The sequence below is a fragment of the Cervus canadensis genome, chromosome 20 (assembly GCF_019320065.1).
Source record: "Cervus canadensis isolate Bull #8, Minnesota chromosome 20, ASM1932006v1, whole genome shotgun sequence".
Classification (NCBI taxonomy): Eukaryota; Metazoa; Chordata; class Mammalia; order Artiodactyla; family Cervidae; genus Cervus; species Cervus canadensis.
Genome location: NC_057405.1, coordinates 2,114,093 through 2,186,181, shown reverse-complemented (window position 1 = coordinate 2,186,181; position 72,089 = coordinate 2,114,093). Strand labels below are relative to the sequence as shown.

Genomic DNA, 72,089 nt, shown 5'->3' with positions numbered 1-72,089 from the left:
ATGTTGAGCTTTAAGCCAACTTTTTCACTCTCCTCTTTCACTTTCATCACGAGGCTTTTTAGTTCCTCTTCACTTTTAGTCATAAGGGTGGTGTCATCTGCATATCTGAGGTTATTGATATTTCTCCCGGAAATCTTGATTCCAGCTTGTGCTTCCTCCAGCCCAGCGTTTCTCATGATGTACTCTGCATATAAGTTAAATAAGCAGGGTGACAATATACAGCCTTGACGTACTCCTTTTCCTATTTGGAACCAGTCTGTTGTTTCATGTCCAGATCTAACTCTTGCTTCCTGACCTGCATACAGGTTTCTAAAGAGGCAGGTCAGGTGGTCTTGAAGAAGGAATTCATAGGGCCTGGACTCCATCTCAGGCCTGTCCGTGCTGGCCGTGCTCGGCTGCCTCTCCAGCGGACTCTGAACTCTCTGCTTAGTGCCTGTGGGGACGACAATGGAAGGATAAGACCCCCTCCAGACAGGGGAATCTTGAAGATCACATCCAGGCTACTCATTGCCTAAGAGGAAGCATACCGTAATCACCCCTGTCTCCCGACAGGTCATAAACTTTTTTCGTATCTATCAGGATGTAATCACAGGCTTATCGATTATTAACTGGTTGGAATGTAACTGCGGGCTTATTGACTATTGACTGTTTAGACACGTACACATGGGGTAGGTGGTGGGTTTAGACACGTACACATGGGGTAGGTGGTGGGTTTAGACACGTACGCATGGGGTATAAAAGATTTTCACAAATGCTGGACGGGGTCCTTGGCTAAAAGGAGACTCTGCCTTGGGCCCACCGGTGTAATAAACTGCACTCCACTATCTGCATTGTCCTTCTGAGTGAGTCTGTTTCCCGGAAAGCGTGGCTATAACAGTCTGATATTCCCATCTCCTTCAGAATTTCCACAGTTTATTGTGATCCACACAGTCAAAGGCTTTGGCATAGTCAATAAAGCAGAAATAGATGTTTTTCTGGAACTCTCTTGCTTTTTCAATGATCCAGCGGATGTTGGCAATTTGATCTCTGGTTCCTCTGCCTTTCTTAAAACCAGCTTGAACATCTGGAAGTTCTCGGTTCACGTATTGCTGAAGCCTGTTGGAGAATTTTGAGCATTTCTTTACTAGCGTGTGAGATGAGTGCAGTTGTGCGGTAGTCTGAACATTCCTTGGCATTGCCTCTCTTTGGGGCTGGAATGAAAACTGACCTTTCCCAGTCCTGTGGCCACTGCTGAGTTTTCCAAATTTGCTGGCATAGTGAGTGCAGCACTTTCACAGCATCATCTTTCAGGATTTGAAATAGCTCAACTGGAATTCCATCACCTCCACTAGCTTTGTTCTTAGTGATGCTTCCTAAGATCCACTTTACTTCACATTCCAGGATTTCTGGCTTTAGGTGAGTGATCACACCATCATGATTAACTGGGTCGTGAAGATCTTTTTTATACAGTTCTGTGTATTCTTGCCACCTCTTCTTAATATCTTCTGCTTCTGTCAGGTTCATACTATTTCTGTCCTTTTTTGAGCCCAGCTTTGCATGAAATGTTCCCTTGATATCTCTGATTCTCTTGAAGAGATCTCTAGTCTTTCCCATACTATTGTTTTCCTCTATTTCTTTGCATTATCGCTGAGGAAGGCTTTCTTATCTCTCCTTGCTATTCTCTGGAACTCTGCATTCAAATGGGAATATCTTTCCTTTTCTCCTTTGCTTTTTGCTTCTCTTCTTTTCAGAGCTATTTGTGAGGCCTCCTCAGACAGCCATTTTGCTTTTTTGCATATCATTAAAGCTAACTAAAAAACAAACAAACAAAAACCAGTAGTTCAATGAATGATAGATCATTTATCACCAATATTAAAGAAAAAATTCACGCACAGGGAAGAGTATTGAGCTAGGTCAATTATTCTCCATCCTGGCTGCACTTCAGAATCACCTAGCATCCAGGTATTTGTAAAGCAAAATACCAAAGACCAGACTCTGCCTCAAGAGGTTCAGAGAGTTCTTCTGATGCTATCAGAGTAACCTATGTGTGTGTATGCAAGCAGTTGTATCCAACTCTTAGCAACTCTATGGAACCTGAAAGAATTCAAATTGTCTGCTAATACTAAGCACTGAAATCTCAGTGACTTTAGTTTGTTTTTTCTTTTTAAATTTAAATAGAGTTAATCTGACAATTTTATTGTTCCCAACCTCACCCAGCCACCTTGTTGCCTTGCCAAGTGTATTTTCAAAACCATTAGGCAATATGTTACATAGTTTAGCAATTATAACTTTAAAATGTAGGTTATGGAAAAGCAGAAATACTTTAAACTACAGCTGAGATACAGTATCCTAAGAACATATGTGAGTTTCCCAGATGGCTTAATCCCAAGGGAACATATGTAGACGTATACCTAATCTAAACCATCAGAAAGCCCTGAAAATTAATCCATTTTCATAAAGAGAGAGAAAGACAGAATAATGAGTTTTTATTATTCAATATATTCCCTTGAAATCTTATTTTCAAGGCCTTAACGATTGTTTGGAGACTGAAATTATACTATGGAATGTGTTATTAGACTCACCATGTGACTTTGAGGAAATAAGCCTTTCTCCTGATATAAGTGGGAAATTAAGGAGAATGTTTTCTCTAGAGTTACGTCAAAAGGGCTCTAAATTTCAAAGTGAAGGAATGTGTAAGCAGATAAAGACACTTCAGTGAATTGGATTTTCTTGATTTATCTTTTCAAATGTAGGTATTTTCTATCTCTTGCTTTTTCAAATGCTGCTCAAATTCTTTTCATTTTCTTCATTAGTCACAGTGTTTCAATGATATAACCTGTTTAACTGGTTTTTTGGTGTAATAGATTTTGTTTTTCTAATTGATTCTTTGTTTATATCTTATCTATTCAAATAGATTTTATGTTTCCTATATTCTTATATATTTCTTATAAATTTTCAAATTCAAAAGTACCTTCTTTTTACTTTTGAACATTTCTGATATATCTTTTAATCCAAACATTTATTTAATGCAATATTCTTAACATTTTCTGAGAAAACTAACTGATGAACACTCTAGATGTGAAGAAAGATGGAAATTTCTTTGCTGGTTACTTATTCTCTGCAAAATATGTAACCTCATTCTCATATCAAGTCTGTATTATATACCTTTTGTTCACTACAAAAGGTACATTCCTACTAACAAGACATTAGTAGGAATAACGTATAGAACTGTAGTAGTGAATATGGACACCCCCCCCTACAGTAGGCAAGTTTTCCTCTTTCTTCCTACATGTCCAACTCCCTCTTCCCATTTCATATTCAGTGGCAAATATGTACATGACCAGGCTATGCCTGATTTTTCCATGGGATCGAACATCCTCAGATGCTTGCCAGTCTAGTTACCAACCCCAGATGATTATAGAAGAATGTTCCACTGAATCACCTTGTTTTACAACTTGAACTAACACAGCACTGTAAATTAACTATACTTAAATTTAAAATTCTTTAATTAAAAATTTTAAAGGAACAACTGAAAGATTTATTTAACAAATTAAAACATTTCAAATCTGCTGTAAATATAAGCAAAATCAGATCTACAATCCATATTTCCCAAATTCCTGATATCCTTCTGTCTTCCACAATATGACGTGAATGTTTCCTGCCAGTGACCCAAATGTGGGCTAATAGCATTGCTTTATAACTATCAGTAGAAGGACTTTAATAAAATTGAATATGCAGTCAATGAATGTCATGTTTATGAAACAAGAGTGTTTACAAAATGACTTGTCATGCTTAATGCAACAACTCGAGGACAGTAGATTCTTAGTTGCTCTAAGTGTCTTTCTGTGTATTGAATCATAGTTTTATAATTGTAGTTTCTCATATATAGAAAACTTTATATGAGAAAGAACAAAACCACACTAGTGGTTGGGGGGATATGTTTTTCAATATTAGGAAGGAAACGAAGCTTATCTAATTATCCATCATATTGTCAGAGACAACTGCAAATACATACTTAAGGATTAGATGTTTATTTCTTTCCTTCCTTGCAGGTCTCTTTACACTTTAGTTTTATTTAATATCCAAAGTGGACCTCACAGAGGTCAGTATGCTTTTTAGCCCTGAAATCTATTGTAACACTTCCTAGATAGTCTCAAGGAAGAACAAATAGACTAATGGAGAAAGACTGAAGACATTCTGAAGTCTCCACTGAAATGTACAATGATTCAAAGAATAGATAAAAATTTGGGGTTTCTCCCCCCTCCAGTATGTGGATTCGGCTTTTCAGACCAAGCCACAGTGACATTTTTGAGCATTACTTTGTCGATGCCTCATTGCTACTATTTGCATTTATATTGGGCAAAAATGTCAAGATACAATCCAGGCGGGAGAAGAAAAACAAGAGTAGGGAACAAACAGTTGGCAGTAAGTATCTGACTTAAAGATTTGAAGGTGACCTCCAATCTGCCTTTTATGTAATTAGGACTTAAATCTGCTCTTATGTAGCCGTTCATCTTAAATTTTCTTGCTTTGGCAGAGTCTAATAGGCAAGAGGACAAAGGGTTGTCTTCTGGGTATCCAATTAGGTTACACTGTCAAGATGCTACTGTTTTCTTTTATCTGAAGTAAATATGAAAGCTAATTTAAGGAATTAAACACATAGATTTTTCATTTGGAAATATTTCTAATTTCAGATATTTTGGGAAACTTGTTTTTAAAAAGGAAACTAAGGTGTGGTTAATAATGAAAGTTGACCCTTGAACTCTATACCTCGTTGTTGAGATAATAGATGCTTCATAAGGGTTTTCTACCTGGTCTGATCTTGTAAAAAATTCACTGAAATATTAATAGATATTAAGGACAGGAAAGAAGGGGGAAAGAAAAGAAGAGATTTCCAAGTGCCCTCTGGCAAATGAGCATGGCTCGCTTGTCCTTTGATGAGAAAGAAGTCCAGCACCTATCAGGGAAAGGGTCAGAGACACAGAGAGTATGCAGCTGGTGGTAAGGACAGACTGATGGATGGGCAGAAAAAAAGGAATTCTTGTTTAGTCGCTAAGTCATGTCTGACTCTTGTGGCCTCATGGACTGTAGCCCACCAGGCTCCTCTGTCCATGGGATTCTCCAAGCAAGAATACTGGAGTGGGTTGCCATTTCCTTTTCAGGGGATCTTCCCGACCCAGGGATTGAACCTGTGTCTTCTGCATTGGCAGGTGGATTCTTAACCGCTGAGCGCCGGGGAAGCCCAGAGAAAAGGTAGACAAGTCAGAAATACAATGCTTCAGGGAACCATCATCACCTGCTCCATAAGAAGCTGGGACTGAAACAGAGATGTTCTCTGGCAGGATCTCCCCTCCAGAATTAGAAATGAGCAGATGCTGAATGTTGGAGTCCCCTTTGGAGACAAGAACTTGAAACATAAATTGAGGGATGAGGAAGCTGGCAATTCTTGTCATAGGTAGTGAAAGGGGAATGAAAGTTTAACATAGAGAACATGACATTTTTGACTGGGAACTCCCATACTTTAAAGTTGCCTTTTTTGACATTGTCTTGGCTAGGAAAGTTATGAAGAAAAATAAAATAGTTTTGCCTAATTTTCTGAGAAGTATTTGGCATTCTCAGAAGATTATTGTCATTTGAAGACCTTATGCCTCATCTAAAAGCATTCCTAACAAAAAGCACAGACATCACTTTGTCGACAAAGATCTGCCTAGTCAAAGCTATGGTTTTTCCAGTATGTATGAATGTAAGGGTTGGACTGTAAAGAAAGCTGAGCGCCAAAGAACAGATGCTTTCAAACTGTGATTCTGGATAAGACTCTTGAGAGTCCCTTGGACAGCAAGGAGATCAAACTAGTCAATACTAAAGGAAATCAACCTTGAATATTCATTGGAAGGACTGATGCTAAAGCTGAAGCTGCAATACTTTGGCCACCTGATGTAAAGAGCAGACTCATTAGAAAAGACCCCGATGCTGGGAAAGATTGAAGGCAGGAGGAGAAGGGGACAACAGAGGATGAGTGGTTGGATGGCATCCCCAACTCAATGGACATGAGTTTAAGCAAACTCTGGGAGATGGTGAAGGATGGGGAAGCCTGGCCCGCTGCTGTCCATGGAGTCACAGAGAGTCAGACATGGCTGAGTGACTGAACAACAGCAAAGAACAAGGCTTGCCACTCCTTTTTCCATTTTCCGCTTTCCTTTGTCTCAGCAGCCGTGGAAGAGAAAAGAGTCCCCTAGATTTTCATGTCTACTCTCCCCTCACCAAGTTCTCCTGATAGAGGATTTGTTGGTGGATGGAAGGGACCAGGTGGCCATGGCCAGAACGGGGTGGTCTGAGAGCTGTGGCCAGTTTACCTGGGACTTTGTGAGGATGGTGGGAAATACTTGGTCCCTGGGGCCCACCTGCTCTCAGTTCCCTTTGGACTCAGAGTGAGCTCTTGCCAAAAACTGGTGATGTAGAGACAGATTCAGTACGACTAGACTGGACCACTAGCAGGTGGTGGACTTTGGAAAATTTGACAAGGAAAACAGAAGCATGGAATCTATACGTCCAACCCCAGTCTTGCTTCCTGGGGCCTGATTTGTCCCAGCTCTCCAAGGCTCTTGATCTTGCTCCTCCTCCTCCCCTTCCACCCTGCCTACCCCTGAGATCTCCACCTGACTTGACACCTGCTGCCAAATTTAAGGCAGGAAGAATTTTGCAGTGTAAGCCCCCCTCTGTTTGGAGTAAGTATTGATCCAGGAGATGCTTCAGTGTGGAACCCCTCTCTCAAATCACTTGACTCCAGCACAGTGCTCCAAGTTAAATCTTTTCTCCTCTCTGATGTCCAAAGTCATTGATCCACATCCTTTTCCATTCAATTTGCTTATATTCTCAATACCATTGTTTAAATTATCTGGTATTTAGTTTTCATAAAAAATAAAAAAGGCAATTAAGAGAGTAGTTTCATAAGAAAACAATGTGAGAGATAGTTGCCCTCTTCCCTGGGCACTCAAAGCTCTGTCAGTGGATTAAATCCAGTCCTGGGGAGGCTACCCACTTGAACCTAATTCGTACACTCTCTCACATGAATACCTTCTCTAAGAATTATTCTATTATAACACTTCAAGCTTGTCTTTATTTATGCCCTACTTATCTCTAAAAATAATGAATTTGTTCACACAAAAAGTGACAAGTAGAAAAAATTAACAAAATGGAAATGAGAATAGAGAACCCACGGGATTACAAGCAACTGGGCAGATTTTTAAAACCCCTACCATCACTGAAAAGGAATATAATACCTACCTTGAAATTTCCTGGCAGTCAAGACAAAGGAAGAAATATCTGGAAGGAAGAATACCAACTAATCATGAGATAACACTTAGCTTTCTATCAAACTGAAAGAAACTTTTTATGTGGGCGTTGTCTAAGAGGCAGAGTATGTTTCAGTGGATAATGTTCACCACCAGAGTTTTAGAGACAGCAAAAAATAGGTTCTCACAAAGCCATTTCTGTAGTAACCTTTGGCAAAAGTCCTACAGGGGCCACAGAGAAAAGAGCAGTTGTCTTCTCAGGGGTGGAAACAGAGGAACTTTTGCCAAGGAGAATGCAACATCGGCATTGAGGGTGATGTTACCAGGTAGAAACAAAAGAATGGGGATTTTCTGAAAGCAAAGGCATAGAGTCTATAAAGTTCTGAAAATCGTTTGTATGTCCCATGAAGCAACAGAAGCCTAGTAGTGTTGGAACACACAGGGAACCTAAAGATACAGGGCGGTATAGCACCAGGGCACGTATCTCGGGTCACCTGCCTTTGGGGGATGTTGGATGTTTGCATGGACCATGGGCCAGTGGTGTCTGGGTCTTCCAGCTCAATATGTGATTCCTTTATTGCTCCTAAGCTTTTGCTCAACTGATAAGTCAGACCTGCAATGCTGCCCATGGAGAGCAGAAGATGTGGGTGAATTTCTGTATGCAGGTTCAGGGTGGCTGGTGGGAGGCAGAGGCTCTTTGGTTTGTATCCCGCAGCCTTTCAAACAAACTCCAGGTTTCCCTGGGTCTATGAACAGGCTGATGGGAGGGGGAGGGGACAGCTTAATGAAACAAGGTTTCCTGCGGCCACAGGTAGTTAAAGGGAGTCATTCCTCAGCGGACCATGCAGACACCCAGGGACAGTCTGACTCAAGGTGTTGAAGAGGAAGCAATTTGTCTAAAAGTCATGTGCCTCTTAAAAGTTTGGGGACCAAGGATACGAAGTTGGGGAGCACTTGGTTTGAAAGTCAGGCGATTGTGTTCCATGCGGAGCGTAGTCAGACCACCTTGAGTTAATGACTCCATGAGACTCACTAACAGGATGGAGGCACAGTTCTTTGTCTCCATCAGTGGGAAAGGGTCTACATTCATCTGGATCTGGATCTAGATCTCCTATGTTGTTCTGGATTTGCATAGAAATTATTAAGCATTTGAAAATCACATAGTAGATGAAACAGCAGATAGTTATTAAGGCTTCAAAATAGAACTTGCATCCAATTTCATGGAAGCAAAGAATGGTGCAAGCCTGTGAGCCTCGTCAGGAGCACGCATGCGCGCTGTCACCTCAGTCGTGTTGGACTCTCCGCGACCCCAAGGACTGTAGCCCGCCGGGCTCCCCGTCCATGGGATTCTCCAGGCAAGAATACCGGAGTGGGTTGCCACGCCCTTCTCCAGGGGATCGTCCCGGCCCAGGGATCCAAGCTGCATCTCTTATGTCTCCTGCATTGGCAGGCAGGTTCTTTACCACTAGTGCCACCTGCGAAGTCTAGCCACAAAGAAGGCAAATTCATCACTCCCACGAAAATATTCTTGGGTTATCCTGAGCTTTAATCCTACTTTTCTTTTGAAGTTTTTCATTTTCAATGGAGAAATCTGGGGCTGGGTTTGAAAATTCTGTAACAGCATACAATCATCATCTAAAAAGGCTTGGCATTGTGACTTGTGAGTGACAGTTCTGACTATTTCTCCAGGGTAAAATTCCCACAAATCACTTATTGATGAATCCATTGCCCTGGATGGCAGTTACCATTATAAGATGTTACCAAGAGATATGCTAATTCCTCTCAGAACATTACTGCTTTATGTACATTGCTAATCATGAGAGGGAGAACTGTGTTCATTTCTAAGATAAAAATAATCCAAAAGCTAGACATATAATAATCCTTGCCCTGTAAATTTCATTCTAAGAGTCACTTGTGCTCAGGATAATAGAGTTTGAAGATATATTCTAACCTGTCAAAGAGAGTCCCAAACTGCATGCATAAATATGAACTAGATATGATGAGCTATTTCCTGAATGTAAGTCAGGCATCTTTTGAAGCAGAGTGAACACCTTTGCTTCCCTGATGTTTGAATACATTGCAGCCCTAATTTAATGACTAGCATTTGAATAACCTGAAGTAATGACTGTAATCTCCAAGTTTATCTAAAGGATTGAGAAAAGCTTTGCAATAGGAAAACTCAGTCTAGTTGAAAATATCTGTCATTATAAAGAGTAACTCATACTCACTGTTATTTCTATTTGCTAAAATGAATGCAAATGTCTTTGTCTGTCCTTCAGCATACCTGGGCTGAGGAAGTGGCTCTCTGCATCTTATCACTTGAGACGGTTTTCTTCGAAATTCTTCTGCACTATTCAGCATTGCTAAGAACTAAAACATGGCAACCAAGAGGCTCATTTCACAAAAAAATTAAAAAAGATTTACTTAGGATGGGAACTATGAACCATTAACATATTAACACAATTTAGTTGGCAGTAGATTAGTGATTATTTTCACCAGTGGATTCTTGATTATTTTATGGCTTTTACTACTTTCTAAAGAGTTTTTTTTCTCTGTGAAGGTTTCTTTAGAGAAGGGGTGCTTCTCAAAGACAGAGAAATCTCCTTAGTCATCCATATGTATTCTTGTCTCTACTTTCTCTGAACGCCTTAATGTCTGGCGATGTAACAAGCATATAGTGCTCAATAGATGGCTACTGAACAAAATAATTAATAATTAAACATAAAATAGAGCTAGTTGATTCCAAAATTCAGGGGTGGAAGTACAAGAGGGCTTTTTTCTTTTCATCATGGAAAAAAAATCACCTTTATTTTAAATTCTCTTCATTGAATGAAGAGAAATTATCCCCAGCATAAGGTTAGCAGTCATGAAAAGGAATGGATTATGATGAAGACCCCGTTTCAGTCATAGGTGCTCCATTCTATCACTTTCCAGCTCTTCCGTGGTTCCTAAATATCTCTTCACACCATCACTTCCTTTGAAGATTTCCAAGAGAGCAAGAACTCTATTCAATAGGTTGCTTTGTACTTTAATCTGTAAGCTTTGCCTCTGGAGTTTTACTTTTCTTACACAGAAAATCACAGCCATTATTAAAAATCACAGAGACAGAGCCAACAAGGGCTTTGATCATGATTATTTTGCCTATAATTGTTACAATGGAAGGAAATACAAAAATTTCACTGGGGCATTTCAGTGCACATCCCATAGTCCAAGGTGTCCAAGGTGAGCTTGGCATTGGTTGCCTTGTTGGTACCTGGACTATTTTGGCACATTTTTCAGTGAACTTCCTCTGCTGTTGAAACACCAGTCACACACTGCTTGCCCAACTGCGGTAGAACAAGAACCCCATTGCCACATTTGTAGGTAGGATGGTTTCAATCTGGAAGTGCCAAAATACTCAACATGTTTAAATAATGAGGAAATATGTTGGCATTGCCTGGAATACAGAAGTTCACAGATAAGGTAACTTGAAAAATAGTATAATTTAGTGGATCCAACTTCTTTGGCCTTAGGGTTCTGTCTCTGAATATTCTGTATGTTGTTAAATGCCCCATCCTTAAGATGAAATCAAAGTGGCTGCATCACTTCCGGGCCTTAAATCTGTGCAGGGTAATTTGTTGTTGTTCAGTCCCTCAGTCGTGTCTGACTCTTTGTGACCCCATGGACTGCAGTACACCAGGTTTCCCTGTCCTTCACCATCTCCCAGAGCTTGCTCAAACTCATGTCCATTGAGTCAGTGATGCCATCCAACCATCTCATCCTCTGTCACCCTTTTCTCCTCCTGCTCTCAATCTTCCCCAACATCAGGGTCTTTTCAAATGAGTCAGTTCTTCCTATTAAGTGACCAAATTATTGGAGCTTCAGCTTCAGCATCAGTCCTTCCAATGAATATTCAAGGTTGATTTCCTTTAGGATTGATTAGGGTTGATCTCCTTGCAGTCCAAGGGACTCTCAAGAGTCTTCTCTAACACCACAGTTCAAAAGTATCACTTCTTCAGCTCTCAGACTTATTTATGGTCCAACTCTCACATCCATACATGACTACTGGAAAAACCATAGCTTTGACTAGACCAATCTTTGTTGGCAAAGTGACGTGTCTGCTTTTTAATACGCTGTCTAGGTTTGCCATAACTTTTCCTCCAAGGAGCAAGCATCTTTTAATTTCATGGCTTCAGTCACTGTCTGCAGTGATTTTGGGGCCCAAGAAAATAGTCTGTCATTGTTTCCATTGCTCCACATCTATTTGCCATGAAGTGATGGGAACTGCCCTATTACCACCTTGCCAACAGTAAGAGAAGGCAGAGTAGTAATAGAGGAACAAAAATCTGTCTTTTCCCGTGTTCTTTCTTAAGATAGAAAAAATATTTTCCAGAAGCTTTGCAAACATCATCTCACTGTCACATGCCCAATCTTTAAACAATCTCTTACTCAGGAATTATGCCATCACACTCTGAAACTGACATCATCCCCTGAGTCACATGACTTCTATACAAAGTGGGGGCATGAAACAGGCATCAAGGAGAAAACTGTCACTGTCAACCACGTCATCATTGTACCAGGACTATATATAACAACTGTCAAGACAATTCTGAAGCTTTTAGCTAAAGATGACATTTCCTTCTTTAGAAACTTTTCCAAAATAACAAAAAGGGTATGAATATGGGGGCAACAATCCCATATCCCATACTATGAAATATGTGCAAAATATTATAAAATCGGGATCAAAATAAATAAGGAGCTTGAGAGATAACACGGACTTTCTCAGGTCACTGGCAAAATACTTATGAACTAAAAATGTGTCGCTTTGGAAAAGCCTCATCCGTGGATTTTGTAATCACAAGAGCAAGATTTGGAAGCTGGGGATTGACTACAAAAAAAGCAGGTAATATGATTGACAGAGATCAAGAGACATAAGGGCCAAAGTGCCCGGCGGAGGAGATCCAATATACACATGAAACCGGACATACAACACAGGCAAAAGCACTCAAGCAAACAGAAGAAAATTCTTCTGGAGAAATTGACAGAATTGAATCTACAGGTTGAAAGAAAAACCTCAACCCAGAAAAGATAATACAGAATAATCAATACTAAGTTGTATGCTGATAAGATGACTGATCTTCATGAAGAACAACATGTGTATTCCTAGGGCTGATTCATGTTGATATAGGTCAGAAACCAACACAACATTGTAAAGCAATTATCTTCCAATTAAATAAATTATCCCCCAATCAAAAATAAATACATTTTTAAAATTACAAAAAAGAACAACAATAAAATGAATGTTAAATTTATCCCAAGTAGAAAAATAAGTTTCCAAAAGCAGAAATAATCCAGTTGATGGAACTTACCTGGTGGTCTAGTGATTAAGACTCCTTGATTTCACTGCAGGGGACATGGTTTCGATCCCAGGTTGGGGAATAAAGATCCTGAATGCTGTGCAGCATGGTCAAAAATAAATAAATGCTTAAATTACCATCTGATCTGTAAAAATCCTTTAAACAATTAAGAAATAATCCACTTGACCGCAGAGGCTTATCTTCAGTAATGATGTGTCATAAATAGCAGATCAGTATCTGCAAACTTCAAAGGGAGATTAAGTATATTCAAGAATTGAAGGAGGTTAAGAGGAGATGGGGATTTTCTTTGGATTGAATGTGGTCAGGAAGCAGGAAGTAGGAGTAATTTGAGAACTGGGTACCTAATAATTTGTTAAAAGTGAGAAATAATGAAGCAAAGCTAACATCGTGATGGGTAAAGTGCTGACAATCACTCATATTTTGCAAAATAGGGGGATGTTTGGTCATTTTTGTGGTTTGGACAATGTTTGTGTTTTTGTCTGAAGATGGTTTTCTATGAAGTTGTTTATACTGAGCTGCAGAATGCCATTGCCTAGTTGTGAATATCAGGCCAGCTCCTGGGGGTAGGGGGCTGCCACCTCCCACTCTACTGTCTGTAGTAGAAAGTTGTGTTGTGAATATGAATATTGTATGGTGTCTTGGAAATTCTGGTATTCCTTAGAAACTTGCAAATAAAATCACTAACTTACAAATCTGACTTAAGATTTTATTATGCCGTATGTCTGCTGTTTTAACTTTGTGACTGTGGGATTTGTGCTGCCCTAGTTGCAAAAATTGTAATAGTGGTAATAATGACAGCTACCATTTATTGTGTCTAATATGTGCCAGACAGCATATTAAGTGATCTATACTTGAGTCTCTTTTACTTCTCTTAAAACCCAGTGAGGTAGGTCTAATTATAGATAATTATAAGCTTGGAGAGTGTACATAACTTCCCCAAGGTCACACAAAAAAATAAGTGGCAGAAACACAATACCTTTCCATGTCTCTCTAACCTCAAATCCCATGTCATTTCTGTTGATAAATGTTAATAAGGTTTCAGAAGCCTGTTATTTTCTATTATCAAAACAGAACAGGAAATGCTAAAAGCAACAGCAGCAGCAGTGGAAATAATATAGCATAGGAAGTAAATTTTTGTCAAAAACTTTGAGACCGCCTCCTCCCCCAAGATAAATTTTTTTTAATCTCAAATTTATTGGATTACCTGATATTTCCATAATGACTTTCCTTTCATTATCTTGTTCTTTCAGCTGATCCCAAATAATTGCTTTAGAATAAATTTCTTCTTTTCTAGATTTGTTGTCCCACTGGTGGGTAAAATTTAGGAAATAAATTTCTCCAAAGCACAGTGAGGAACCCATCCACAGATGATCACAAAGAAAGAAGATCCTGACCACCGTAACTCAGACAGCCTTCCTCTGCCGGACCCTTTTGGTAATGGACTGAGAAACTGGGATATCAAGACAAAATACGGTGACATTTTTGGCTGACAATTCTTTTAGAAGATTTTTCTTTTTTGAGTTGCCCTTGAACTAGAGCATTGCATGAAAGATGCCATCAGGTCAGTAAAATTTCCCAAGAATTAGGTCACCAAGAAAGCTTTATCTTTTATAAAAGTTTACCCACACGCCCATGAAGGGTCATGACTGCTAAGTGACGGACTAGTGGTTAAAACTGCCACAATTTCTCGTACTATCTCCCCTGCGTTAGATATCTCTTTCCCACACTACCTTCCCAGGTCGATATATCTGATTGTCCTCTAGGATGCTGACAAAATGGCAAAGGAGAGAACGGGGTTTAGGAGTTACAATAAAAGGGGAAGGGCTTCCCAGGTGAGAGACACGGGAGAGGTGAGTTCAATCCCTGGGTCAGGAAGCTCCCCTGGAGGAGAGCATGGCAACACTCTCCAGTATTCTTGCCTGGAGAACCCCACAGATAGAGGAGCCTGATGGGCTACAGTCCATGCGGTCTCAAATAGTCGGACACGACTGAGCATGCATGTACCCTGTACCATAAACGGGGAACCTGGTTTGGGAGACCCCAGCCTTGCTGGTGTCTGTTTTGACCTCAGAGAAACCCATCATTTCCAGGAGAAGGTGCTCTAGTCTGCAGAAAAGGAGATGATTGACTCCAGACAATGCCTGAATGAGCCTTTTGGTTTGAACAATGCAGAATAAAGAAAAAGAATGGGAAATGAGCTGCTCCAGGCACTGGGTGACCCAAACAATGGGAACAAATATTTGAATTTGTTTAATTGATGAATAGAGTCGATTTTTATGTGTAAAATTTTTACAGAGGGGAACGTTTTTGGGGGCTTTTTTTTTTTTTTTTTTGGTCAAATGTTTAATGCCGCTGTCTCCTATCCCTCTGAGTGCTCATGATGGCATTCCTTTCTGGGGCCTGGACAGCCATAGCTCCATTCCCAACCTACTTGACCACAGAAGTCCAGCCCTTTACAAGGCTCCCCTCACTGATCATTCCTAGAACCTACAAGGAATGCTTGCAAGTTCTACACACCTGTCCTGGCTATACCTTACCACAGATCTATCCCTCAATTCTCCAAAGCATGATTTCAACCAGACAATCACATTTAAGCCCAATCTTGATGCTGATAGCTTCCCAGGTGGTACTAGTGGTCAAGAAACTGCCTGCCAATGCAGGAGACATGAGAGACTTTGGTTCGATCCCTGGGTCAGGAAGATCTCCTGGAGTAGGACATGGCAACCCACTCCAGTATCCTTGCCTGGGAAATTCCACAGACGGAGGAGCCTGGTGGGCTACGCCCCGAGGGGTTGCAGAGCCGGACACAGCTGAGCGCGCACACACTCCTCCAGGGTGTGTGTTATATTAGGACCCTCTGGGAATCTTTGTCGGTGTCTCTCTCCAACTGCCAGTGCCAACCTGACCCTTTTTCACCCAATCCGGAGGCTTCCTCTCACTCCCAGGCTCAGAGCAGTGTCTGCTGGGATATAATTCCTCTCCTAAAGGGAGAGACTTATCACTGGGATATGCAACTCAGCCCCCTGACTTTTACTACTCAAAAAAAAAAAATTTTTTTTTGCTCACTATTTTGCTCATAGAGCTAAAATAGTTATTTTTCTAATACAAAAAAAGGACAATTTTCTCTTAAAGTTGAACTCCTATTTCTATCTCTAGTAGAAGTTTCAGACTTTTATCCCCATTCCTGTCAAAGAATATTCAATCTCAGGCATAGCAAGCACCCTGTAAAATGAGGCACAGGAAATATATCGTTGCCATTACCATAAAGGTTATCATCTCCATTGTTAAGACAAAAGGCAGCTGATCCTATCAAATTTTTTTTTAATTAATTAATTTATTTTTTTCAGTGGGTTTTGTCATACATTGACATGAATCAGCAATAGATTTACACATATTCCCCATCCCGATCCCCCCTCCCCCCTCCCTCTCCACCCGATTCCTCTGGGTCTTCCCAGTGCACCAGGCCCGAGCACTTGTCTCATGCATCCCACCTGGGCTGGTGACCTGTTTCACCATAGATAATATACATGCTGTTCTTTCACAACATCCCACCCTCACCTTCTCCCACAGAGTTCAAAAGTCTGTTCTGTACTTCTGTGTCTCTTTTTCTGTTTTGCATATAGGGTTGTCGTTACCATCTTTCTAAATTCCATATATATGTGTTAGTATGCTGTAATGTTCTTTATCTTTCTGGCTTACTTCACTCTGTATAATGGGCTCCAGTTTCATCCATCTCATTAGAACTGATTCAAATGAATTCTTTTTAATGGCTGAGTAATATTCCATGGTGTATATGTACCACAGCTTCCTTATCCATTCATCTGCTGATGGGCATCTAGGTTGCTTCCATGTCCTGGCTATTATAAACAGTGCTGTGATGAACATTGGGGTGCACGTGTCTCTTTCAGATCTGGTTTCCTCAGTGTGTATGCCCAGGAGTGGTATTGCTGGGTCATATGGCAGTTCTATTTCCAGTTTTTTAAGAAATCTCCACACTGTTCTCCATAGCGGCTGTACTAGTTTGCATTCCCACCAACAGTGTAAGCGGGTTCCCTTTTCTCCGCACCCTCTCCAGCATTTATTGCTTGTAGACTTTTGGATAGCAGCCATCCTGACTGGCCGATCCTATCAAATTTTCTAAAAAACAAAAATAAACGTTGATGGCTGTGTTTTCCCTAGCATTTTCCTTTCTGGAAAGAAAAATTTTTGTGAAAGTTCCTTTGGACCAGAATAATACAGTATTCCTGACATAGAATGGAATTATATCAATACGTTAATAAATAATTTAATAACATGAAGGCGCTTTTTTCTTCCCTAGTGAAAAAAAATGGAAGCACACTCTCAGCCATCTTTAATCACACAGCGGAAGGCTCTGGTGGGCTCCCAGGCCCGCTGCCGGAGAACCGGGAGCCAGTCGTGTCTTCTCAGTGAAGGCAGCACCACTCAGGGCCATGGTCCAGTGTTTAAAATTCTTACTCAAAAGCTTCTTTCGTTACCCAGCCTCTTCTGACCCCTCCATTTGCCAGAAGCCTTTACATTATTAGGGCTTCGCAGGTGGTTCAGGGGTAAAGAATCCTTCTGCCAATGCCCAGGAGACAGGGGTTTGATCCCTGGGTTGGGAAGATGTCCTGGAAGAGGGCATGGCAACCCACTCCAGTATTCTTGCCTGGAAAATCTCATGGACAGAGGAGCCTGGCGGGCTGCAGCCATGGGCTTGCTAAGCCAGTCACAGAGCGCACATGCATGCCCTTCACATTACCCCACGTCATCTCTGTCCCTGTTACGGAATGAGGCTGGAATTCAGGTCTGCCAGTTGCGTTCAGTGAGGTGCGCTTGTAATCGACGTCAATGGCTTCCTGGCCATCTGCGGTTCTCTTTCCATTCTGCTAAGATCTGTTTCCCTTGTTGAGAGGCTCACTTCTTTTGAGTTATGTGACTCCTTACCCACATACTCTGTCCTTTCATGGCAAGATTCTGCATCCTGACCTAGTCCCTGGCCAACAAGATGACAGCCTCCTGACTATTCACAAGTAATTCCTTTCCTCTTTTTTCTGAAATCCTCCTGCCTTCGTCCTGTTCCCTTGGCCACTTTACCCTCCTTGTCTCAGCTTTTATGACAGCTAAGAGAGTCAACGTATCTGTCTGAAGTTTGTCTCTAACAATTTATCATCTGGAATCACAACCTTTAGCCTTTTGAAGTGATGGAGAGTTTTTACTCCATATCTGTTAAAATACTACAGCATGGCTTCTGTGAGGTCTCATCCAATTTCTAACCTAAAGGTACCATTGGCTGCATGATCTCATTGGTTTTCATGGGTTTGCCTATTAAATTTTGTCTTTTTTTTTTAAACATCACCCCGATTCATGTTCAGATTGTCTGCTTATCTTATTGCCATCTTTAATGTAGCATTCCATAAAGTAGTAGGAAAGGAGCTGGGCTTGAGATCAGCAAACCCAGAGTTAAACATATATCCCTTAACACTCACATAGTATTAGGTAAGTTCTTTAACCTCCTCTAAGCCTTAGCTTTCTCATCTTTAACAGGAAACTAATACCGACCTCACCCAGAACTTGAGAGGATTGGATGAGACCATGAGTCTGGGTATAAACTCCTCGGGTCTGTTGATTAGCACTCTATTCACATGAAAGGAGCAAGGTTAGCCAAATGATGCTGAATCACTTCTAGGTAAAACTTGAATACAATCAGATGTTTGCTGTCCCATTATCCTCCCATCCATTGCATTTGGAAAGCCTCTAATACCTTGCTTATCTGAGTGTAACAGCTCTAGAGTTTCTGTGAAAGCAGAAATTAGGGGCAGCATACTAGTATGGGGGGGGGCAGATAAGGGGAGCTATATTTGCATATTTCAGAAGTCTTCTACTATTCATAGCGCAGAACTGATGAGACTGAAGTTTACGAGAACCTAAAAGTTCCACTGGGTCCCCCACCTCCAAGCTATACCAGCCTTTCCCTGGTTCTGCCACTGGTTGGGTAGAAAAGAGAGAAGGAGCCATCTCTATTTTGTAAAGACAGCCATTAAACAGACCATCCCATGGAGCCTTTGGACGTGGCAGCCAAAAGCATGCATTATGTTTGCTCTTGCTGAGCGTGTAGGAAAGTTTTCCCCAGGGAAATTGAGAAGCACACAAAGAATTGTAAGACCATTTCCCATTTTAAGCCTCATTATATGAGAATATTCCATTCTAGAGAGCAGCAGTACACTCAGTCTTTCAGTTCTTCTGGAGTTTGTAATGCTCTTCCTACCAAAAAGTCTTAATGCACCATTCAGAATAAATTCTCCTCTCTCAGCTAGCATCATAAATCCCAATCATGTTGAGATCTGAAAGCCTCATCGTCACTCTAATTTTTGAGAATGATCATTTTTACATACTCACTGTGTACCAAGTACTGGGCTAGGTACACAGCCACAAAGATTATATCATGCAGTTGGAATCATCAAAAGCTTATACTTTAGGTGGACTGCTAAGAAAAATGTAAAAGAAGAAATAAAGAGCATAAATTCAATGTAAGCAGATCAGTACAGAGGATGAGAGGCAGCAGAGCTCCTTGTGGGGTGGAGGTTGCAGCACAGCATGGTAATTCCTCCTCCCATCCCCCCAACACTCTTGGCACCTCCCACAGTATTTGGCCTTCTTCCATTAGAAATGCAATTCTGAACTTCAGCTGGGATCAGACTCCCAGCCTCCCTTGCAGCTAAGTGCAGTCATGTGACTAAGGGCATCCATTAAGATTTGAGTGGTAAAGGTGTGTGCAACTTTCAAGTCACCCTCTTCAAAAGAAGCTGCTTTATCCCCACTTCCCTCTTTTGCCTCCACTGTGGTCTGAAACTGTGCCTTTGCTCCTACTGAAGCTCTCACCATGTGAATGAATAAAGCAACAGGATGGACGATCTCTGAATCACCTTGTACACAAGACTCACCAAGTCATCCTGCCTGCCAGCCTCTAGATTATTACATAGGAGAGGAAAATGAGTCTCTTATTTGAGTTGTTAAATGCTTTAGTCCCTTTATAATGGTGGCTTAACCTGTACTGAGTAAAAGGGAAGCTTCATGATGGAATGGTTTGAAGGGTGGCTCAGATTTAGATTAAAGGAAAGTGAAAATGAGAGATGGGAGGAAGAAAGAAAATAAGAATTTCCCCTTGAAGCAGAAAAATAAGAACAAAGATGTGGATATTGACATGCTTGGAGAGGGGTTGATGGATTGATCTTGTTGAAGCTAAATATGCACATACAGGAAGAATAAAAGACAGAGTTTAGTTTTGGGTCAGATGTGGAAGCACTTGAATAAGTAAAGTGAAATTCTTCACATGGAAAAATGGATCAATATTTTATCAGAAAATCTGTCTGAAGGGCACTGAATGGCCAGAGGCAGCTGGGAGAGATATTCACCTAGGGGAGCCATGGAAAGATGGATCTGAACTTGGACGAAAAGGAAGAACTGATTCTAAGGAGACACTTGCTATTTGGATAGGTAGAGGTGAGGTTTTGAGGCTGCATGACTGGAAGACAGCAATATCACCCAGGAGGTACTTCAAAAATATGCATATAAAGAAAGCTTTAGTTTCTGAAGATAATAGCAGTGCATCCATGAAGAAGTATCCAAACATACCAGCAGAAATACAGAATTAAAGCTTTGGGGATCTGTTCAGGTTGGAGATATATAATTAGAGGAATCCAAACGAGAGATGAGGAAGACTAAGGGATTACGCCGTAAGAAAGAGGATGACAGGGAGGCAGAGGGAAAGCAGGGTTGCTGAAGTCGAAGGAGATTTTTGATGAAAAAAGAGGGAGGGGGCTGACTGACACAGAATAGCTGACAGGGAAGGTGACGACAGAAAGAAATTAAACTTGGATTCTGGATTCACGTTCTCTTTTCCTGTATATCCTCATATCTAGCTTTACTTAAAATCTTTTTTTCCCCTAAAGTCTGTTCTTTGTAATTTTTCTCTGCTGCCAAGACACGCATCACATCCTGCCTTGATTTACACAAACTCCTTCTCATTGGCCTCTTTCTCGTCAGTTCCCTACTCCGGTCTCTGCCAACGGTGACTGCCAAGTCCGTCTTCGTTTCCTGCTGCTCAGACTCTGTTTCTCCCACTCTTCCCTGGCGTCTCTTCACCGTCCAGCCTCCCCACAGCTCTGCACGGCCCGCGCCCCACCCCGACTCCTTCCTCTGGCCCTGCCGGCTCCTCTGGCGTCTTGAGGCAGCAGATTCAGGCGCTGGGAACTTCAGGCCAACACCCTCCGTCACCCTCCCACGAAGAGCGCCCCACTCTGCACGTCGATGCAGCGCCTGTTCCGCTGCAAGGCCAGCCAGCACATCCGCTCCCTTTCCGAAGCTGCTCGCTCTAATAACTGTGCGCTGCGCGCTGCTTTTCCCTGGAGTATACAAAAGACTATTGCTTGTACTGCGCCGCTTTCTGTCCCCACTACCTCCAGCGTCGTATATTGTTTGTTCTGGAAGAACATGATTTCATTACTGTCAGATGATTTCTTTTCCTTGTAAAGCAGTTTATTGGTGTTACCTGGGGGTACTGCATAAATAACACAAATCTCACAATGCCAAACCAGTTGGTCCAAAATCACCTTGAGTTTTATCTCAGGAATACCTAAAACCCTATCTGCCAGAAAAGGGAGAAGATTAATATACAGAAAGGAAGCTGTGATGTGCCTATTGTCCTCAACAAATAATGCATGCCAAAAAACCACAAAGTATCCAAGTGAAAAAGAAGCCCAGTGGGCATTGTTGGTAGCTCAGCGTAATTCCTCTAAGTGATGGAAACACTCCTCAAGGACATATCTACTGTCATCATATAAAGCGAACGTTTGTATTACTACCTTTGGACTTTTACTCATGCAAGTTTCACTTAGCAGAGATAGTAATGTACTTTGTTTTTGGTGAAAATACTCACTACAGAGCCTAGGGACTCTTATTATTTCAAATAAGATCTATATTTATAAATACATGGACAGGTACAAAAAAATAATAAACTAGTACACATATCTCTAAGAACACGATTGAAATAATTGTTGCTTAGTCCTAAATTTTCTTCCTAACAAGAAAAAAAACTTGAATACCTACCATTTATTCAAATGCACACACAGGGTATTTTCACAAAATGTAGAAGTTGAATATCAAAGAAAGATGTGTTCCCTTTTGCAATTTATTTCCTTTAAATGGTAAAGAAAAAACCTTGATATTCAACATCCTAGTTCCTTTTTCAACAAGAATCAGAAAGCTGTCAAAGGCAAACTGTTTTCCATCACACAAATGACTTGATCACAGATAATAAAACTGCACAAAACTCCAAGTCTAAATAACCATGTAAATGGGTTCTATGTTTTTTTGAGACAGATGGTGGATCACAACAGTGATGGGTTATGAATTCCAAAAAGATTGTCTTCCAGAATATAACCAAAAATGACTGGAGAAGATGTAAAATATAAAGTGGAACAACAACAACAACAACAAAAGCACATCAATCTTCAAGAGATCAAGGAGACAGAAACAGAGACTATACAGATTATGTTAGAGTCACTCTGGGAAAAAACCCATTTTGAGTTGAAACATTACGCCTATGTTAACTGAGTAAAATTGAAATGCATTTAAACAGGATGAGTAATTCCATGACATATTCAAGACTGTAGAAAACTGCAACCTACTCTGTCTATCAATCACGTTATCATTTGCTGCTGGCCCCAAAGTATGCCCAACAGTCCTTGTCATTGCTGTGAACTCAATCTTTGGTAGCTCTTAGCTGCATAATATGAGAGTGAATTAGGAACTATTACGGACAAGAATTAAGGCCTGATTAATGAGATCTTGCATTTCAGTAGGACTCAAAAGAATGCAGATTAATGATGAAACGACCCTATCTAGGAAAGCATCAAAGTCATTGTCAGAAGGCCAATAACAAATGAATTCCAGGAAGGCATGAGCAAATGTGATAAAGCAGAAAAAAAAAAATCAATAGTGCCAATTTCAACATGGATTCACTTGATATGTATACTTAGGCCACTGAGCTACATTTTTTCCTATGTGTTGTATACACACAATCACCTGTTCCTGCATATGTCTCCAGTCTCATCTCCCACTACTCGTTTTCTCTTTCTATACACGTCAGCTCGGTTAACCCTTCTTCAAGCCGTGGCATGTTACTTTCTGCCTCAGAGGCTTCACAAACACTGTTCCCTCTGCCTAGGCTCCCTTCCGCATTAAACAGGGCAACTCCTATGGAGGCTTTACGTCTCCTTCAAATGTCATTTATCTTACTACAGCTTCACGGAAATTTGCAGGTTTCTTTCAATACATTCATCTCAGTTTTAGTTAGTCTGTAGTTAGTTTTAGTGGCTGTCCTGGGTAATTGACCAACTCAGAGAAGGATCTTACCTTTTGTGGGGCGCAGTCTGTATTGCTAGTGCCTGGTACCGTATCTGGCCCACAGGAGTGGCCCAATGAATGCCAGTTAACTGACAGGACAAACGAAGGAGTCTCCTGGTGAGTGGGGTGTCATTTGAATGCTGCACAAAATCCAGCTGCTGCATATGCAGACCAATGCTTTGGGGTCCAAGAGGAAGTCCTCCTTTTGGTGTGGAATTGCTTGGCTTTTCCTTACCTCCTGGACCCAGATGCAAACTTCAAGACTTTGTGTGTATGTGTGTGTGTCTGTGTTATTTTGGTGACCAGAAGTAAGAGATGCCTGGAACTTAGGAGTAGATGAGGACTAGAAGATGCCTCTGGCCTGGGCTACCTGAAGAGGAAAGTGCCGGGTCCTATCTATGGTGGTGTTACACCCACATCTTTGCTTTGGATAGTCACAGTGTACATAGGGCATGTCGATGGGAAGTCTTGCACGAAAGTCTTCAACTCATTCAACCATGAAAACCTATTTTTCAGAAAACACGTGTCCCTCAGGATAGTCTTACTAAGGCTGCTATATCAAACAGCCTCTAACCCTTAGTGGCTTAAAAATAACTTGATTTCTTTCTTTCACACTACACATTTACTGTTCATTGACTGGAGATCCTGCACTGCATGGCTTCACTCTGGGATCCAAGGTGTCAGAGAAGCCACCTTGTAAGCATTCTGGTTGTTCCAGCAGAGAAAAGTGAGCTCTGGATGTTTCCACAGTGAAATGATCTAGGCTGAGAATCACATTTGGAATTTGGGCTCATAACTCGTGGACCAGAACTGGTCACGTGACCCCATGCAGTCTCAAGGGTCTAAGGAGGTACTGCCCTCACACATGGCTGGAGAACAGATAGTCAAAAATGTGCACCGAATACCACTGACAACTACACCCCTAACCTGACTGAACACTCAGTCACTGAGGTACAGCTGGAGACGACGGCTGCTCATGGTTTTGAAAGTAAGAACCGAACGTAATCACTACTGAAGAATGTTTAGCATCTATGCTAAAGTTACATGACCATACTTAGGAATAAGAAATAGGAAGGCTTATTTTTTTTCATACTTATCTGGGGGAAAGAGGAATGTCTCTCACACACCACACACAAAAAACAATTCTTTTGGAAGACTTTATGAAAACAATTTCTTTTCACTTAGTCTCTAGTGGAATTCCTACAACATATAACAAAATCATTTCCCAGCCAATTCTTCACTGCTTCTCTCAAATACAAATGTGTTATAATAGAAAGCATGGAAAATTCCACCACACAGCCTATATTTAAGCTACCAGAGGGAGGTATACCATAAATGTCCACTCACAATGTCTTCTTCACAGATGTGCAGAGTTAAGAAATCCCGTAATTCCAATAAAGCTGGCATACAATTCATCTAGACAAAAAATTAAGTGTATTTTGTACTTACTATCATAGCCTCTGAAAATTAATTTCTGATAAAGTCTACCAAATCAAATTATCTAATGTCTTAGTATCTTGGCTGATATCTGATCACAGCTGTATTAGTTAACGACACAGCAGTGATTAATGACAAGAAGGCAGCCATGGCGCTGAGGTGAGTTCTGAGATGTTCCCACCTGCACACCAAGCACAGTGAAGGCACTTATCAGTAGCCATGCAAAACTCCTGAATTCACTCTTTCTATAAATCACAGGGCGTGTTAAATTCTTGTCATTTACTCAGCCATCCCCAAGTTCCTTCCCAGTTCTTCGCTATATACTTTCTATATGGAATCATAGTTAAATGGCTTAATGCACGTAAAATGCTTTTGAGCAATGCTTGGCACATAGTAGCTACTAAGTGTCAGTTGTTTTCACTATTATTATTATTTTATGTCTTAAAAGTGATGCTTTGCATGTCTCCTGCCCTTCAGGGATGCGAAAATTTGGTTTGCTTTAAGCAAGTTCAATCCAGTGCTTCCAGTGAGGAGAAGGTCTAATATGCAACGTATCTTCTCTATGGATTTTTCTCTTGTTGAGGACAGAACAGGCAAATCACCTTAGAAGTGATCAAAGTGATTAAAAATGTATTTAAAAGATATGTACCTCTAGATAAAGTGATTATATGAAATGGTAAACGTTGAGAACAAATTTTAAAAATTTTGATAACTGCACCACCAAGATGCACTGATTAAAAAATCCCCTTCCCATATTGTATTACCTTCAGACTATAACAAACCACTTACAGTACTGTTAAAGTATTTAACTATATATTTTTATAATAATGAATCTGATACGCTCTAGTCTCCTTTGGTTTGTTACACATCATGCATGCATCATTCATTCCATTCACTTAAAGCATCATCTTCATGTCCAGGTATATCTGTTGGTGACTGGTCAAGAGAAGTTGAATCTTTGTATCTCATTGAACTCAGTTCAGACTGTATCTCAGTTGTCGAGGCCTTTGCCCCCCAGAAATCTTTGACTGCCGTCCTGGAAGAAAAAAATTTTTAAATATTTTTTGAAATGAAAACTGAAACTTTAGTTTTCTAACAACAAGCGCCTCCTTGTTGTTCAGTTGCTAAGTCGTGTCTGACTCCACAACCCCGTGGACTGTAGCCTGCCAGGCTCCTCTGTCCATGGGATAACCCTGGTAAGAAGACCGGAATGGCATGTCATCTCCTTCTCTGAGGGAACTTCCCCACCCAGGCATTGAACCCAGGTCCCCTGCGTTGGCGGATGGCTTCTTACTGCTAAGCCACCAGGGGGCCCACAGAAGCGCCTCCTGGGTCAGGGCTCGTTTTCATTTTGCAGTGCATCACCTGTATTGTGGGAGCAGACGAGCCCTCTGAGGCCCAGGGGGGGACACTCATGTAGGTGTTAGGTGTTACGATGAACCAGTTGTTTATAACAACCACGGTTTAAAGTTGTGATTATTTTCAACTAGTATGCAGGTCAGGAAGCAATACTTAGAACTGGTCATGGAACAACACACTGGTTCCAAATAGGAAAAGGAGTACGTCAAGGCTGTATATTGTCACCCTGCTTATTTAACTTATATGCAGAGTACATCACGAGAAACGCTGGGCTGGAGGAAGCACAAGCTGGAATGAAGATTGCTGGGAGAAATATCAATAACCTCAGATATGCAGATGATACCACCCTTATGGCAGAAAGTGAAGAGTAACTAAAGGGCCTCTTGATGAAAGTGAAAGAGGAGAGTGAAAAAGTTGGCTTAAAGCTCAACATTCAGAAAACTAAGATGATGGCATCTGGTCCCATCACTTCATGGGAAATAGATGGGGAAACAGTGGCTGATTTTATTTTTCTGGGCTCTAAAATCACTGCAGATGGTGATGGCAGCAATGAAATTAAAAGATGCTTACTCCTTGGAAAGAAAGTTATGACCAACCTAGACAGCATATTAAAACGCAGAAACATTACTTTGCCAACAAAGGTCCATCTAGTCAAGGCTATGGTTTTTCCAGTGGTCATGTATGGATGTTGAGAGTTGGACTATAAAGAAAGCTGAGCGCCGAAGAATTGATGCTCTTGAACTGTGGTGTTGGAGAAGACTCTTGAGAGTCCCTTGGACTGCAAGGAGATCCAACCAGTCCATCCTAAAGGAGATCAGTCCTGGGTGTTCGTTGGAAGGACTGATGCTGAAGCTGAAACTCCAATACTTTGGCCACCTGATGTGAAGAGCTGACTCATTTGAAAAGACCCTGATGCTGGGAGGGACTGGGGGCAGGAGGAGAAGGGGACAGCAGAGGATGAGATGGTTGGATGGCATCACTGACTCCAGGGACATGGGTCTGGGTGGACTCCGGGAGTTGGTGATGGACAGAGAGGCAACAGCATGCTGCGATTCATGGGGTCGCAAAGAGTCGGATACGACTGAGCGACTGAACTGATTTTCAACTAGACAACACAAATGTTAATCCAATAAACTTTTTGCTTTAACAACTACTATATAAAATTTTTGCTTTAACAACTACTATAGAAAACTGCATTTAAAAGTTCTCTCATGGCTGGGAATCAAGTCATGAGATCAGGTAGCTTGAACCAGGATTGTCTCAGGAGGGATGAAGAGAGTTGGACAGTCTTGAAACCTGCATGAGAAGCATAATGGACAGGGCCTTAGACTCATTGGACAGGGAGGGGCAGACAAGCCGATTTTTTATCAAGGGTGATGGTTTAGTTGCAGTTCTTCACCTACCAGTTTATAATTATGAAGATCAGTACAAAGATCACAAATATGCAGATAATAACTCCTATTGTCAGCACAAAAACTAGGACTGCATCGGTGTCTGGTTGGCTTGCTCTTTTCATCTGTAATTCTAGAGAAAAAAACACATAGTGATGATTATTACTACTGGAAAAAAAAAGGAAATGAATATCTAAATGGGAACTTTGGGGAAAAAAACTCTAGAAATATACAGGAAGAATTAGTGGAAAGTGTTAATGAACTTTCTCTGCACGTTAGAAATGTTCTTTACAAACATGCAGAAAGGTTCAAAGAATCTGACAATAAACATCCTGCATTTCCACCACCTAGACACCACCACCACCATTTTAGCTATCCTTCTATTCATGCTTCTATCAATCCACTGATCCACCTCATTTTCTGGACGCATTTCAAGATAATTTGCTAATGTCTGCACACTTCTTAAGAATTCAAGAGCGTATCATTAACTAGAGTTCAATATTTGTTTATATTTTTTCTTTGAAGTTAAACGTATGGACCCTGAATTGAACAACCATCTTAAATATGTTATTTATTTAGTTATGGCAAATGCAAACACACATATGTAATTCAAATCCCTAAAAACACACAATATTACTCCACTCCAGAAAGTTTCCTTAGCCCCTCCCAGCTAATCCCTGCCCAAACCTTCAGGCACAGTCACTGTCCTGATTTTCTTTTTCACACAGATTGGTTCTGCCTATCTGAATTGATCTAGAATTTCACAGGAATGGAAACACTTGTTATACTTTCTTTTGTGTCAGGCTTTTAACTCAGTATAATGTTTTAGAGATTCAGGCATAATTGTTCCATGTATCAATAGTTTCTTCTTTTTTATTACTGGGTAGTATGCCTCAAATATTCAGTCTCCTGATGGACACCCACACTGTTCCAGTTTGGGGTTATTATAAATAAACTGCTATGAACATTCTTATACAAGTCATTCTGTGAACACACACTTCCACTTCTCTTGGATAAATACCTATCAGTGGAACTGCTGGGTCATAGGGCAGAGGTATGCTTGGTTTTCTAAGAAATTACAGGATCTTTTCCCAAACTGATCATACTTGGTACACATGGTTTATTAAATTGTTTTCCTGGATTTTATCTCTTCATTTTTCTAGCAATTCCTTTTAAAGAGCTGGAGTTTTAAGTGTTTCAGTGTAAGTTGCAGGCGTACAGTATTATGATTTGGTATCTGTATACAGTGACTCCCACCACAAGTCCAGTTACCATCCACCCCCATAAAGCGGCCTCTCCCCCATCATCCATTTCGCCTACCCTAAACCCCCTTCCCCTCTGGCAACCAACAACCTGGTTCTCTGTATCCATGAGTGTGTTTCTGTCTTAATTTTTTTTAATTCAACATATGAGTGAAATAATCTTTGTATCTGTCTTTCTCCATCTGACTTGACTTCACTTAGCAATAACACCTTTAAGGTCCATCCATGTTGTTGCACATGTCAGGATTTCATTCATTTTCTGGCTAAGCAGTATTCTGTTTTGTGTATGTGTGTGTATACACACACACACACACACATATGTGTGTACATATATATATAAAACATCTTCTTTATCCATTTGTCCATCAATGGACAGTTAGGTGGCTTCTATATCTTGGCTATTATAAAGAATGCTTCAGAGAACACAGAGGTGCATATGTCTTTTTGAATTAGTGTTATATTCTTTGGATAAATATACAGAAGCAGAAAAGCTGTGTCCTATGGTAGTATTATTCTTAATTTTTTGAAGACTCTCCTTACTGCTTTTCATAGTGGCTGCACCAACAGTGTACAAGGGTTCCCTTTTCTCCACATCCTCTCCAACATTTATTATTTTTTGTCTTTTTGATAACAACCATTCTAATAGGTATAAGGTAGTATCTGTGGTTTGATTTGCATTTCCCCAACTAGTGATGTTGAGCATATTTTTATGCATCTGCTGACCATCTGTATGTCTTCTTTGGAAAAAATGTCTATTCAGATCCTCTGCCTGATTTTTATCAGGCTTTTTTTTAAGTTGATCACTGTGGGTTCCTCATACATCCTGGCCTATCAACCCCTCATCAGCGATGCCATGTACAAATGTCTCCTCCATTCTGTAAGCTGTCTTTCTGTTCTGAAGACGGTTTCCTTCGCTGTGCAGAAGCATTTTAGTTTGAAGTAGTCCCACTGTTTCTTTTTGCTTGTTTCCCCTGTCTCTGCAGTTAAATCTACAAAAACATGGCTAAGACCTATATCAATAAGGTTACTGCCTATGTTTTTTTCCTAGGACTTTTATGATTTTAGGTCTTACATTCACCTCTTTAATCCATTTTGAGTTTATTTCTGTGTACGGTGTAAGATAGTGACCTTCTTTCATTCTTTTGCATGTGGCTGTCAAATTTTCCCAATACCATTTTTGGAATATGAAGTTTTAAATTTTATTAAGTCTAATTTATCAATATTTCCTTTTATGGTGACTGGTTTTTGTCATATTTAAAGGGGAAGCCTTGCCTACTCCTGAATCATACAGATATTCTTTTATGTTTTCTTTTTTAAGCTTGATGATTTTAGCTTTTATTAATACATTTAGGACTGTAATACATCTCTAATTTTTGTATATGTCTCAATATCCAAACACCACTGTTAAATCAGCATTCTCTCCCATATCTGTCTGCTCTTCTTTATTAAGGAGACAAAACAAGCCTACCATATGTATTATAACACTGCTACATTGTAAGCTGATAAAAATGCAATTTATAGCAAATATTACTTACTTTTGAATTATATACCTTTCTTATGGCTCTTCCTGGTCCCTAAATCATAGACTCATAAAAGATTCATGTGCAGGAAGGTCCAGAAAGATCATTTGATACAACTTTTATACAGACAAGTAAACCAACATCCAGGGAGATTTAATGACTTGTGAAAGCTATGTTTTATGTATTTTAATATTTTAATTTTGATAAGTACCACTCTAATAGGGGCTTCCCAGGTGGTACTAGTGGTAAAGAATCTGCCTGCCTATGTAGGAGATGCAAGATTCGCAAGTTTGATCCCTGGGTCAAAAATACCCCCTGGAAAAGGAAATGGCAACCCACTCCAGTATTCTTGCCTGGAAAATCCCATGGACAGAGAAGCCGAGTGGGCTACAGACCATGGAGTCATGAAGAGCTGGACGTGACTGACCGCACACACACAACACAGACCTGGTCTCCTAGTCAGGCAGTCTCAACTGCTTATTCATCTTCATTTTCTTTCTATTCTTTAAACACTGTGAAGAATAATTTTCCATTTTTCTTAGTAGTTCAAGAGCTATAAACTCAATTTAATAATCTCACTAAAAAAAAAAAAAATAAAAAAATAATCTCACTAAATACTTCCAAGTATGACAAACAATTTAAAAAAGTTAAAGTTAGTCACTCAGTCGTATCCGACTCTTTGTGACCCCATGGACTGTAGCCCACCAGGCTCCTCTGTCCATAGAGTTCTCCAGGCAAGAACACTGGAGTGGGTTGCCATTCTCTTCTCTGGGGGGGTCTTCCCGACGCAGGGATCGAACCCAGGTCTCCTGTGTTGCAGGCAGACTATTTACCAACTGAGCCACCAGGGAAGCCAATTTATATCATATTTATATTCTAACATTGTTAAATTTAAAAAGTTTTTAACTTTTGATAATTTTACTTATAGAAGCAGTGGAATTTTTAAGCTCAAACAAAAAAAATGAAAACTTTTAGGATTAAAACTTGAGGGGAAGAAATGCAAAATTTCTTTCCATTTATCCACTACCCTGAAATACTAGTCAAGAGGGGTGGAAAATGAGAGGTATCAAGATTCTGCTTCATTTTAATGGTACTCTTCTTGCAAGTGTCCCTTAGAGTACTTTAATGTCTAATAAAAAATAGTTTCCATTTCTGTTTAAAATTTTTTAATGAAAAACAGACAGAAATTTTGATGCTCTTACATTTTAGAAAAACTAAGCTTATGTCTGTATTAGTTTTTGAGGGCCACCATAACAAAGTACCACTAACTAGGGGACTTAAAAACAACAGAAATATCTGCTACCTCAGAGTCTTGGAGGGTAAGCGTTTGAACACCAGGCGCTGGTGAGGCCATGCTCTCGCCAGCAGCTCTGGGAAGGATCCCTCCCTTACTCTCCAGGCTCTGGGAGCCCCAGATGCCCCTCAGTTTGTGACAGCGTAAGTCCAGTCTCTGTGTCCGTCTTCACATGGCGTCTTCTCCCCACGTGTCTCTGAGTCTCCATGCATTCTCCTCTCTCACCTTCTGTGTCCAGATTTCCCTCTTCTCAGGAGGACACCAGTCAAACTGGATTAAAAGCCCACTCTCTAGTATGTAAGATCGTGTCTTAACTGAATTAATTACATCTGCAACAACCCTGTTTCCAGACACCATCACACTCTTAAGTTCCAGGAGTTTGGACTTGAAAATACCTTTTTAGGGGGACATGATTCAATCAAAATAATGCCTAACTATAAAAGATAATTATTGTGGAAGTGAAAAATCTGTCATATGAGGGAATGGATGGGGCTTTTTCATTCATATCTATCTACTCTGAAAATATTTCAATCATGTATTTGTTTCAAGCCAGGACCATACTGTGAGGACATTTAGAGCCAAAACATTTGCCTGACGTCTCAAACAGCCAAAAGGGTCTGTCACAGCAGTATACCCAATTGTCTTTTTTAAAAGCAACTGACAGATACCTCAAACAGCCAAAAGGGTCTGTCACAGCAGTATACCCAATTGTCTTTTTTAAAAGCAACTGATAGATACCAACACTTTCTGAAAACATTTTGTCATCTAACCAGTGCATGTGCTGAGACTGCAGAGCCACCCCACCAGGTCTGGACAGCCACACGACAGAAAAGTCAGCTTGTCTCACTCGCTGGTCTTGGGGACTGTGCCCCAGTCCTTGGCTTACACCTGCTGCCTTTGACTCACAGGAAGAGCTAACCACTACTAAGCAGTCCTAACGAGGACCAAGCTGGGGACATGAGCTGAGAAAGGCTCTCAAAACCTTTAACAGCCTGAACTGTGACTCACGGAGATCTTTTTTAGTTGATGATGTTCAGTTCTTTTTTGCCTTTTATTGACATTGTTCTTTTAATAACACCTAGTATATCCCAATATAGGACTATGGTTGTTAGCTTTCACTGTAAACTTTTTAAGGACACTGAGCAATAAATACATCAAAGAAAGTTTACAGTTTATTTTTTTAAATCACCTTAAAAACACCTCAGCTTGTTTCCAGTTAAATAAAGGGCGTCACATTGCATGGTATCTCTAGACTGCAGCTTAAGTTCTTTACTTGGGACTCAAGAAATAGCCTCAAGAAATCCACAAAATCTTGTAAAATTACAGGTAACTTTCGCCATATTTGTATATGTGGGTATTTTTCTGGGGCAAGTCTCCTGAGCCTTGACTGCAGCCTCAAAAGAACTTGTGACCAAATCTCCCACACCCCCAACAACAGAGATGACAACAATAAAAACGGTTAAGAGCAACTCAACAAAAGGAATAATTATTTGGATATAGAAGACATCATAGTTTAAATTGAAAAGACATGCACATGGACCCTTTTTGCAAAGAAAGCACAGTTTCTAACATGTAAAATTATGTTCAGGTTAAGATTTGCCTTTTGTGACAATTATTGAGGATTGCACTACTGTTTTATAAAAAATTTCTTCAAATGAATAATTTTTTAAAAGATACATTTTCACATAATATTTCTTAATTTATTCTGTGTGCTGTGCTAAGTCGATTCAGTCGTGTCCGACTGCGATCCTATGGACTGCAGCCCACCAGGCTCCTCTGTCCATGGGATTCTCCAGGCAAGAGTACGGGAGTGGGTTATCATGCCCACATTTTTGTTACACATCCATGAGAATTCTATGTATTCATTCTCACCTCTGCGAAAGAAGTAAAAGTAAGAATGTAATTCAAATTAAAGGACTGCCCTTTGGGAATTCTTCAGGAATACACCAGTTTCCCAAAGTGAGGTACATCTGACTCTACTTTGTGAAAATAAAAATAATGAAGGGCAGTGACATGGTAGTCATTCACTCGTGTCCAACTCTTTGCAATCCCATGGACTGTAGCCAGCCAGGCTCCTCTGTCCAAGGAATTCTCCAGGCAAGGATACTGGAGTGGGTAGCCATTTCCTTCTCCAGGGGATCTTCCCGACCCAGGGATCAAACCCGGGTCTCCTGCATTGCAGGCAGTCCTTATCATCTGAGCCACCAGGGAAACTCACACTACCTTGTAGAAAAGTCTTAATGGTATAAAACTAGTGCTCCCAAAATGTGATCTCTGGACCAACAGCAACTAGGAACTTGTCAGAAATGGAAATTCTTGTGCCAGCCTCACTCAAGATCTACAGATGAAGAAACTATGGGCTCTGGGCTAGTGATCTGTGTCTCCACAAGACCACCACATTATTCTGATGCTCTCTGAAGTCTGAGATATAAGCAAGTCAAAATGTTGCTGGGTACTTACCAGTCGTCGTATAGATTGTGAATCTAATAGATGCTACTATTTCATTATTATCCAACGTTTCACACTCAAAAGCCTTGGGGTGAGTATCCCTCTGAACTTCCAGGATTGCTGAATCATTTGCAAGTATAATGGCTTGCTATTTTAAGAGAAAAAAATGATATCAATATTCTTCATGAAAACCTAAGATCAGAAAATAATTTATTTCTTATAACAAAATAAGAGCCACTTTCCTCAGTCTAGGACAGTAATTCATTATGCACATGTATTTTAAAGTCAGACAGAACAGGTACCAACTTCCTGACTGTGTAAATCAGAACAAGTTACTCTCTGCATCTCAGCTACAGCTGGTCCTCTGTATCTTTGGGCTCCACATCAGCAGATTCAACAAAACACAGATTAAAAATACTCAGAAAAAAAATAATTTCCAGAAAGTTCCAAAAAGCAAAACTTGAATTGGTTGCACTAAGATCATGGCATCTGGTCCCATCACTTCATGGGAAATAGATGGGGAGACAGTGGAAACAGTGTCAGACTTTATTTTTTGGGGCTCCAAAATCACTGCAGATGGTGACTGCAGCCATGAAATTAAAAGACCCTTACTCCTTGGAAGGAAAGTTATGACCAACCTAGAGAGCATATTAAAAAGCAGAGACATTACTTTGCCAACAAAGGTCCGTCTGGTCAAGGCTATGGTTTTTTCCAGTGGTCATGTATGGATGTGAGAGTTGGACTGTGAAGAAAGCCGACACCGAAAAATTGATGCTTTTGAACTGTGGTGTTGGAAAAGACTCTTGAGAGTGCCTTGGACTGCAAGAAGATCCAAACAGTCCATACTAAAGGAGATCAGTCCTGGGTGTTCATTGGGAGGACTGATGCTGAAGCTGAAACTTTGGCCACCTCATGCAAAGAGTTGACTCATTGGGAAAGACCCTGATGCTGGGAGGGATTGGGGGCAGGAGGAGAAAGGGACAACAGAGGATGAGATGGCTGGATGGCATCACCGACTCGATGGGCATGAGTCTGAGTAAACTCCGGGAGTTTGACAGGGAGGCCTGGCGTGCTGCGATTCATGGGGTCACAAAGAGTCAGACACGGCTGAGCGACTGAACTGAACTGAACTGAACTGAACTCTTTACTTGGCATTTATATTGCATTTACAAATACTTATATAGCATTTAGATTTAAAGTATATGGAAGGAAGTATCTGTTATATGCAAATACTACACCATGTTATATAAGAAAATTGAGCATCTCTGATTCTGGTGTCTGAAGGGGTCCTGGAATCAATTCCCTGAGGATACTGAGCAACAATTGTACTTATCTGCAAAATGAGTATAATGATGGGAATTACCTCATAGATTGTTATATGAGTAAAAGAAACTCTAGCAGTTGGTGTATATCTGGTATTTAATAAGCCCTCAACTAATGTTAGCTACTGTCATCATTATACAAGTATTATACATACAAATGAAAACCTTGCTTCCAAAATAGAACACTTTATATAAAATAGATGCTTCTAAGTTCTGATAATAGCTGGCCCTAAGACATATATAAAGTTTTAGACCTACTAAGAAATGAAAATAAATTTAAATCCCAATAATAATAAAGTTGCATGATGTTTACTTCATTTTTGCAAACTGCTTTTGAAGAGAAAGTGCTCTGCGAGTCATCAAGCACTGGGAAACAAATCTTATCACACACTGGAAAGCACCAAATTACATACATTCATTACTCACCTGGTCTGGCCTTAGAAGTCTCCAAATATATTTGAAACGGTTTTCAGGAGATGTATGAACACATGCAAGCCTTACACGTTCAAGGCTTTCTGAAATTGGTCTACCCCCTGAAAAAAAATTACATACATATAAACCAATGGGCCTTGTGAACTGCTTTATACACAATACTACTTTTAAAGGTCACCTCCAACTTTAAAAGAAATTACATGCTGAAAGTTAGTAGACACATTACTGGAAGTCTCCCTGTAGAGGAGCAGAGAGTCGTCATGGATACAACGATAAAGTCACCGAAGAGGCAAGTAAACATCACACCTGTCTGTTCCTTTGGCAAAATAAACTACAGAGAAGAGACAGTAAGGGCAAACTACTTAGTGATTTACTAAACTTTGAGATATACTTACTAGTGGCTGCCAATTTTCTGGTTAGGGACAACCCCTCCCCTGTCCACCTCTTTCTGGCTTAGAGATAATGAAACCTCAGACTAGTGAAATTTGATATCAAAAGGCTCTCAAAGTTCCCAATGTAGAGTTTACCAATCTACTGATAGACTGTAACAACTAAAAGGTTAAAAGCATTTCTTTGAAGGAGAGCTGCAACCAAAACCGGAGTGCAAAGGTTCCAGTGTACTAGAGAGGATGTATGTTAAATTTAGACAGGACTGAAAAAGTGTAAAGAAAAGTAGAAAGACCTATAACTGTCTGGAGAAGTGGGATTTTAAGTTTTCTTATAATTTCCTTTCAGTATATCATTTTGATCATCTCCCTCCACTCAAGGCAAACTGAGGTTAAGGATCTCTCCCCAGGGTAAACACTGCCCCCTCTGTCTCCCTCCAGTATAAAGTCCAACTCACAGCCACAATCTACTGGTCCACGACATTCTTCCACTCGTACGATACACTTGGATTCACCACCAGGGCATCCGTTTGTCAATATAACTTCTCTAATACCGATACCTTTGATAAAAGAAATTGGCAAATGTTAAAAAAAAAAAGAATTCCAGGGTTATTTTATTTTTCCACCTAGGTCATTCTGAAACTTTTCTCCTAACTTCAGAAATTAAATTCCTAAATTCAGGGTAAAAACATTTAAGTGATGGCTCAGCAGGTAAAGAATCAACCTGCAATGCAGGAGACCTGGTTCGATCCCTGAGTCAGAAAGATCCCCTGGAGAAGGGAGTGGTATCCACTCTGGTATTCTTGCCTGGAGAGGAGCCCGGGGGCTACAGCCGATGAGGTCAAAAAGAGTAGGATACAATGAAGTGGCTGAGCGCAAGCATAGGCATTTTGAATTATTTCATAAAACAGCATTTTCCAAAATGAGTCACATGAAACACTAGCTCCTCTGGTTGATAACACAAGAAAAAAGATTCCATGATTATTTACATTTGGAAACTATACATTAAATTAAAATGAAATGAATCTCCTCAGAATTTTAGAGGACCTTTTAATATGCTAGTAAATGAATGTGCTATTATGTGTAAACTTTCATTGATCAAAGATGCAAAAGTTTTACATTCTAACATTTTTGAGATCAGAATGCATTTTAGAATTGACGGCATGTCAAGAATGACAGTATTTTTCCTTTTCAGAGATGTATAAAACGTGCTTATTACAACTAGTAAAGTCTACTACTGAAACAGTAGGAAAGCGGTAACACACAGGATCTTCCAAATTTATTTGACCACGGAACTTTGGAATGGAGGGAGTTGGAGCTTGCAGAGGAAATTACAAAAATTACACTGTAACATAAATGATGCTTTTAACATCTAGACTGGTAAAAATCTCTGTATTAAATTTATCAAGATAGACTTAATGACCAAACCTCCATTTCCAAAGTGATAACTCTTGTTAGAATTGCCATACATTTCATAAGAAATCAAGTCTTTACTGACCCATCTCAGATCTCCACTGAGTTGGCCCTACCAACATGAGAAGTGAGAGAGATGATAAAAGCTGGTTTAAAAGCTGGTTCAGTGACATGCCGAACACGTCCTGTGATAAGACTGTGCTGTCACAGGCCAAGGAGTAGTCCATCTTGATATTCTTCCTACCAAGTTCCTTCTTTCAGTCCCTGTAAGATGTTAATCATACAACCCATTCTCAAGACAAGGGTAAGCTGAAGTCTAGAGATGGCTTCAGTTCAGCTCAGTCACTCAGTCATTTCCAACTCTTTGCGACCCCATGAACTGCAGCACACCAGGCTTCGCTGCCCATCACCAACTCCAGGAGCTTGCTCAAACTCATCTCCATTGAGTCGGTGATGCCATCCAACCATCTCATCCTCTGTCATCCCCTTCTCCTCCTGCCTTCAATCTTTCCCAGCGTCAGTGTCTTTTCAAATGAGTCAGCGCTTCGCATCAGGTGGCCAAAGTATTGGAGCTTCAGCCTCAGCATCAGTCCTTCCAATGAATATTCAGGACTGATCTCCTTTAGGACTGACAGGTTTTATCTCCTTGCAGTTCAAGGGGCTCTCAAGAGTCTTCACCAGCACAGCTCAAAAGCATCAGTTCTTCAGCACTCAGCTTTCTTTATGGTCCAACTTTCACATCTATACAAAATTACTGGAAAAACCATAGCTTTGACTTGATGGACGTTTGTCAGCAAAGTCATGTCTCTGCTTTTTAATATACTATCTAGGTTGGTCATAGTTGGGGTTCCCTTGTGGCTCAGCTGGTAAAGAATCAGCCTGCAAGGCGGGAGACATGGGTTTGATCCACGGGTTGGAAAGATCCCCTCAAGGGAAAGGTTACCCACTTCTGGCCTGGATAATTCCATCAACTGCACAGTCCATGCGACTGCAGAGTCAGACATGACTGAGCAACTTTCACTTTCACTCTCTAGGTTGGTCATAGCTTTTCTTCCAAGGAGCAAGTGTCTTTTAATTTCATGGCTGCAGTCATGTGTAGTAATTTTGGAGTCCAAGAAAATAAAGCCTGTCACTCTTTCCATTGTTTCCCCGTGTATTTGCCATGAAGTGACGGGACCCTATGCCATGATCTTAGTTTTTCGAATGTTGAGTTTTAAGCCAGCTTTTTCATTCTCCTCTTTCACTAAGAAGCAAGTCTTTAGTTCCTTGCTTTCAGCCATAACTGTGGTGTCATCTGCATATCTGAAGTTACTGATACTTCTCCCTGCAATCCTGATTCCAGCTTATGCTTCATCCAGCCCAGCATTTTGCATGATAGATTCTGCATATAAGTTAAATAAGCAGGGTGACAATATACAGCCTTGACATACTGCTTTCCCAATTTGGAGCCATCCCTTTGTTTCACGTCTGGGTCTAACTGTTGCTTTTGACCTGCACACAGGTTTCTCAGGAGAAAGGTAAGGTGGTCTGGTATTCCAATCTCTTTTAAGAATTTTCCAACACAGTCAAAGGCTTTGGCATAGTTAATAAAGCAGAAGTAGATGTTTTTCTGGAATTCTCTTGCTTTTTCTATGATCCAACTGACGTTGGCAATTTGATCTCTGGTTCCTCTGCCTTTTCTAAATCCAGCTTGAACATCTGGAAGTTCTCGGTTCACGTACTGCTGAAGCCTAGCTTGGAGAATCTTGAGCATTTCTTTAATAGTGTGTGAGAGAAGTGCAATGGTGCAGTAGTTTGAACATTCTTTGGCATTGCGTTTCTTTGGAATTGGAATGAAAACTGACCTTTTCCAGTCCTGTGGCCACTTCTGAGTTTTCTAAATTTGCTGGCATATTGAGTACAGCACTTTCACAGCATCAGCTTTTAGGATTTGAAATAGCTCAGTTGGAATTCCATCACCTCCACTAGCTTTGTTTATAGTGATGCTTCCTAAGGTCCATTTGACTTTGCAATCCAGGATGTCTGGCTCTAGGTGAGTGATCACACCATTGTGGTTATCTGTGTCATGAAGATCTTTTTTGTATAGTTCTTCTGTGTATTCTTTCTACCTCTTCTTAATATCTTCTGCTTCTGTTAGGTCCACATTGTTTCTGTCCTTGATTGTGCCCATCTTTGCATGAAATGTTCCCCTGGTATCTTTAATTCTCTTGAAGAGATATCTAGTCTTTCCTGTTCTGTCATTTTCCTCTATTTCTTTGCACTGATCACTGAGGAAGGTTTTCTTATCTCTTCTTTCTGTTCTTTGGAACTCTGCATTCAGATGGGTGTATCTTTCCTTTTTTCCTTTGCCTTTCGCTTCTCTTCTTTTCTCAGCTATTTTTAAGGCCTCCTCAAACAACCATTTTGCCTTTTTGAGTTTGTTTTTCTTGGGGATGGCTTTGATCACAGTCTCCTGGACAATGTCATGAACCTCCATCCACAGGCACTTTATCAGATCTAATCCCCTGAATCTATCTATCACTTCTAATATATAATTGTAAGGGATTTCATTTAGGTCATACCTGAATGGTCTAGTGGTTTTCCCTACGTTCTTCAATTTAAGCCTGAATTTTGCAATAAGAGTTCATGATCTGAGCCACAGTTAGCTCCCAGTCTTGTTTTGGCTGACTGTATAGAGCCTGGCTTATAATACAAGAGATGGCTTATAATCTCCTGGTTTATGTTATAAGAGACGGCTCATGCGAGCATGTTTCCATTTTCAGAGAGCATGCCCAACACCTGAGACACTGACGTGCAAACCACGAGGCGGCAGTGCCTGCAGGAGGCTGAGGCCCTGCACTCCTCACAGGCTCTCAGGCTGTGCTGGCAGAGCGGCCTGTGGGCCAGACTGAGAGGCAAGCAAGAGAGTGCTCCACACAAAATAAGGAGAGGCAAGGTGGGACGGGGAAAGGTCTGCTTTGATTAAACGAGATTCTTAAGAATGGCGGTAGAATGGCTCCACTTAAATTTATGAATAGTACTTCTCTAGGGGGATAGTCTTATTCTTATATCTTGAAATATTTTCCAAGCAGGTATTTTATGTATTTACTTATTTAGCCAAATTTCATTACAATGATGTGTGTAGATGTGACACATAAGTCAATACTTAAAAATATGCTTGTGTGTTCCAAGAAAAGGAAACTTTTTGAATGCTAAAATATTGTTTTGAGAGTTCAACAGAATTTTCACTAAAGCATTTTTTCTTTAAATAATTTTTACAGATTGAAAATATTTTTAATAGTTAAAATATTATAGATGTGAAATATTGCCTTTTATGGTTTATTTTTAGAACTTACCACCATCTGACATATTACATGTTTTACATTATGTATCTCTTTGACCCTGCTAGAAAATATATTCCTTAAAGGCAGAGAGTTCCCACTGCTTTGTTTACTGCTGTATTCCAACTCCTATAATAATACCTGGCACATAGTAGGCAAAAACTTAAAAAGCAGAAAACAAAAACTAATTTGTTGAATGTGTGTTAGTCACTCAGTTGTGTCCGACTCTTTGCAATCCCAGGGACTGCAGCCCGCCAGGCTCCTCTGTCCATGGGATTCTCCAGGCAAGAATACTTGAGTGGGTTGCCATGCCCTCCTCCAAGGGATCTTCCTAACCCAGAGATCCAACCTGGGTCTCCCACAGTGCTGACGGATCCTTTATCATCTGAGCCACTAGGGAAGCCCAAATTTATTGAGTAAAGATATACAATTTCTGAAGCACATCTTTAAAGAGTAGGACAATACCAATTATTAGAATTGTCATAAAAATCATTCTCTGTGAGGATTTCACAAGCAGAATAAAAATATAAATTGCAAATGAATAAATACAAAATTATTACATCGATTCCTCTCATCTCTGACTCTGACTGACCAAGAAATTAAGGTAAAAACAGGTTTAAAACTATCTCAAGAGATAGGAAGTAGAATAATTGCTGCAAGGGATTGGGGTAAGTGGGAAATTAGTGTTTAACTGGTACAGAGGTTTCAGTTTGGGATGACGAAAAAGTTGGGAGTGGATTGCAATAATGATCGCATGACAATATGAATGTGCTTAATCTCATTAAAATGTACATTTAAAAAATGGTTAAAAGCGTAAATTTTGTTAAGTCTATTTTAGCATCATTTTAAAAACTTTATCTCAAATAAAAACAATTTAGCTATAATTTTTGACCAAAAAATAAAAAACATACATATTGTTTTGATCTGTATCTGCATGGACTATGATTTCTTCCCCTCTGGTTTTTTTTCTTCCCTTCTGTCACTATCTTTTTCCAAGGCAGACTCTATTTAGAATAAACTTAATTACACTGTGAATTATCTACCGTCTTCTTAGCATATTAGTCTATCAGTTCAGTTCAGTTCAGTTGCTCAGTAGTGTCCAACTCTTTGCGACCCCATGAATTGCAGCACGCCAGGCCTCCCTGTCCATCACAAACTCCCGGAGTTTACTCAAACACATGTCCATCAAGTCGGTGATGCCATCCAGCCATCTCATCCTCTCGTCCCCTTCTCCTCCTGCCCCCAATCCCTCCCAGAATCAGGGTCTTTTCCAGTGAGTCAACTCTTCGCATGAGGTGGCCAAAATACTGGAGTTTCAGCTTCAGCATCAGTCCTTCCAATGAACACCCAGGACTGATCTCCTGTGGGATGGACTGGTTGGATCTCCTTGCAGTCCAAGGCACTCTCAAGAGTCTTCTCCAACACCACAGTTCAAAAGCATCAATTCTTCTGTGCTCAGCTTTCTTCATAGTCCAACTCTCACCTCCATACATGACCACTGGAAAAACCATAGCCTTGACTAGACAGACCTTTGTTAAGTAATGTCTCTATAGTGGTTCTCAAAAGATGGTCTTTGAAAAAGCAGCATCAGCTTCATTTGTGAACTTACTTTAGAAATATAAATTCTTAAACCTCATTGAAGGCCTAAGTGAGTCAGAAATTTTGAAGTAGGATTCACAATCCATGTTTTAACAAGCCCTTCAGGCACTTATGGTGAACACGTTTAAGTCTGAGGTGGTGCAATGGTAAAGAATTCACCAGCCTATGCAGGAGAGGTAGGAGATGCAGGTTCGATCCCTGGTTTGGGAAGATCCCCTGGAGAAGGAAATGGCAACCCACTGCAGTATTCTTGCCTCAGAAGTCCCATGGACAGAGGAGCCTGGTGGGCTATAGTGCACTGGGTCACAAAAGAGTCCAACACAATTAAGCACTCACAGTCTTATTACAGCACATGTAGTCTTAATTCAATACTTATATAAGAGATTTTACGTCCAATTTCTATCCAAGGAAAGATCAAAATAAATCAGTCTTTGAATATTATTTTCCCCACAAAGCCAATACCTCTTTTTTCTAAGACATGACATATAAAATGGAAAACTGTAGAATTTAGAATAGACTATTTAAAAAAGCAAATCTTTTGATAGATTTGCCAACACAGTATGTGGAAGACATCTGTGAGATGCATCAGAAGATCTTTAATCTTCCAAACCTCTGAGATAAAGTTTTACTCTTGTGAAAGCAGTTTATGTGCCGCCCCCCCACGAAATAATAATATGTATATATTACAGAGCTGGCTTAAAATAAGACTTAGAGGTTATGAACTGAAAATATCCTCCCTTAGAAAGCAATCAGTTTGAGTTTTGTGTGTAAATCATAATTACAAACAGAAATCAGAGAGAGATGCATGATAGTACACTTTGTCCCCTCATCCCCCACTACAATATTATTTATCTGCTCTATGTTACTTACCACATGTAACGGTGCACATCCCAAATTCTACTTCTTTGACTATCGTGCTATTTGAAACTAAAAATAAATGCAAAAATACATTATTCAATCATAGGGAAACTTTTCTAAGTGAAAAACTCTTACTTGGAAATGGAGGATATAAGCACTGATATGGGAAGCAGACATTTAAAAAATTATATTAAATCAGAAAAGCAATGCCATTACTAGTATATCTTATATTACTGTTTAAATTGAAAGAAAGCTAAATCTTTAAAGAATTAAATTAGGAAATAAGTTACAAAGATTTATATTTAAACCTGTACATAATTTTAAAAATAATGCCTTTCATCAGTTTAATATATGCTGAGTTAAAAGTTATACAGAAGGTCAGAAAAAAAAAAAGCCTGCCAATTATAGGGCCCAATTTTTTCTACTCTCTACTTTCCAAAAAATTTTGAGTGTATTATTTCTATCCAAACAGAAGCCTTCATGTTAAGTATTCATTAAAATTATGTTATAAATTGGTTCTACTCATTCTCAGGATAAGATGGTAAGTTACTCCTAAGAATTTATTTCAACATTTCATTTAGCAGGGTGATCAAGGAATATATAAGTATTTGAGTAGTTAAAATTATTGGTTTGAAATCTCATGTTTCTCTTTTTTAAATTGTTCTGCAATTTGACATGAATTCTACTAGCTGTATATAATCAATTCTTGCTAACTCAGATTAGGACTACAATCTCAAAAAAAAATTAAATGAGGTGCTAGAAGGTAATTTTTAAAAGGCATGATGTTGTGAGGCAACAACATTTATTACATGGGACAATGCATCAAAATTGGAGTCCGAATTGCTACTTCTACCACTAATTAGCTATTCTGAGTTTGAACAAATTCCTTAAGCTGAGTCAGGCCTAATTAACCCCTCTGTAAAACTTGGAAAGGAGAACCTATCTCCTTATATTATTGTAAGAATTAAATGTGATAATGTATATGCAAGCATTCTGTATATCATTTAGCCTTCTAAACATGCCTAAGATATACCCTCACTCACACTTCATTCATTCATTTTGTAATTACTAATTTCATGTAAGTCTAGGATTTTTTTTTCCTATTTAGATTATTATAATTTTTCATAAACACTTCTATACTTACAGGCACCAAATACAGTGCCTTGAATATACAGTAAACAAATTTATACTTGATGAATATACAAGTAAATTAATATTGACTTTGTGAAACTGGACTATCACGATGATCAATTCTGAATTGACATTTTTGCTCAAAATGCTTGGATAAGTTCTGCTGGTACATTAGGAAATACAAATTAAAAGCCAAATCTTAAAAACAGAAAACAAGAGTATGCAAATGAGTGCTAGACTACCCTTAAATATAACCTCTTTCCAAAAGAATAATTAATCAGCTCTACTATGCTACTTTAGGAAAGCTGCTAATACTTAAGTTCTCCTAACTTTAGAAAAAAATGAGATTCAGTCTAATCGTTTCTAAAGCTCCTTTTGCCTTTGTTTATTGAATGTCCAGTAGGGCATTCAATGACTTTCTTCTTTGGTGGAAATCCTATAGCAGTGGGTCTGGGAAATTTTATGTATCTTGACTTGTGTGGTATTTGTCAAAATTTCCCATCATATACCTGTGAATAAAAAGTATGGTCAGTTAAGCTTCACGTGTAACTGTTCAACAGTAAGATCCGCTAAAGCTAATTGACTGGTTGGTATCACGTGTTATCAGTGATCTGTCAGAGAACTCTGTCCTGGTCAACATTTTTATGAATGATTTGGAAAATACTGATACCACACTGACTGAATCTGGGGATCATGCAAAACTAGGAAGGACAAAAAAAATTTTTGAAAGTAAATCTGGATTTAAAACTGACAGGGTGGAATAACGGGCAAATCTAACAAAAGGAAATGTCAGAGGATTAAAAAGTTCTGCACATACAGCTGAAAAGTCAACTGTTCCCAAAATACTGTACAGGCTATCTTAATTTGATGGAACAGGTGAAAATGTGTGAAGAGTTCACCAGGAGTCAAGAGTGTGATAAAGCTTTCCTAAAAATCTACCGAGTCTTTGACCATGCAGACAAAAGCTGGGCATCCGCAATGATGCAGATAATGATCCTGATCTTTTTTGTTCCGGCCAGATCCTAAAACGTTCTCTTCAATTCTGGACAGCACTCTTTGAACTGTTGGTATATACCATCAAAAATCAATTTTAATTTTTGAGGCAACTTTCTCATAGTCTGTTTTTAGTTTTTCTATATTTTGAAACATTTTGTTATTTTATCATCCATAATGATAGATTTAATTATTGCTCATCAATTATTTCCAATTGTATTTAAAAAGAAAAGACTAAATAAAATGGAAGAATGGTGGGGCTATCTGGGAAAGATGACATAACTGAAATAAATCACAGCTATTACATCATCTTTTGTTTTCTTGCTATTTTGTCCAATGTATTGTATAATCTCTCAGGAAGATACAAAAGAAGTCTAAAGGCACCTTTCTCATAGTCTATTTTCAGCTTTCATTGGACAGAGTTGAGATTTTTAACTTTTTCTTGTTTGTCTATAATGGCAGAGAAGAAAAGTGACAGAGGAATACCTTTCACAGTTATTGGATGAATTAGAAGATAAACGCAGAGAAATAGCAACACTTTAGATGCTAACAGTGATGTTGACTCCATAAGCAAAATGAGAGATGGTACCTTAAATAAATATTCTAGATGAATTTTCCCTTCACTTGAGAACCAGTGAATGAGTATTGTATTTTGAAGGATATATGCTATTCTCATCTAGTTGGGCTTTCAACAGGAAGAACTTGATCCTAAAATATTTTGGGAAAATAAGCCAGACCATATTATTTTGTTAAAAAGGATATGGAGAGTATTCTTTTTAGATTTATAAGTGCCAATTAGAATGATTACTGCAATGAATTTTATTCATTTCTATGTAATCTATTTTCTTTGGTCACCTTTATATACACACCTGCCATCATGATTTGTTCATTTACAAGTCTTATTAAGTAAATGCTGGGAAAGAATACTCTCCATATCTTTGAAACTATGGAACAAACACGATGGCAGTCTTCTTTTAAACAAAACATGTGCCTTCACAGATTTCAAAAGTACTGTGTTTTGACAATGCCAGTGCAGAAAGAAACCAAAGTAATGATAAACTAGAATCTGTTAGGGAAGTACTTGAAATCTGGAATCAGTATTTACAAAATGGATACATTCCAGATTCATGCATAACAGCTGATGAGCATTCAGCTGCATTCAGAGTACTTTCCCCAATTAGGGTATGTATTTCTTCAAAACCAAGAAATATAGAAAAAAAATTTGGAGCTTTCCAGGTTTAAATTCTTATTATTACAAACAACTTATAATCTGAAATAGGTTTTTTTCACTATCCCTTTACTCTTACATTTGCAAGTTATTTGTAAATACCTTAAGCTTTATATATATACATAAATGATGATGACTGCTTTTACTGGTCTGCTGAGGGTTAAAAGGGACTTTGCCAAATTTTAATTAATGATTCTGGAAGTGTTTAGATCTCAGATATCTTGGATTAAGTTCTGGATTCTCATTCTCCCCAGAAAAAAAAAAAAAAAAAGCTGCACATAGAACTGTATATTAAATGATACAAGGGCTCCCTGAAGTTCAGAGGATGAAACAGAGAAACTGAGAGAATAACTTGCCTACATTTGAACTGGAATATAAGGCATTATAACTCCATCACCTGCCTACACTCTAGCATTTTACAACTATCCCTTAACCAGTTTAATATTGTTAATTCAATTACTTTCAAAACAAAAGCAACTATGCTTCAGAACGGTCTTTTCTACCCTAGTCCTCTTTTCACATTTCCAAAGTAGAAGACCTCTCTCCAAGCTCTCTCACACATAATGCTATCAAGGTAGCACAAACCTCAATTACACCATTAACCTCAGATAGTCAATTTCTTTATGTCACTGAGGGTCACTGTCATCGGGCTATAAAAGAATGACTGATAAATACATCACCTACTTGATATGTATAGGAGACAGGAGACTGCCAAGGATATTAAAAAGAACCTCAACTGGGTCATTTATAGAGAGAAGAGAATCATTCTCCTTTAGATGACTACAAACCTGCAACTGACCTTTTATCTACCAGCATGTGAGCTAACTAATCAATATCCCAGCTTGTCAAGTTTTATTGCTTAATGATCCAGGAGAATAAGGCAAATTTATGTACCAAATATGAGCTAGTCTTCTTTCCTTAAAATGTGTATCACTTAACAAAGCCTCTAGTTTGATCCCTTGATAGGTGTCTTCTACTGCCACCCTTCCTTTGTGATTACAAGCTGAACTTAAAACACCATCACACTGCAGAGAGGCTGCACGAAACTAACAGGTTTTCTGGGCTATTCTGTCAGTATCTTGGTCTATCTGGATGTGTCACAGTGAGGGGAATTTGGAATTCCCTTGAGTTCCAATCCAAAGGGCAAAAATGAAAAGGAAGACTTCAGGCAATCTGCACTAAAAAAAAAAAAAAAAAAGCTACAGAGGGAAAGTCCCTGGTGACTCAGATGGCAAAGACTCCGCCTATAATGCAGGAGACCTCAGTTCCATCCCTAGAGCAAGAAGATGCCCTGGAGAAGGAAATGACAACCTACTCCAGTATTCTTGCCTGGAGAATTCCATGGACAGAGGAGTCAGGTGGGCTACAGTCCATGGGATCGCAAAGAGTTGGACACGACTGAGCAACAAATACACACACACACAACGGGAAAGAAAAATCATAACTGCAAGTGGGTGGAAGGTAATTTTGTGACTCCTACCCTTAGAAAATTAAGCATCTATTCCCTTGTCCAGAGCAATATTTAGCAGTATTTCTGTAGCAATTTCTATACATATGCTTGTTTATCTTGCTGAGGTTGTGGAGAATTAGCGCATCCTTTTTTGCAGGGCCATTAAGTTTGCAATAATGTACACATTCGGGGTTGCTTTCCAGAAAGCTTTCGAGAGAGCTAACAGACGTTAACTTGGGTAATTCTCATCTTCCTCAAAAAGCAGGGAAGGCTTCGCCTTCAACAGGTGCCTCTGGGTCCCCGCCAAAGAGCCTCTCACCCTCACTATCATCCTCGGCCTCAGCCTCGGGCTCGCTCTCCGTGTCGCTGTCGTTCTCGGGCTCCTCGTCGCCCTCTGGCTCGCCCTCGCCTTCGCGGGCTAAGCTGGGATCCTGGATCGCGGTGACGTTGATCCCGCACGTTGACTGGAGGCCCGCCAGGAGCAGCCAGCCGACCGTCAGCAGCAGCCTAGCAGAGCAGCCCGCGCCCCCGGATCTCATGGTTCTAGGCCCGGACGGCTGCCCAAGGCGGAGTCGCAGCCGCCCGCTCCTGACGAGAGGTGCGTAAAAGAGAGGAGCCGCCAGACTCCGAACGCCTGCACCGTGCCCCGGCAACCATTGGGGCGTCACGGGTCGTCACCATCTCGCGCAGCCCATAGAACACGCGCAAGGCCTCCAGCATGACGCCCCGCGGGCCACTTCCGATGGCGCTCGGGCCACGCCCCACCCCTTCCGGCGATCCGGGAGGAGCCTGCGCATTGGGCGGGGCCACGCCCTCACTCTTCCTCAGCTGGCAAGCGTGGCCCAGCGCCCTGGGTGAGTTTTCTTACTCACCGTGTGATGTCTCCTCTCTAAACCAGACTCACTAGAACCCTTGAGTATGCTCCCTGTGACTTGGCTTCGGATTCCTTATGCTCAGTGTCCTATTCAGTGGGTATCAAGAATGACTCATCTTAAGCTTTGTCAAGTAGGTTGCCCCAAATTTCATCCGTATCTGCAGGCGAGGCTTGATTTGTAGAGGATATAGGGGCTACGCTTTCACACTCTGATCCGAACACTGTTGTTAATGCACCTCAAGCATGTACTCACGTTTTAAGATTTTGTGCAGTGCTGTCAGCTCCACATGGGACTTCGCTGAGCTAGAATGCCAGGTGGCGTGGGAAAGGAGGGGAGGGGAGGATGCAACCATTGTCAAACTAGTTATCTCCATTCTATATTTGGAGAGGTGATGTTTTTGAGCCAAATATAGGACTTAACCTTTGTTCCTTGTGAATGTCTGTCTTTGTGCTTTTGGCCTTTTTTAAAAATATTGTTGAGATTCCTTTAGGGGCTGATTTTGTTATCTTAATATATTTATCCCAAGTTTGGTTTGGAAAATGTTTCCTTCAGATCAGTAACGAAAATGTTTAAAGGGGCAACAGGCTAATAATAGAGCACTGTATGGAAAAGCAGAGACGTTAGTTTATCAACAAAGGTCCCTCTAGTCAAGGCTATGGTTTTTCCAGTGGTCATGTATGGATGTGAGAGTTGGACTGTAAAGAAAGCTGAGCGCCAAAGAATTGATGCTTTTGAACTGTGGTGTTGGAGAAGACTCTTGAGAGTGCCTTGGACTGCAAGGAGATCCAACCAGTCCATCCTAAAGGAGATCAGTCCTGGGTGTTCATTGGAAGGACTGATGCTGAAGCTGAAACTCCAATACTTTGGCCACCTCATGCGAAGAGTTGACTCATTGGAAAAGACCCTGATGCTGGGAGAGATTGGGGGGCAGGAGGAGAAGGGGACCACAGAGGATGAGATGGCTGGATGGCATCACCGACTCCATGGACATGAGTTTGAGTAAACTCCAGGAGTTGGTGATGGACAGGGAGGCGTGGCACCCTGCGGTTCATGGGGTCGCCAAGAGTCAGACACGACTGAGCGACTGAACTGAACTGAAGAAGTCAGTCTCTGACAGTGATCCAGTAATCTGCATGTTGGTTTAACCCAAGGAGTGGTGTCTTTTACTAAGATTGAATTGGACTGGAAGCAAGAATACCTTGGCATTCCCACTTGAATCAGCAGAAACATTAGAGGTGTAACTTCCCCACTACCCTCCTGATGGTATTTAGTATCAGTGTGTCCAATTTTGTCACAGAAAGAAATGAAATCGGTTAGGTTCCTTCAACTGATGATTTAATTTCAAGAAATAAGCTCTAATTAAGACTTCTTTAAGAGATTTAATGACTTTTTGAGTCAGTCGAAAAGAAGCTTAGAAAGAATCTAACAGTCCAAGTTCCACATTTTTAGGTGAAGAGATTAAAAACTGAAGAGATTAAATGACTTATCCAAGATCATCCAGAAAATTATTTGCAATGCAGAGCCTCATACTACATTTCCTGAGTGCTCATTCAATGCTTAGTGATTTCATATAATTTAAAATTAACAATAAACAAGCAGTCAGTGGGGTAGTGGGAGAGTTCAAGCACTGAAAACAAATCAAGGTTAAAAATTTTGTTAATCTTGTTAAATTCATTATTCCACATTTGGTTTGATCTAGTGGCTACAATGTGGTATTAAGAAGTATTGATGAATAGATAGTTTGATGGATTTCTATCTGGGATTTGAAACAAAGCTCTTTGGGTTATGTTTCTATGTGATGTTATCTCCTACCTTGAGATTTAATCTCTAAATTGCTGCAACATGTAGGCTGAAGAGTAATCTACTACATCGACTACAGAGTGAACTTAAGACATAAACTGACTTTTAGAACATATATGCAACCGGATATACAGATGTGAGAGTTGGACTGTAAAGAAGGCTGAGTGCTGAAGAACTGATGCTTTCGAACTGTGGTGCTGGAGAAGACTCTTGAGATTCCTTTGGACGGCAAGAAGATTGAACCAATAAATGCTAAAAGAAATCAGTCCTGAATATTCATTGGAAGGACTGATGCTGAAGCTCCAATACTTTGGCTACTTGATATGAGGAGCCGACTCATTGGAAAAGACCCTGAGGCTGAGAAGGACTGGGGACAGGAGGAGAAGGGGACGACAGAGGATGAGATGGTTGAAAGGCATCATTTACTCAATGGACATGAGTCTGAGCAAACTCCAGGAGATAGTGAAGGACAGGGAAGCCTGGTGTGCTGCAGCCCATGGGGTCTCAAAGAGTCAGACACAACTGAGCAACTGACAACAACAATACATCCAGCCTCAGCAAACTAACAGCTAAGCAAGTAACTGGGAAACCTAGTAGGAAGATCTTCAGCCCCACTTATTTGTACCAAAAGTAGATTACTTGAAACAAAAATGAAAATTTTATTTGTATTTTTCTTTCAAAAATGCTTCTAGTTTTGAAAAATAGACAAAAACTGCTAAGAATGGTTAGTACTAAAGTTCAAATTGATATTAGTAAGGAGTCTGTGATAATGTTTTGCATAATTTAAAATACCATAAAATATTATAGCACCTCACAAGATTATGAGGGAAGTTATAAATGAGAAGACATGATCTTGAGACACAAAGATGTTTGTTTCATGGGCAAATGAGTAACTATACCATTTTACATTCCTACCGGCAATGTGTGAGTGATCCAGTTTTTCTGCATCCTCACCAGCATTAGGTATTGTCAATTTAAAAATTTTTTTTACCTATTTTGATAAGTGTATTATGTGTTCTAGCTACTAGTCCTCTGTTGGAAATGTGGTTTGAAAATATTTTCTCTGAGAATGTAGCTTGTCTTTTCAACCTCTTCATGGAGTCTTACACAGGGTGAAAGCTTTAACTTTAAGGAAGACCAGTTAAACAGTTTTCCATTGATTGATCTGGCTGTTGCTGTCAAGTCTAAGAACTCTTGGCCTAGCCCTGTCCTGAAGATTTTCTCCTGTTTGTTTTTTTTTTTTTTTTTTTTACAGTTTATGTCTAAGTCTATGACTTATTTTGAGTTAATTTTTGTTTAAGTACTGAGACTTAGATTTTTTGTTTGTTGGTTTGGTTTGGTTTTGGAAGGGGCAGAGTTTGCCTTTGGATATCCAGTTATTCCAGGTTAGTATGTTAAAAAAGCTGTTCTTCCTCCTTTGAACAGCATTGGCTCCTCTGTCAAAGATTGATTGCCTATGTTTGCAGGTCTGTTTCTGAGTTCTTTGTTCTGCTCCACTGATCTACATGTCTCCCTCTGTCAACACTACAGAGTCCCGATACTGAAACTACATAATACATCTTGAAGTGGGGTTGACTGTCCTCCACCACTCCTTTTCTTCTCCAAAAAAAAGATGTTTTTTAGCTTTTCTAGTTCCTTTAGCTTTTCTTATAAATTCTAAAATAATTTATCTATATCTACAAAAATATTTATGATTTTGATAGGAATTATGTTAAACCTGTTTATCAGTTTGAGAACTGACATTTTCACTATGTGAATCTGCTAATCATGGTCATGAATTTTTTCCAATTATTATTTATTTATGTGGTAGTTTTTACCATGTGTGTTTTACACATTTTGTTAGATTTATACCTTAGCATTTTTCTATTTTGGGGTTATTTTAAATGGTATTGTATTTTAAATTAAGTATGCAGAAATACAATTGACTTTTGTATGTTTATCTTGTATCCAGTGAACTTTCTAAATTCACTTATTGGTTCTAGATTTTGTGCAACTTTTTTTCTTTTTAATTTTCCACACAATCATGTCATATGTAAATAAGAGGACAGTTTTATTTCTTCCATTCCAATATGAATGCCTTTTATTTCCTTTTATTGTTTTCTTACACTGCCCAGAACTCCCATCAAAAGTTTAAATAAGAATGGTGAGAACAGACCTCTTTGCCTTTTTTCCAGCTTTGGAAGGAAAGTGCGTAGTTAGCTATTGGTTTTTGCAGATGTTCTTTGACAAGTTGAGGAAGTCATCCTTATTCCTATTTTTTCATGAGTTATATCATGAACAGATGTTAATTTTGTTAAATACTTTTTCTGCATCAATTGATATGATCATGTGATTTTTCTTCTTTTTAGCTTGTTTATATGATGGATTACGTTGATTGATCGTTGAATTTTGAACCAGCTTTGCATCCCTGGAATAAATCTACTGGATCATAATGTATAATTCTTTTTTATATAATGCTAACTCCTATTTGCTAGTATTTTGCTAAATATTTTTAAATTGAATTATTTGGGGATGTTGGTCTCTAGTTTTCTTTTTCTGTACTAGTTTTTGCTTTGGGGAGGATATCAAGGTAAAACTGATTTCACCAAGTGAATTGCAAAGTATTCCCCTTCTATTTTCTGGAAGAGATTGTGTAGAATTTCTATTAACTCTTTAAACATGTGTAAGAATTCTCCAGTGAACCCATTGGGGCCTCTAATTTCTTTTGAGAGAATGTTTTAATTACAAAAGCAATTTTCTTAATAATTGTAAGGCTGTTCAAATGATCTGTTCCATGTTGGGGGGGCTTCAGCAGTTTGTGCTTTTTGAGGAATTGGTCCATTTTGTCTAAGTTGTCAGATTTATAGGTGTAGAGTTCTTTGTAATACTCCCTTATCTTTTTGGTGCCTGGAGTGTCTGTAGTGACACCCCTTGTTTTATTCCTGATATTGATAATTTGTGTCTTCTCTTTGTTTCTTTGTCAGCCTTGCTAGAGGTTTGTCAATTTTATTGATCTTTTCAAAGAAAGAGCTTTTTGTTTCATTAATTTTCCCTATTTTCTATCTTTAATTTCATTGAGTTTTATTCATGTGTTATTTCTTTTCTTCTGCTTGCTTTTGGTTTAGTTTTCACTTCTTTTTCTAGGTTCTTTTTTTTTTTTTTTAATTGAAGGATATTTCCTTTACAGTATTGCATTGGTTTCTACCAAACATCAACATGAGTCAGTCATCAGTTCAGTTCAGTTCAGTTGCTCAATTGTGTCCGACTCTTTGTGACCCCATGAATTGCAGCATGCCGGGCCTCCCTGTCCATCACCAACTACTGGAGTCCACCCAAACCCATGTCCATTGAGTCGGTGATGCCATCCAACCATCTCATCCTCTGTCAGCCCATTCTCCTCCTGCCCTCAATCTTTCCCAGCATCAGGGTCTTTTCAAAAGAGTCAACTCTTCGTATCAGGTGGCCAAAGTATTGGAGTTTCAGCTTCAATGTCAGTCCTTCTGCTGAACACCCAGGACTGATCTCCTTTAGGATGGACTGGTTGGATCTCCTTGCAGTCCAAGGGACTCTCAAGAGTCTTCTCCAACACCACAGTTCAAAAGCATCAATTTTTTGGCACTCAGCTTTCTTCACCATCCAACTCTCACATCTATTCATGACCACTGGAAAAACCATAGCCTTGAGTAGACGGACCTTTGTTGGCAAAGTAATGTCTCTGTTTTTTAGTATGCTGTCTAGGTTGGTCATAACAAGGAGTAAGCATCTTTTAATTTCATGGCTGCAGTCACCATCTGCAGTGATTTTGGAGCCCAAAAAAATAAAGTCAGCCACTGTTTCCACTGTTTCCCCATCTATTTGCCATAAAGTGATGGGACTGGATGCCATGATCTTAGTTTTCTGAATGTTGAGCTTCAAGCCAACTTTTTCACTCTCCTCTTTCACTTTCATCAAGAGGGTCTTTAGTTCTTCTTCACTTTCTGCCATAAGGGTGGTGTCATTTGCATATCTGAGGTTACTGATATTTCTCCCAGAAATCTTGATTCCAGCTTGTGCTTCATCCAGTCCAGCATTTCTCATGATGTACTCTGCATATAAGTTAAATAAGCACAGTGACAATATACAGCCTTGACCTACTCCTTTTCCTATTTGGAACCAGTCTGTCATAGGTTTACCTATGTCCCCTCCCACTTGAATGTCCCCCGCTCCCTCCCCAGCCCACTACTCTAGGGAACTCAAACCAGGTCTTGATAAGACTTCTTTTTCTAGGTTCTTGAGGTTCAAGCTTAGGTTATTTATTTGAGAATTTCCATCTTATCTGTTGTAAGCATCTAGTGCTATAAATATTCATCTCAGCTTTAGGTGTGTCCCAGAAATTTTGATATATTGTATTTTTATTTAATTTAAATTATTTTTTACTTCCCTTAAGATTTTTCTCTTTGACTCATGGGTTATTTAATAGCATAATGCTCAGTTTCCTTGTGTTTGAACATTTTCCTGTAATCTCCCTGTTATTGAGTCCTAATTTGATTCCATTGTGGTCAGAGAACACACTGTGTATGATTTCACTTCTTTTAAATTTCTTGAGGTTTGTTCTGTGGCCCAGGATATGGTTTATTTTGGTATGTACCATTAACACTTGGTAATAATCTTTATTAAAGGACAGAAATGGTATGGACCTAATAGAAGCACAAGATATTAAAAAGAGGTGGCAAGAATTCACAGAAGAACTACACAAAAAAGATCTTCATGACCCAGATAATCATGATGGTGTGATCACTAACCTAGAGCCAGACATCCTGGAATGCAAAGTCAAGTGGGCCTTATGAAGCATCACATGAACAAAGCTAGTGGAGGTGATGGAATTCCAGTTGAGCTATTTCAAATCCTGAAAGATCATGCTGTGAAAGTGCTGCACTCAATATGCCAGCAAATTTGGAAAACTCAGCAATGGCCACAGGACTGGAAGAGGTCAGTTTTCATTCCAATTCCAAAGAAATGCAATGCCAAAGAATGCCCAAACTACCACACAATTGCGCTCCTCTCACACACTAGCAAAGTAATGCTCAAAATTCTATAAGCTAGGCTTCAACAGTACGTGAACCATGCACTTCCAGATATTCAAGCTGAATTTAGAAAAGGCAGAGGATCCAGAGATCAAATTGCCAACATCTGCTGGATCATCGAAAAAGCAAGAGAATTCCAGAAAAACATCTACTTCTGCTTTATTGGCTATGCCAAAGATTATGACTGTGTGGATCACAACAAACTATGGAAGATTCTTAAGGAGATGGGAATACCAGACCACCTGACCTGCCTCCTGAGAAACCTGTATGCAGGTCAGGAAGCAACAGTTAGAACTGGACATGGAACAGCAAACTGGTTCCAAATCAGGAAAGGAGTACATCAAGACTGTATATTGTCACTGTGCTTATTTAATTTATATTTAGAGTATATCATGAGAAATGCTGGACTGGATGAAGCACAAGCTGGAATCAAGATTACTGGGAGAAATATCCATAACCTCAGATACGCAGATGACACCACCCTTATGGCAGAAAGTGAAGAGGAACTAAAGAGCCTCTTGATGAAAGTTAAAGAGGAGAGTGAAAAAGTTGTCTTAAAGCTCAACATTCAGAAAACTAAGATCATGGCATCTGGTCCCATCACTTCATGGGAAATAGGTGGGGAAACAGTGAGAGACTTTATTTTTCTGGGCTCCAAAATCACTGCAGATGGTGACTGCAGCCATGAAATTAAAAGACGCTTACTCCTTGGAAGGAAAGTTATGACCAACCTAGAGATCATATTAAAAAGCAGAAACATTACTTTGCCAACAAAGGTCCATCTAGTCAAGGCTATGGTTTTTCCAGTAGTCATGTATGGATGTGAGAGTTGGACTATAAAGAAGGCTGAGCATGAAGAATTGATGCTTTTGAACTGTGGTATTGGAGAATACTCTTGAGAGTCCTTTGGACTGCAAGGAGATCCAACCAGTCCATCCTAAAGGAGATTAGTCCTGGGTGTTCATTGGAAGGACTGATTCTGAAGCTGAAACTCCAATACTTTGGCCACCTCATGCGAAGAGTTGACTCATTGGAAAAGACCCTGATGCTGAGAGGGATTGGGGGCAGGAAGAGAAGGGGATGACAGAAGATGAGATGCCTGGATGGCATCACAGACTCGATGGGCATGAATTTGAGTAAACTCCGGGAGTTGGTGATGGATAGGGAGGCCTGGCGTGCTGCGATTCGTGGGGTCGCAAAGAGTCGGACACGACTAAGCAACTGAACTGAACTGTGTTGGGAAGATCCCCTGGAAAAGGGAAAGGCTACCAACTCCAGTGTCCTGGCCTGGAGAATTCCATGGATTGTATAGTCCATGTGGTCACAAAGAGTCAGACATGACTTTCACTTTCATAGTAACAGATGATCACATGCAAAAAATCAATTCAAATTGGACTTAGATTTAAATGTAAAATCAAACTATAAAACTACTAGAAGATAACATAGAAAATCTAGGGGACCTTGGGGTTGGCAGTCATTTCTTAAATACCACACCATTCGAAAGCTTCATTCATGAAAGAAAAAATAGATAAGTTGACTTCATTAAAAACATATGCTTTGTGAAAGACATTAAGAGAATGAAAAGCCTAGCCACAATCTGGGAGAAAATATTTGCAAACACGTATCTGTTAAAGGACTGGTATCCAAAACATACAAAGAATTCTTATAACTCAACAATAAGACAGCCTTTTTTAAAGTGGGCAAACGATTTGAATAGGTCGCAAGTAAGCATATGAAAAGCTGCTCAACACCAAATATCATTAGAGAATTGTGAATTAAAATAAACAGTGATACATCACTACATACCTAAAATTCAGAACATCAAATGCTGGTGAGGATTTGATAACTCTCATGACATGAGCTCTCACTCATTGCTAGGGGAATTGCAAAGAAGATGGTTTGGAAGTATTTCTAAAACTAAAAATAGTTTTACCAGCTTATGAAACAAGGAACACTTGAGCTCCTTGATGTTTACTTAGAATGAGTTGCAAACCTAAGACTACAGAAAAACATGCACACATGTCTATAGCAGCTTTATTCATAACTGCTGATACGTAGACGCAACAAAGAGATGAATGGGTAAACTGTGGTATGTCTATACAACAAAATGTTATTCAGCAATTTTAAAGAAATGAGCTATCAAATCATGAAAAGACATTGAGCATCCTTAAATGCATATGGCTCAGTGAAAGAAGCCAATCTGAAAAGGCTACATACTGTATGATTCCAACTACATAGCATTCTGGAAAAGGCAAAACTATGTAGATAGTTAAAAAGTGAACGGTGCTGGAGGTTAAGGGTAGGGAAAGATGAATAGGTGGAGGACAGATGATTTTTAGGGCAGGGAATGTGTTCTATATGGTATTGTAATAGTAGATGTTGTCATTATTTGTCAAAACCCACAGAATATACAATACAAAGAGTGAATCCTAGTGTAAACTATGGACTTTGGCTCATAATAATGTTTCAACACTGGCTCATCAATTGTGTTAACAAATGTACCACACTAATGCAAGTTGTTAGCAATGGGGAAACTGGGGCAGGGGAAAGAGCAAGAGCGGAGGTTTCCATTTACCGTACAGGAACCCTCTCCTTTCTGCTCGGTTTTTCTGTAAACCTAAAACAGCTCAAAAAATAAAACATATTAATTGTTTTAATTTAAAAAAGGAGCAAGAAAGAGAGCTGAAGCAGGGAAAATGGTGAGCATAAGGCTATACTGCCCAAGCTTTTTTCAACCTACTCATGGTGGGGAGTAACTATCTAGGCTTTAGCTACCTCCAGCCCTACTCACTGGAGAAGGCAATGGCAGCCCACTCCAGTACTCTTGCCTGGAAAATCCCATGGACGGAGGAGCCTGGTAGGCTGCAGTCCATGGGGTCCCTGAGATCGGACAGGACTAAGCGACTTCGCTTTCACTTTTCACTTTCATGCGCTGGAGAAGGCAATGGCAACCCACTCCAGTGTTCTTGCCTGGAGAATCCCAGGGACGGGGGATCCTGGTGGGCTACTGTCCCTGGGGTCACACAGAGTCGGACACGACTGAAGTGACTTAGCAGCAGCAGCAGCCCTACTCACATCACAGAACACAATGAATCAACACATCTGCAGTCCATTTATGGCTTAGGCTACAGAACACCTGTTGGGAAATTTTGCTGTAAGAAATCAAGAGAGAAAAAGTGAATTTTAATGGTAGTTTTAATTATATTCTTTGTGAAAAATCATGAGCTGTATACTGATTAATTAGCAAGTTGGAAATAATTATTTCTATTGCTGCCATGATGTGGTGAAATTGGAATGCTCTAACAATGCAGGTTTCAAAATAAATTGATATAGACCTCCCCCAAAACAGCATAGCTGTAAGTTTTCAAAACCCTATAATATTACATATACTTGAATCCAATAATTTATTATTGGTAATTTATGCTATGGAAATGAATTTAATGAATTAAATTATTGTACAAAGATCTTTATTATTGTTAGTTTTCAAAACCCTATAATATTACATATACTTGAATCCAATAATTTATTATTGGTAATTTATGCTATGGAAATGAATTTAATGAATTAAATTATTGTACAAAGATCTTTATTATTGTTATTTATAATAACAAAACATGAAAACCAAAAACTATCTGAATATCCATATAATAGGAGAATGATTGAATAATCTTTGTTCATCAGCTCAATGGGATATGATGCAGCCATTACAAATCATGATTAGGAAGTTTCATTATTGTTTAAATTGCTGTTAATAACCATGATTACAATTAGCTCAACATAACACTAAAAAAAATGAATTCAAAAGCCTCAAATATTACATTCTTTCCTTTTAACCACCACAAGTTTCTCCATGCTTGCTCCTTGGACAGACTTGGAATAAAGGAATCAGTGTACAAATACAATTATGTAAACATCACATGCGAATATACAGATTCTGGCAAGGCACTGAAATTAAAAAGACACATGGTAAGATTTAGCATTTCCTTTTTAAATTTTTCAATTCCTACCATTGTTTATATAATAAATATCCTTCAATGATGAGCAGTGCTCTGCTTCTTTTAATTCAGTAGGAATTTAAATAAGAGACCTGAATGATCACTCTTGAATAGTCATCATGGCAGTCTCTACACTGGCAGAAAAATTTGAGAATTTAGGTACTTATCCAGATAATTTAACAGTCTGAACTTGCCCTTCTCTAGCCCACCCCATTTCATCCCCTAGATAATCACTTTTTTAAAAATCACAGAAAATCGAAACATTTTTTTTCCTTTGATACAACTGTGTCAACTCATAACTCACTTTGCTGGTTACAGTCTGTTACAGCAGTGCTTCTCAAAATTTAATTGCATATCAATCACCCGGGGATGTTGTTACAAGGCAGACTTTGATTTGGTAGATACAGGGCGGGGCCTGAGGGTCTTCATTTCTAGCTCCCAGGTGATGCCTGTGCTGCTGGTCCAAGGACCATACTTCAGTAACAAACCATATAGCACTTGAGTAATTTGCTTATTTAGTGAATCCCAGTAATTTATGTACTTATATGTGTGTGTGTGTGTGTGTGTGTGTGTGTGTGTGTACCCAGCTGCCCTGTCGAGTCTCTTTGTGACCCCATGGAGTAGGGCCCACCAAGCTCCTCTGTCCACGGAATTTTCCAGGCAAGAATATTGGATAGAGTGGGTTGCCATTTCCTCCTCCAGGGGATCTTCCCAACCTAGGGATCAAACTAGAATCTCTTGCATCTACTGAATTGACAGGCAGATTCTTTACGCTGTGCCACCTGGAAGCCCAGGATGCATACACATATAAATATGCACATATGCATGCCTATGGATGCATATGCATACCTATTGGTAGATATGCACATAAATGTGCACATATGCATACATACCTACACATATTCAGTGTTCAGTCAGGTTTGGCCATCACTATCAAGCAAATTTTAGAAACACTCAATTTATACTGTAATTTATGCTCTATAGACTGCCTAGTAGCCTTAGTTTTCTCACTTCTGAAAGAAAGATAATAAACTGTGGGATACCTACTGCTTCTAGATTCTGTGGAAAAAAGAAAGAAATGTTATAGAGTTAGATCATTCTTGGCAGAGGCTTGACTTGTTTGGTGATAAAAGCAAAATCTGGTTGTAAATATTCAAAAAGCATCAGTAGACTCTTGTAACTCTTGCTAATGAAATTGACATCTAACACTCTTCTTTCTCGTAAACTATGCTCAGTAAATAGTTTTCCAGTGAAGCCGCATGAACAAGTGCATGAACACGTACAGCTGCGTCTTGGTGAGGCATCCCATGCAGCAGGTTTCAGATTCTGGCCAAAAACATTATCTCTCTTTTCTTTTTTTTCATTATGTTCTCACATGATAACCTGATTGTTTTCAACTAGGATGAACATATTCATTTTGTGGAAAATGTTATATCAGTGAGATGCTGTTTTCTATGACACAGTGCTTGAATTGATAATATCTTCCAGAGTCCATGAGTAACTCTCAACAAATTGTATTTTCCAGACACTGTTCTCAGCAAAAATAATGCTGAGAGGTCAGGGGCCCTCGGTAGGGTGGAAAGGGGGGACGTCTGAAATACCCTTCTCACTTCTTCCTTTGCATAGATAATGCATTGCTTTCCCCTACCGAATAGGAATTGTTGCCATAGTAATGTTTTAAAAACATTCCTCCTAGATCAATATGAGAACTGCAGAAAGTATCTCAGATATGCTATGCAATTTGTGAGTCTAAAGCTATACTCTCACTCTTGTTTATCTGCTCAACTGCAGAATAAAGATTTGAGCCACTCCTCATGACTGGTCAGTTCTGTGGTGTGAAGAATGTCAGTCAACCAACAGGGTGTCATGTGAATGTTTTCCAAACAGAGGACTATGCCAGGTGCTAAAAAAAAAAAAAAAACCACAACAAAGTCAAGTTCAGAAGCTGTGGCTCTGCTGATCTAGAAAAATGCAGTGCCAAATGTACCAGGGGATCCCAACTGTCCCCAAAAATGCACACTTTGATATCTGCCTATTATATTTTAGAGTTCACCTAAAAGACAATTAAATGTCTTTCTTTTCCATTGTCCTCTTTACCTTCAGCTTCCCATCACCATTGCCAATCTGTCCACATAAATGTCACCTAAGTACACACACCCCCTGCACAAAGTGGGAGAAATGAGTTTCAATTCTTTATATTACAGCATGTTTAGAAACATTCAGATGGTTTAGAATCAAGAGCTAGAAGATTAAAAAAAAAAAAAAGCCAGTTACGTGTCTGCTCTCTTTGTAACAAAGCTATACCTACACAGGCAGTGCTTATTATGCCAAGATGTAGACATTTATTCCAAAAGGGCCCATTATCTTCAAGTGCTGTTGCACAAAGCTCCTCATGTTACCCCAGCAATGAATGTGCTTCTGAGGAGCTGGAGAAGAGGTCCAGGTTCCAGCTACAGCCCGGCTTCCAGCCGTGTGACCCTGAGCAAGTCATTTCACCGTTGCTGAGCCTGGCTGGCTTCCCGTGGGTCAGAAAGATGGAAGTTGCATTTCACAATCTTTGAGTCTTCCTCTAACGGTAAAACTCTGTGGCTGCATGAAGCAGAGTGAGATACGGGATGCCCTTATCCTCTTCTGGTTTGCTGCTCCATTTTTGTAGTTCCTGCTGACATAGTGCAGTACTAAGTATCTGTTCTTACAGAGACTTGGCAGTAAACACAACCTGTCTGTCAAAACGATTTAATTCAGTGTTCCCCAGTCATGCATATTACAGGAATAAATTCAGGGATTCACTTTGGAAGCTACCAACTTCAGAGACAACATTCATTATTTCAGATGTTAAATAATATGTTATATAAAACATTATCAAGTGAGCATTGTGAAGTAATTGATCAAGTTGCTTTAATTTTCAATAGCTCTAAATGTAGAAATAAAAATCAAGTCCCACTACATATGGCTTCTAGCCATCAGTCCTATATTATTCCCCCATTGTGGACTTGATTGAAATTGCATGTAGTTTATTGACCTGTAAAATAAGAGTCAGCCTTTAAAATGCAAGCTGTTTTCAATACAAATCATTCTTTGTTTGAGTAGTTGTGACAGTCACTTTAGTTACATGAAAAGTGCTCCAAGTGTGGGTTTGGCTAAATTATAATTTAAACTTCATTTGGCATAGACTGGACTGTGCCACTAAGTGAATTCTTGGTTATCTGCATTATGGCAAATTGCCATCTGCCCAGGTAATTGAAAACCGACTGTATTTTCATTAGTTTGAAATTTTTCTTGGCCTGCTCCTTTTCTCCCAGTCATCTCTGGCCACTGAAACTTTCCTCACCAGGATCTGTTTCTTTAGTTGGAAAACTTCAGAAACAGTATCGTGTGGGATGCCTAGAGAGCTGGATGTTAGAGAATTATCTTAGATGTTATATAAGAAGCATATTCAGGATGTTTCTATTTGCTCAGATTAAATGGCATGAACAGTCATGACAACTTCCATAATCAAACAACTGTACACTACTCAGGGACTCTCAGGCAGCATGGTAGAATGAGCTGATGTGAGCAGATGGCCTCCCTGCATTCCTGTCATTACACGCAGCTCCCCAAACAGACGCTGGATAACATAACACCCCAATACAAGCCCAGCACAAAAAGAAACGTAAAAGTGTAAGAAACCGACCCAAAGGAAGAAACCAAAGCCAGAGCAGTGTGTGGTGTCAGAGCGGTGCAGCCGTAGCCCAAAGGGATCAAATCAGACAGAGACCTTGGGGACCGCCCACTCCAAGACAGGAAGTTCTACCTGGACCCCCTGAGGCTGGGAACCTAACTGACTTGGAAATGGATGTCAGACCCCTGAGCACTGCCTGCTTTAGGGAAAGGGGCCAGGAAAACTCCCCACTAGTCTGAATAAGCCTTGAGGAAGGTTGCTGTCCTCCTGGGGCTTTGGGTTGGAAAACAGTCACTAGAAATCAAAACTCAAGTTTGAGTGTGCAATTTGGATTTAGACTACCTGCATGGTGGCGAAGCCTCGGGCCAAGAAACAAGCTTACCGTTGGCCCAGGGCTATTGGAATTCTAGGGCCCAGAGGAACGCATTCCAACTGAGGGTGTCTGGGAAGTTTTCCTAGTAAAGATGTTTGAGCCAGCGCTTGAAGGATAAACAGAATTCTAATAGGCAGAATTGGGGCGGGTCAGTCCCCATGGAGACCCCTCTGGGCAGAGGCATAGGAGGGAGCCCGTGGCATAAGGTGAGGAGCTGGCAAAGAGGGCAGAGAGAGAAAAGCTGCTGGATGTGTAGATTAGGACACTCTAGGGTCATGGTTTTCAATGTAAAAATTTATGTATGGCTGAGTCCCTTCGCTATTCACTTGAAACTATCACAACATTGTTAATTGGCCATACCCCAGTACAAGATAAAAAGGTTTTTGTTTTTTTAAAAAATAACAGTATTGTGTTCAAGTTGATTGCAGCTGTCATCTTGTTTAAGGCAAGTAACCAAGTCTTGTTCCTTTCTGCTGTGTAGTGAGCATTGTGACTAATGACTTATGTGAAGGAGGGAAAGGGTTATTTAACACCGGCTGACCTCTCTCTGAGTTGTTTCGAGGCGAATTATTGCCTGTCATTGGGTAAACAAGCCCTTGGTGCTACAACTCCCCATGCAGCTTGCTGTAGAGAAGGCCAAATGAGGGGCAGCTCAGTCTTCACAAAATTTGGGGCATTGTTTCTTGTTATTTTCAGTTTGGGGCTCCCATTTTCAACCGTCATTTGTCTGCTGTGTCTCATTCAAGCGTCACAACCTCTCACTGAATCTGAGCTTCCACTGCCTTGGGAGATCACTACCTGTCTCCTGGTGTCTTTCCCGGGATCCTCCCTCGGGTGTATTTCATGTAGTCTCCCTAGCTTATCGCTATTGTTCATCAGTAAGTCAGCTCTTTGCAGCCCCAGGGACTGCAGCACGCCAGGCTTCTCTGTCCTCTGCTGTTTCCGGGAGCTTGCTCAAACTCACGTCTATTGAGTCGGTGACGCCATCCAGCCATGTCATCCTCTGTCACCCCTTCTCCTCTGCCCTCAGTTTTTCCCAGCATCAGGGTCTTTGCCGATGAGTCATAGCTTATTCTTAGACACAAATCATTCACAAAAGAGCACTGAAGGACATAGTACTTCTCTCACATGATAGGGTGGGTGTCACATGGGAAGAAACTCTATTTGATCGGAATAGTTCAGACATAGGCAAGCTTTCTGAATGAAGAGTCAAATGGGAAACATCGTCATTTCTCACATCTCCTTCACTATTGTTGTTGCTGGTTTTTTTGCTGTTCTTGTTTGGGGTTTTTTTTTTTTGCTTTTGCAATACTTAAAAATGATGTGAAAAATCAGTCTTAGCTCATAGGCCTAAAATGGGCACCCCCCCAGCTATGCCAAGCCCTGACAAAGATTAATCCAAGGAATACAACAGTTTTGGCATTTAATTACAGTGAAGTCCAGAGCTAGCATGAGTGAATGCCTGAGACCCTGAGGGATGACTGTTGGAGCGGTGTGTGACCAGTTAACAGAGAATGCTGAAAACACAAGGCCATGCTTGCCTGAATAACCAGAACATCCATCAAAAGGAAACCATTTTCAAAGTGAAATCATGCTTGCATGACGAGCAGCAGAATATCAGTCCAAACAGATGTGTAGGAGGCAATGGAAAGTCAAAACCACAGAAGAGTAGATTATTAAAAGCAAATGAAGCTAAGTGCCAGAGAGGATGTACGAAAGAACTGGGATGGAAGCTGAAGGAAGCGTCTACATGAATGTGAAACCAACCTGCTGCGTCACCCCTGTCTCAAGACCAACTGACCACCTCTAGTCTAATCATCCCTTATAAACTTATATCTAAAATATACAGCTCTTTTTCTGGGCAAAGGGGGAAGAGAGGTGAGAAAGAATAAGGGGGGGGGAAATGAAAGGAGAGGAGAGAAGGGTGAAGAGATGGGGGAAGAACAAAAACATACCATCTAGTAAACCTTTAAATACATAAAAGATGACCACTGGCATTTGTCTCAACCCTGAAGATGCCGACAACAACAACAACAACAAAATATTGCCTGTTTTTCTTTCTCTCCACTTGTTTCCCACAAGGAAAGTGAAAGTGAAAGTTGGTCTCTCAGCCGTGGCCGACACTTTGCGGTCCCACGAACTGTAGCCTGCCAGGCTCTCTGTCCATGAAATTCTCCAGGCAAGAAAACTGGAGTGGGTCACCATGTCCTTCTCCAGGGGACCTTCCTGACCCAGGGATTGAACCCAGGTCTCCTGCACCGCAGACAGATTCTTTACCAGCTGAGCCATCAGGGAGACCCACAAGGAGGTGACAGCTTATTCTTCAGGAGTGGTCATGAGGCCACACTAGGCTGCAAGGAGGTCAGGAAATAGCTAAGCATCTTGTCTCCTCTGATTAATCAGGGGGAAAGGGACACTGAGGTTGGGATAGGCTAAGATGGCCCTTGCCACAAACAGCTGATGTGACCATCACCTCATTGTGGTGAGCAAATATTTTTCTCCCAAGCCAGGGATCTGAAACCACAGGAAATTTAAGAAGTATTCAGAACCACAGGTATGTGACTGGACAAAGTATTTTGGCAGATGGACATCAGTAAACACTAGAGCATTAAACAGAAATGAAGGTACATAAAATGCAGTGCTCTTTTAAGCCACTCAAAGGAATGTGACAATAACCTTGAAAAAAACAGCAGTAGTCTGGAACTAAACAAAACGTAATTTATTAGAGGAGCTCTTTTGAAACGAAAACAATTTAAAAAGTGCTGCTGGACTGGGAGAACATATTCACAATGCACATCCCTGACAAAGAACCTGTATCCAGATTATCTAAAGAAATCGGCTCCATGGACTGTAGCCCGCCAGGCTCCTCTGTCCATGGAATTCTCCAAGAAAGAATACTGGAGTGGGTAGCCTTCCCCTTCTCCAGGGGATCTTCTGACCCAGGGATCGAACCTGGGTCTCCTGCATTGCAGGCAGATTCTTTATCATTTGAGCCACCAGGGAAGCCCAAAGAATTCTCAGAACTCAATTTAAAAAAAAAAAAAGGCAAAATGTTCAATTTTAAAATGGGCAAAAGATAGGAATAGGACCCCATCCACAAGGTCGTGTTAGCTTCCATTCCCCACTGAATACTCTGCCCAAACTCCATCAATTAGAACTTCAAGGACAATGACTTGGTTGCCTAGAGCCAATAAAACTTCAATTTTTGAGCTCCTTCTGTCCCCAAAACTTCCAGGCATACTCAGATGGGTATATATGGCCTCCAGTCCCCCTTGGGGCAGGTGTTGTTTGGCCCAGCCCCAAACATCTTTCACTTTAAGGCGGCTGAGTTCAAGGTCAAGGACAGAGTCAAGGGAGAGCAGACGGAGGCAGTGATTCTGCACCAGTCGTCAGGCTTTGCATTTACTTTCGGTTGCAAGCAGCCACCTGTGCAGCCTGACCAAATTCCCTTGTAATGGCTTTAGTCTGCCTAAAACTCTGTTCTCATTGTGGACACCATTTACTGTAGCTTCAGGGATTCATTAACTCAGTAGCTATAGCCGTACTGTCTGGCTTCTGGCCACAGGACTTGCTGCCCCTTTGCTACTCTATTTCTTCTTCTTCTCACCCAGAGTCAAGTTAGTACACACAGGGGCCTGTCTTATTCCTACCGCTTTTCTCTCAGCCTCTAAAATAACTCTATACTATAACTCTCTGTATTAACAGTAGACAGCGGGGGACAGTGAGGGACTCTTACACGTCTTGCTGCCCAACGGGATAAGAGTATTTGCCACTGGAATCCAGGGAGTCCTTTCACATTCCTGAGCCTGGCCCATGTGGTCCTTTTCCTTTCTTTTCCAGTAAGCCATGTCTCTGTCAGCACCTTATGTTGTTGTAGATGTTCAGTTGCTAAGTTGTGTCCTGGACTGCAGCCCTTCAGGTTCCTCTGTCCATGAGACTTTTGGAGTGGGTTGCCATTTCCTTCTCCAGGGGATCTTCCCCACCCAGGGATTGAACCCACATCTCCTGCATTGGCTGGTGAGTTCTTCACCACTGAGCTACCAGGGAAGCTCCAGCATCTTATACTCTCTCCAAAAACTGTCAAGAACTATGAAAGGTCTGAGATTTTATTCTACTTGCAAACTAATAAGGTAGCCTACCACAGTGTCAGGCTTCCCAGGTGGCATAGTGGTAAAGAATCTGCCTGCCAATGCATAAGACTAAAGAGATGTGGGTTAGATCCCTGGGTCAGGAAGATCCCCAGAGTAGGAAGTGGGAACCCACTCCAGTATTCTTGCCTGGAAAATTCCATGGACAGAGGAGCCTGGTGGGTCGCAAAGAGTTGGACACAACTGTGCATGCACACACACCACAGGGATGCTAGCAGAAGACACAAGACTCCAGGTGTCACACGCTGAATGTTTGTGTTCCCTCCACCAAGTTCCTATGTTGACAAAGGGCCCTTGGGAGGTGATGAGGTCATGAGCGCAGACCCCTCAGAAATAGGATTAGTACCCTCACAAGACATGCCCCACAGAGTTCTCTCCCCTTCTGACCTGGGAGGACACAGCAACCATCTGCAGGACCATCTATGAACAAGAAAAAGAGCTCTCCAGACGCACATATTCTGGAGCTTTGGTCTTGGACTCCCCAGCCCCCAGAACTATAGGAAATAAATTCCTGCTGTTTATAAGCCACTCAGCCCATGGTATTTTTTCATAACAGCCTGGGACTGAGACACGTGGCTCAGAGACAGAATTCCTTAACACAGGAGTTCCCCTTTATGGGAACTGGGATACAGTCCTAGCCTCCCAGTGGATACTTGAAACTGCGGAGAGTACCCAACCCTGTTTCCATATACTGTGTTTTTTCTTACACACACATACCTATGGTAAGGTTTAATTTATAAATTAGGCACAGTAAGAGGTTAGCAATAATAACTTATTAGAAAAACTATATACTGAAGTAAAAGTTAAATGTATATGGTCTCTCTTTCTCTCAAAATATCAAGTCCAAATTCAGTGCCTTTTCCATCTTAACACTTCTCATGTACTGTGGTCATAACGTTTGCAGTTTGATGTACGACAACTAAACTAGCAAGACTTTTCTTTTTCCTTCTTCACAACTTTCACCTTTTCACCTCAAGGAAGCACTTGATGGCTTCTCTTTGGCATATCTGAATTGCCAGCATCACTACTCTTGGGCTTTGGGCTCTTATTAAATAAAACAAGGATCAATTGACCACAAGCACTGTGATACCCTGACAGTGGTTCTGAGAACCCAGACAGCTATTCATTCAGTGACTAAAGGGTAAGATGCCCTGGACAGAGGGATGATGCATGTCCCAGGCTGTGCGGCAATATTTCATCACACTACACAGGATGACATGCAAGTTAGAACTTATGAATGTTTATTTCTGAAATTTTCCATCTAATATTTTCGGACTACAGTTAGCTGCAGGGAACTGAAACCTTGGGCTTCCCAGGTGACACCAGTGGTAAAGAACCCACCTGCCATAAAAATATTATATTTTATTGATATGTTTAACCAGTATATATTTTTGAGGGTTTTAATATGATTTTCAAGACTGCAAATAAAATCCTTCTCTGTTTAAAAAAAAAAAATCAAAAAAAAAGAAAAAAAAAAAAGAACCCACCTGCCAATGCAGGAGACCTAAGAGACCCAGGTTCACCCCCTGGGTCAGGAAGCTCTGCTGGAGGAGGACGGGCAACCCACTCCAGTATTCTTGTCTAAAGGATCCCATGAACAGAGGTGCCTGGAGGGCTCCAGGCCACAGAATGGCAAAAAATCGGACAGGACTGAAGGGATTCAGCACCTACACATGCACGCAACTGAAATCATGGAAAGTGAAACCCTGGATAGGAGGGGAATACTGCACTCTCAGCACAGCAAAGGGCATGAGTTCCACGCTTCTGTCACTTCACCGGCCCCTCCCGCCGAGTGGGAGCATTGGGAGGGGCCCAGTGAACGCCGTATGCACACCCTGGGTGCTGTCAGAACCCAAGAAGCCTGAGCTTTTGTCCTGGACAGTAAACAAATCTCCTCTGCCCCACAGGAGGGCACTCTGTCCTCTGAGGTGGTTTGCCGTACAAACCTGGAAAGACGGTTCAGAACAGGAGGGCAGATACACCTCTGTGCACAAGAAACGCAGACCATGCAAACCCCCGTGGAGAACTGCCTCTGAGCATCCAGGGCCTCTCTCTTCTCGGTAGCTCTCACATGTTTACTTTCTCGTAGCTTTTTGTTCCCACCAGAACATAAGTTCCATGAGAACAGGAAGCGTCTCTGCTTGGTTTCTGCTCTTCCCTCACCATGTAAAACAGCGCTTAGCACCACTCAGCGCATAATAGAAATTCAGTAAATACAAGTTGACCAAATAAATCTCTCACAATCTTACTTGTCTTTCAAGACCCGGCTTAGACAACCTGCCTTCAGAAGAGCCATTCCAGATCCCTGGAATTGAGATTTTAATGTCTAGGCATCGTGGCTTTCATAATATTACTTATCTTTTAAGCATGGCTCTTGGAGTTAAACCTATTGTGTTATAATTCTTTTTATATGTGTTTGTTTGACTAGACTGAAAAATTTCTGAAGGCAGGGATGGAGTCTTATCTGCAGGGCTTAGGCTAGACTGAAACACCTCCAGTGCAAAATCTAAGGAGACACTCATTCAAGCTCATGCGTATGACCCCAGGTGCCTTCCTTATCTCACCCTTGTCCAGCCCTAATAATCTTTTTTCTTTTTTTTTTAATGGCTACACTGGGTCTTCCTTGCGGTGCACAGGCTTAGTTGCCCCAAGGCAGGTGGAATCTTAGTTCCCTGACCAGGGATCAAACCCACGTCCCCTACATTGGAAGGCAGATTCTTAACCATGGGACCACCAGGGAAGCCCTTCTGATTATCTTTATACCCTCAGAACCCACTAGAGTGGCATTCATCTAGTAGACCATCTCTGCATTTTCCATTAAAATGGGTAGATTTTAAAGGATCACAAGCAAAAAGTGTTTGAGACCTAAGTGTCTCTTACCTGTACCTGGTACTGACCCTCCACCCCTTCAGGGTCACGCTCTGCCACTCCACGCTTCACTCTGTGCCACAGAAGGCAGACTTGTCCAAGCTTCCCTGAAGGGCACTCTTGGCCTCGAGCTTCTGGCTGCGCTTGGTGGGGGGACACCCGGTAGGAGCTGGAAGGGCGGCGAGCAGGAGGGAGTGGCTTTAGGGTATACGCTCCCCGAACGCCTCCCTGCAGGGTCGCCTTGAGCTGACTGTCTCCAGCGAAGACCTAGATCTGACCAGTCAGTCCTGTCTCCTGGGCACAGTGACCGTCTTCAGGTTCCAGTGACTGCTTCCTCCCCTTGCCCCTTCCTGCCTCCCATGGTAACGGCTCCCCATCGCGGCTGGCTCTGCAATGCATTCCCATACCTTTTTATCTCCCTCAAGCCTGCCCACACTTTTTTATGAGTTCATTTACTGAAACTTTTCCAATTACCTCATTTGAGCATTTTTATTTTTTTCTACTGGGTCTCCAAAAGACTACAATATTGAACCTCAAGAGATACTTATAATAAGCGTGGGAAAAAGCAAAGATATAAAATATAGTGCTTAAAATTTTTTATATAAAAGATGCCATTTTAAAAGGAAATTTGACAGCACCTATATGACATTTTATTGATTCGATGGATCACAATAGCTAAAATTGATGAAGTAATGAAATTAGGCCAAAGGGGAACTTGTTTGAAGGCCAAGAATATTGGTGAGGTATCATGGGTATTGGGAAGGGAGGAGGGTATTTTTATAATTGATGTTTATGTCATTAATAAGTTAATAGGAAATCTATATATCAAAATTAAAATGCTCAATTATATGATTACAGAGGGTCTTACATGATTCCAAGAATTATTAGGGCATAATGACTTTAAAGAGTGTGGAAACTAAAGGCTGCTATTCAAAATTTTTAAAAATTATTTTAATGATTAACATTCTAAGCATGAACAGTCTTAATTCAAAATGCCATAAATGGTCCTGGCTAGGAAAAGGAAAGCTTTAATTGACTAGAAAAGGGTTAAAGTTGATATACTGTTTTACCTGGGAAACTCAATTACCAAAAAGTAGAAGAGCAAATTGATTAATAGATGGTTTTAACAACGGTTTTATGCTCTGGTCACTACAAATAGAGTGAGAGGTGATGGAAATTCTACTAATTAAATTCATAACATCTTAATAAGCCCAGAGAATTTTGGATAATAATAGCAGGTTTATTTTGATGTGGGGCTGACATGTTACTTTAGATTCTGACTCTTCTAATGGTGTCATTAAAGAAAAAAATCTTTGGATGAATTGGGAAAGACAATTCATTAACCCTTTTTTCTCTGCAAGTAATTAACTAAAGAAAGAATGTGATTGCCTGTTAAATGTTAAGGTTGTTTAGAAGGTACAGAGCAGAATTGAATCATTAGATAATTGAATC

General features: G+C 40.3%; 1 protein-coding gene across 1 annotated transcript; it reads right to left on the bottom strand.

Annotated features, from left to right (window-relative positions):
* Nucleotides 1-25,265: 25,265 nt before the first annotated feature.
* Nucleotides 25,266-48,583, bottom strand: SPACA1 (sperm acrosome associated 1). Its single transcript, XM_043439453.1, has 7 exons — nt 48,195-48,583; nt 43,086-43,142; nt 36,342-36,443; nt 35,492-35,598; nt 33,756-33,891; nt 27,232-27,352; nt 25,266-25,505 (listed from the first exon to the last, which is right to left on the bottom strand). The coding sequence occupies exons 1-7, from the start codon at nt 48,412-48,414 to the stop codon at nt 25,349-25,351; spliced, it is 900 nt and encodes a 299-aa protein (XP_043295388.1). The 5' UTR covers nt 48,415-48,583; the 3' UTR covers nt 25,266-25,348.
* Between the last annotated feature and the right edge of the window lie 23,506 nt (nt 48,584-72,089).

Bases quoted from the DNA above. Each gene is read 5' to 3' on its own strand.
- SPACA1 (XM_043439453.1), bottom strand. From the start codon at position 48,414: ATGAGATCCGGGGGCGCGGGCTGCTCTGCTAGGCTGCTGCTGACGGTC. The intron at 36,444-43,085 runs GTAAGTAACATA...CTTTTATCAAAG, and splicing joins GATGTGCACCGTTACATGTG to GTATCGGTATTAGAGAAGTT. The intron at 33,892-35,491 runs GTGAGTAATGAA...CTCTTAAAATAG, and splicing joins GACTTCTAAGGCCAGACCAG to CAAGCCATTATACTTGCAAA.